Consider the following 60560-nt stretch of genomic DNA (forward strand, 5'->3'; position numbering starts at 1 on the left):
GGAGAAGAAGTGGGGTGAGCTCACGCTTGCACGCAGCATCCTCCTGCTGTTTGCCGTGGTGCAGCCCCACAGCAACGGGATGCATTCCCTTGCCTGCAGTCCTGCTGCCCCCTGCACAACCCCTCGCTGCCCAAGCCCTTGGCTGAGGCTCATCACGTCTTCCTGTTTATTTCTGATGAGAGCAATGACCGCGTCTGCACGGCGCATCCCAGCCTTGTGTGCTCACAGCCACATCCAGCTGGACCCAGCTGTCCCCCGAGGGGATGCCACGTGTCCATTGGGATCCATTGGGATCCGTTGGGGTGCTGTTTTCCTCCGTCCTTGGACTCCCCAGCACAATGGCTGTGCTCGGCCCCAGCGGCTGTGCGACGCTTCTGTGTGGAACGAGATTTAAAGCGGCGCAGCAAATAGGTGATAGAAAAACCAAACTCTATTAAAAACCCATTTTCTGCAGGTGAGTGGGTCCTCAGCAGGTCAGGGGTGGGGAATTACCGTGGTGCGCAGGGAGTGTGTGTCTGATTGCACGGGGGGGCTGGAATGGGGGCTGAGGACAGGGCATTGACCCCAGGTTGGGTCCTTTTCCCCCCCCTCCCCAGCCCCCACCCTGGGCTGTCAGCATCTCCATGCATGGGGTGAGCTCAGCACACGCAGCCACAGTCCTGCTCCTGGCAGCCCAGAGCTGTGCAGTGGGGAAGAGGAATTGGATGCCACTTTATAAATCATTGTCTCCCTTTAAAGATGGAGTTTTAACCTTCCCGGCTTCTGCCTGGGGATTTATTAGCAGTTTCATTTCCTGCAGTAATAACTCATTGCACTCACTGGAGTAGGCGACAGGGGGGGTCCTCTTCCAGCTGTGCCATGCCCAGGTCTTGCATTTCCCTGTTCATGGGGTGGGTTCTCTACTCTGGGTTGTGGAGACCATGGGATGGACACCCTCAGCCTCATGCATGGGTGCTCCTCCCCAGGACCCCATTCTGCAGTGATGATGGGGATAGGAATGGGGATGGGGATAGGAATGGGGATGGGGATAGGAATGGGGAGGAAATAGGGATGGGGTTGGAATAGGGATGGGGATAGGAATGGGGAGGAAATAGGGATGGGGTTGGAATAGGGATGAGATGGAGATGGGGATGGTTATGGGTATGAAGATGGGCACAGAAATGAGGTTGGGTCAGGAACAGCAGTGGCTTTGCTCATTCTGGCTGCAAAACTCCTCGTGTCCCCAAGGTCCTTGGCTCTGCCTGCTCTCCTTCCCACACAAACCTGACAGCTGAGGGATTTTCATTCCCCAAAGGATTTCCCTTAATTAGGAGCCTTCATCAATCACCATCGCACACACTCACAGGCACTTAACTCCATCTCTTCAAAGGCTCTGCCCACCCACCCTGCCATGGTGCTGTGGGTGAGTGCTGGCGCTGCGGCAGCGTGGGGGCACTTTGGTGGGGATGGGGCACAGAGGCTCAGCCCATCCATCCCCGGGTGGGGATCCATCTCCCCTCCATAGGGCTGAGCGAGACGAAGGAAGTGCAGGGCGAGTTTCTGCCCCCTGAAGTACTTTTCCCAATAATTAGGTCTGTGCTAAGACGATTAAGAAGAACTTTAGTGATGGGTTTTATAATCCTTCCTGAAAGGGAAATGAGCCTCCAGTTCCCTCCTCGCTGTCCTGCCCTGTCCCCAGCAGGGACAATCCCACGGTGACCCCGCACTGCCGTCCTCCTGGCACCTCCGGGCTTTGCTCATTTTGTCACTTGGCATTGGAGCTGTTGTTGCACACAGAGAGCAGAGCCGATGGTTCACAGCTGCCTCCAGGGTTGGGATGCTTTGGTGGCAGTGCTATCAGGCAAGCAGTGTGGAGCTGCTGGATCCACAACGGCAGTGACGACAGCGCAGGCTTCCCGCAGCCTGTTGAGCGCGTGGCCGGGAAGGAATTGATCCCCACTGCTTCATTTATTAGATGGTGTAATGCCACGGAAACCGTTTCCGCAATATCCCAAACTAAATCATTTATTCTTGACAAAAATCCAATAAAGAGCTCAGTCCTCCTCCATAGGCAGATAAAGCCCAGATTAACGGGACTGCCTAGATCAGAAAGAGAGAATAAGGAGGAAAAGCTGGGAAAATGAGGGTGGGATGTAAAGGAGAATTCTTCCTCATTCTCTCTTTCCCAAGGCTGCTGCAGCTCAGGATTTTATTACAAAAAGCCACCTAAATATTACAGGCTAATCCGTAAATCCCAGCCTAGTAAAATATGTGATGGATTTTGTAAATTGTGCCCTTTACAAATCTGATTGAACTCCTTTTTCCTTGCTGGTTTGCTTTTCTTCTCCTTCCTCTCTCCTCCTCCCTGGGGATTTTCTTTACCTCAAGGACCACAAAGCTTTTTGGTGCCACTGTCCTGGCTCTGCTGGGGTGAGAGGGGGATGGGATGGAGATGGGATGGAGATTGAATGAGGTGGATGGAGATGGGATGAAATTGGATAGGATGGATGGAGATTGAATGGGGTGCATGGAGACGGAATGAGACGAGGTAGGATGGGACGAGGAGCTCTCCAACTGGCTGCAGCCAGCTGCCTGCATTGTAATTGCTGCTCTCCCCATCCTTCCTCTTAGGCTGCTGGCAGCTGGCTGAGCAGAGGCAGGAAGGAGGCTGCGAGCACCGAGACATGTAGGTGATCTCCCCTTCCTCATCTCAGTTTGATTTTAGGGCTTTCTGCCTTCCTTGAGCTGCCCTGGGTGTTTTGGGGCTGGTGGAGCACAGAGATGTACCCATGGGAATGGGGGTCATCTGGGTGCTTCTGGGTGCAGCCCAGCATCCCTGCTGCAGATCCTTCTCTAACGGCACATTTCTGTGCAGGAGGAGGACAAACTCAGGCACATCTTTCCTTCCTCCAACATTATTTCCTGTTCTTTTATTAAAGCAAGATGTTGCTGGCACATCTCATGCTCCCTTCCCTGTTTTTCCATCAAGTAACTCTGCAGAGGAACATCTGGCAGCAGCTAGCGAACGGGATATTCCTGCCTGTGGCAGCAGAGACACTGGTTTCCTTGCAGTGGTTGGGGGCAACCAGTAAATGCCACCTATCCCCATGGTGACTGTCTCACTCTGTGGTGACACGGGTGGCAGTGAGGATGGGGACCTGCTGGTGTTGCACCCTGCGTAGCAAACCAGAGAAGGAAAGAGGAGGACCAGCTGCCACGTCTCCAATTGGATTTAGTTTCACCCCGAGCTGCTTTTCCTTTTGGTTTGCTCGTAGCACTGTGGTTGGTGGGAAGCCAGGATCGGAACAGTGGCACTGAGCCCAGCCCAGGTCTCTGCCAGAGAGCTCAGACCCCACGGAGGTGGCCCAGCAGCCACAGGTTTAGGGGGAAGCCTCCCCCCAGAATTGTGCTTTGTCAATAAGCCAGTGGGATGAACTCACTGCAAATCCAGAGTGTTGTAACCACCCTCGAAGGAATAAGGTCTGGGTTAGTGTACAAGCGGGCAAAGAAGGGCAGCTGAGCTCCTGATGATGAGGACAAGATAACGGGACAAGACTGTGTCTCAGCTTCACCAGCACCCCCTGGCACTGTAAGCAGGACAACTCGCAGCCGTCCAGCCCTTCCTTCCATTCCCTGCACCTAACGATGGGCTTTACTCATGCTTTGAGTCAGCGCTGGGGGATGCTCTGCTGGTAACCATGGCAACTGCCAGGTTCCTGTCTCCTTGCCCTTGTCGGTCACCTTGAGGTGTCACCATGTCCTGGTCACCGGCTGGCTGCCCTGCATGCCCCTGTGCAGCCATGCAGGGCTGTGGCAGCCATGGGGCAGTGCTGGGACCACTGCTGGCCCCAAGCACATCCTGGCGTGGGCAGCACCCGGCTGGGTCTGGGAGCCCACAGGAGGAGCTGGAGCCCTGCGCCAGGCGCCCGCAGCCACATCTGCAAGCATTTAAGCAGGAAGCCCGGGCCAGGTCCTGCCAGAAATAGCTCTTGGTGTGTGCTCCCGTGCCAGCAAGTGATGTCATTTGCTTTTATTTCCCTCCCGTCTGCTCCTTCCCGTTGGAGACACGATACACTTGTCAGCCTCGTGCCGTGCTGGGGCTTTTGCTGCCTGTGCTGACGCAGCCTTGGATTTGTTGCTGGCACCTCAAGCAGACACGGGGCTGCTCGTGTCTCTGCCCACCGCCAGGACCTGCCCTGCTCCTCCAGCAGCATGGGCAAAAGGGGAGAAATCCAGGCTGATGGCTGCCCATGAGCTGGGGGGCCTCAGAAGGGAAATCCTGGGGTTCACTCACCCTGAGGAACCCTACAGGGAGGGAACCCCAGGGGAAGGGGTCGTGCACACAGCTTGTGCGCTACAGGGCTCGGTGTAGGAGCAGCTGGGTGTATCATGGTGCTGTCCTGCAGCCCCGCAGCTCTTTGCACTGTGTTGACTTGGCCACCGATGTGCAAGCACCGACACAGCCTGGGCGTGCAGCCGCTCACAGGCAGGATTCAGCCAGCTGGCTGCGGCCCCTCGGCGCACTCCAGAACAAGCACATGCCTCCAGAACGTCTCCACACGGCCTCTCAGGACTTGTCCCCATCCGTGCCGTTGCATCCCCGCCAGCTGCAGGCTGCCAGCCAGGGCGTCCCATGGCCGCAGACCGGCGTCTCCCTCAGGCTGGGGGTCACGGGGCTGTGGGCTTCCCAGTTAAGTTCCTGCAGAAAACACAGCTTGTTGTGCTTTGTGCATGGGAATGGGCTGAGCTCCATCGCAAACGATGAACATCCTCACTGTCAGCTGTTGCATCCATCCTGCAGCAGTTTCTCATGGCTACAGGTCACGGTTCTAGCTGGATGCCTCTGTCACCATGTGCCACGGTGCAGGGTGGGCAGGGCAGCATGCAGGCAGCCACTGGCAGGTCGTGCTGGCACAGCCCAGGCGTGGTGCTGGTGTCTGCCTGCACAGCCGCTCCTGCTTGGAAACAATGCTTGGAGTGGAGATTTGCTGCCATTTCATGGAAAAAATGGGTGGAGTGAAATGAATCATGCCCATACAGCTGAGCTGGGCAGAGCTGACTGCCTCTTCTTTTCCCAAATTCCTATTTCCACTGCTCAATGCTGCCAGCCTCAGCAGAGCAGAGGTGCTTGGAGGTGCTGCCCACTCATGCCTGCAGCAGCTCAGTGCCAACCCTGTCCCCTAGCACAGGATGTCACAGTGGCCTCAGTGCTACCCAGCCAGTGGGACACGGTCAGCCTCACGCAGTGTCGTGTCAGAGGGGATCTCTGAGGACATGTGGGTCCTTTGTTAACCCTGGGACATTCTGGCTGTGTCTCTCCTCTCCATCCGTTACAGGAACACACGGCACCACGTCCTGAAATAATTGCACAATTATGGGCTAATTACTGCAATTAGATGATCACTGGTCCTGCAAACTTGTGCCAGACCTGTGTCCAGAGCCACGTTCCCCCAGTTCTTGCTGTGCCTGACATGGAGGGATGAGCTCAGCACCTCAGAGTGCTCTCAGAACCACGGGGACTCCAGGAGGGGCACAGGGTCGGGCTTGTGGCTTTGCTGACCTCCTGTAGCCACCTCGGCCAGCACACCCCTCCTTGTCCCCATCCCTGTCCCCTTCTGTGTTCCCATCCTGCAGGAGCTGCCGATGGCTGTGGGATGGGCACACGCTGGCAGCACCGAGGATCTAACGCTGCTCAGCCCTGGAAACAACGCTATCCGTTTCAATTAGAGCAAGCAGGGAAGCGGCTATTAAGTGCTTCGTTATTATGGTAATGGATCTACTCTGCATGCACGGGGGAGGCCTCGCACCCTCCCGCCAGTGTCCAATTTTTTATCTCTAATTCCTCCCCTAGGTCTTCTCCCATCCGTGACATGAAAGATGAGCGCCGTGGTGACTCCAGCAGTGCAGTGCCTCTCTCTCATCCCAGAGGTGGAGAGGTGAGGGGCACCCTTGCCCTGGGGCTGTACTCGTGTAGGGGCTCTGCTCAGTGGGATGGGGACCCTTGGTAAGGATGTGCCCTGCAGTGCAGGACTGCCACGTGGGACTCTGTTCTCCCCACAGATGCCGGTGTCTGCCATCAGCGGGGTGCAGGGGGGAGGGGTGCCACAGAGCCGTGGAGTCCTTTCATCTGCTGCCACGTGCTGTCACGATGGGTGTTTAATTGGGATGTGCAGTGCGGAACTCGTGCCGCTGTGCTTTGTGGGGAAGCCGGACGGGTGACGGGATATTTCCCCATAATTGGCTTATTTGCTTTCCTTTGTAAATGTCTTGTTGATACAGGAATCGCTTATGATGACACGGCTGTGGGCGTGCAGCTGCCTCAGCCCCCCCCCTTTGCCCAAATCCACGGCACCCCCAGCGCAGGGCAGTGAGCTGCAGTGACAGTGGTGCACATGGAACCCATCCTCCACCACCACCATCCCCGTGCCACCGTGGGAGTGCTGGGGACAGCGTGTCCCGTGCTAGCGATCACGCTCAGCTCTGCTGTCATTGCTGCTGCCTGAGCCCCGGCAATGCTTATGAATAAATGAAATGAGAGTAAAGCGCCTGCCTAATGGAATGATGACAAATGTGTACCGAAACCGAAGGGAAAAGGGAACAATTTGAGTAATTCAATTATTTAACAGAAGCTTGTCAATGGTATGCGCCGGGGAGCTGTGACAGCGCAGCACCAAGTGCCACGGTGGGAGGTGTGTGGTGCCCTGGGGCACCTCATGGGACCTTGGGTACAGCAGAGAAGGGGATGCCCTGGGGTGGAGACATGCAGGATGAGAAAGGTGCATGGGAACTGCATGAGCAGCATGGAGACAGCACTGGCATGTCACTGGAGACCACGCTGGGAGGCGAGAGGGGTTCATTTGCACTTTGCTTGGGCTAGCATGGCCAGGACAGCCTTGCTAGGGAGGTGCAAATAGATTCAGCAGGAGTGCACTGCTTTTGCTCAGCAGAATTGCAGATGTCTGAACGCAGCTGGGGGTCTGATCCTGCTCCTCCAGGCCCTGTATACCACAGTGCTCATAGATGCTGCTCCTGTGGTGCAGAACAATCAGTCCAGACCCAGTGATGCCAGAGTTTAACGTCACGCAGATCAGCTCCAGAATTCGAGGAGGGGGATGTGCTCTGAAAAATGACTTTGGTTGGTCCACATCTTCAACACCCAGTGACCTGTGTCCCCATGGCCAGGCTGCAGCCACAGCACAGGGACAAGGGCTGCCTGGCCTCTGTGGAGACCACCCCTGTGAGCAGCAAGTTGAGGCTGGAGTGGGTCCGTTCCTCCCTTTAGGAAGTGCATCAGTGATGAGGTCCTCCACCTCCATTCCGCACCACATCCACAGTTCAGTGCCTGTCCCCTCCCTTGTGTGCCCAGAGGTGACAAAAGCTGGCAGGGGACGAGAGCGTGTCATTGCAGGCAGGCAGCTGGCAGGGGACACAGCTCTGGCAGCCAGCTCTGTGCACGCCCGGCTGCTCGCTGTGCTGCCTGGGGACCACTCACTCCCAGCTCACATATGTTGCGAGGACACTGGGTTTGTTCCCCTCCAGCCTCCCTTGGCCATGAGCCATTGGCACTCTCGGTCTCGAGTCATGGCACCGAGATGCTGGCACCTCCCCCCGACTCCCCTGGCAGTGTGGTGGGGGGGACATACAGCAGAAGCAGACCCCAGGTGAGCCCTGCGTGGATATGAAGGACGTGGCCCCCACCCTGCCCGTGCCAGCAGGCGCTGAACATGGAATGAAGAAATGAATGTGAACATTGCACAGGTGGCCAGGCAGCACACACTGTGACAGCTGGTCACCTTCACAGGGGACAAGCAGTGCTGGAGAGGCTGGGTCTCCATCCTCATGTCGCTAGGACTGAGAGAGAGGCTCCCGTGCACCCTCATCTCAGCGCATCAGAGGGCTGTGCTGTGGTGTTGTTTATGCCCAAGCAGCCCATAGATCTTGTGGCTGCACAGATTACGCAGCCGCTCGCAGCCCCGGACAGCAGCTGGGTTTCCTCTGTGTGATTCAAGGCCCAGACTGCACGCAAAGGAAAGCAGCTGTTTGCCAGAAAGGCAGAGCCCTGCCGTGGGCACCCATGCCAGCAGCCTTTGCCAAGGCAGCAGTGAGAATTCCCCGCTAATCTGCAGGGCCATGTTCAGCAGGAGCCATTTGGATGTTGGCATCTCCTGTGCCTGCTGCTTTCTGGTGCCTGTGCTGGGGTACCTGGGCTTGGTGAAGCCTCCCAATAAGCTCTGGTAGCGCTGGTTTCTGGGGGAGCCTTTGTAGGGATGGAAGAAGAAGAGGTGCCCTGTGGGTTGAGTGCCAGCTCTGAGCCCCACAGTGACACCCCTCCCTGTGCCCCCACACATCACAGAGGGTTGGGACTGTTTGGAGAGCAGACAAACGCCTGCATCAATCAGCGCCGGGAGCGGGCGCACAGCCGGGTGATTTAGGTGACTGGTCACCGCTGTAACCGATGATGAGCTGCGAGTCGGGGAGAGAGAAATAAGGAAGCGACACAGCCTGGCGTCTGTTTGCATAAACTATCTTATCCGCACAGAGGATACGGCACCGGGGGAGGTGATAAATCCCCCTCTCCGCGGCTGTGTGCGGAGATTAGATGGCTTTTGAAGAAAAGCAGTGGCTCAGCCATGAGTTACGGGCAGGGAGAGCTCGTGTAGACAGCGGGAGGGGGTCCGGGTGGCTGTGCTGGGGCTGTAGGACCCTGGGGATGTCGGTCCTGTGTGGGTGACGCTGCACAGAGTTGGGCAGGGTGACACTGCCTGGCAGTAGGTGGCCCCCACCTCCACGTCCTTCCATCTTCCTTAGCTCTTATTTGTGAGCGGGCTGCAGCCCAAGCTCAGGAATGAGGAGGAAAGATGAGCCAGCCTCCCCGAGCCTGGTGGATCTGGGTATTTCATTACCTGCACACCTGTTCCTGAGTGCCATATGGGCAGAGGTAAATAGGCGGTAATTGTTTATCCAGAAGCGATTCTGCGATGCAGTGAGAGCCATCTCCAAAGAAGTCACCTTCCACAGCGATGCTGCGGCCAGAGCCCAGGTGTGGGAGGAGGATGTGGGGTCCCTCCTGCTTCCCCACTCCTCTCCTTCATTCTGCATCTGGGTGACACCAGCACAGACCAGCGGAGCATCCTCCTGCAGTGCCACGGGGTGCATGCCAGGTACTCCCATCTCCAACTGAATCACAGCAGAGCCATCTCCTCCCCAGGGGGAAGGTGTGCAACAGCTTCCATGTACCCCTCATCCCACCTGGGCCAGGCCTTAGTTTGCAAAGGGCAATTGTTCCCTGCTGTGCTGGCAGCCCAAGCCCAATGTGGGGAGGAAGAAGGGTGTCCCGGCAGCTGGAGCCCCACGCTCAGCTCCCAGCACGATGGAGAGGCTGTGGCTCTTTCAGGGACAATTAATTCTCAGCAAAATAGAGGCGTTTGCTTGCGCCTGAGTGGTCCCCAGGCAGTTGGAGCCGCGTGCTGCAGGGGGATGCTGCAGGCTGCAGAGATGAATGGCTCTCCCCCACCGCTCCGAGTTTGCATTTCTCTCCTCCTCTCTCCCTCAGCTGTGTAAAATTTCCCCCTTTTCACTGAAGCGCGTGAGCCGCTCTCTGTCCCCAGGCCGTGATGCTCACGTAGCCGAGCACGGCAGATGATTTACGCGGAGATGATGGACGACCTGCTCGTTCATCTGAGTTTGTGCCTAACACCGGAGCTGTGATTTCCCTGCAGGGAGAAGTGATGGCTCTGAGGAGGGGAGCATCCTCCCAGCTGAGCGCTGCCTGTTTCATTGTGTTGCAGGAGGAGAGGCAGCAGCACGTCCTGGCACCGCTTGCATGCTGGATGTTCCTTTTCTCCCTTTAAATGAGGTTTTTAAACAGCTTCCCAAATCGATCCCCAGCCTCCCATTTCCTGCCTCTGCCTTGGGTTAATGGCAGTGAACGGGTCCCCAGGCCCTCAGCAGAGCACAGGCTTTGCCCTTAGCAGTGCCCCCATGTGAGCAGGGGGGGCCCACAGAGGGTGTGTGTGTGAGCAGTGTGTGCACACAGAGCCTCTGCACGCACGTGTGCCAGGCGCACCGTGCATGTGCCTGCGCATCCCTATTTCGGAGCGTGAATGCTCGCTCCCTCTCTCTAGATGGGTGTGCATAGCTTTATGACATCCGAAATGGAAAAGACAATTGGATGTCAAAACCTATCTGAGGAGCCCATTTATACCCACCGACTTTTATGGGATTCCCGCTGATTGATGCAGGCCCCATAAAACTTCCCGCAGCAGCTCCCACCCCTCGCAGCCTGCTCTGCCTCCTCGTGCAGCACCGGCAGGGATGGGATGGGATGGGGTGGGGAGCCCTCCCTGCCTGTGTGGCTGCTTCCCATCTCCTGATAAGGGATGCGGTGCATGTGCAGCCATGGCAGGGGCTCTCCCGCCGCCATCCATCATGCTGCCAAAGCATCAATCAGGCGGTGGCCAGCTCTGCGTGCAGCCCCCTCCGCGGGGAGCACGGCGCTCCGTTCGGAGCCACTTTCGTCTCCTTGCAGAGGTGAATCTCACACAGCTGACACTGGCTGATTGACAACGCCACGTGCTATCTGGGAGACCAACGGCTTGGCACTGTCCTCAGCAGCACGGAGGCTCTCGCCCCACGCTTGTGCTGAGGGGTGAGGTCTCCATCGAATCCCCATGCCCCCATGCTGTGTGTGTTGTGGTGTCAAGGAGAGGTCTGTAAGGTGGCAGTGGGCTGCGGTGAGGCTGGCGGTGTGTGGGAGGGATGGGGAAGCTCTCGCCTGGGGCTTGCCAACATCAATCACTGCAGCTGCTCTTGCCTAATGGGCACCAAGCAGATTGGGGAAGGCACTCCATCTCCATGTCGGCGCAGTTTGTCATCATCAAACTCCAGCAGCAGGGAGAGCAGCCTGGCCAGCAGGGAACAGGAGGGAAACGTGGAACTCTACATCCCTGCAGCGCGGCTGGTACCCAGGCTTTGGGTAGCATCAGGTTGTCCCCTCACCCCGGGACAGCTGAGAGACGTGGCACTCAGTGCCATTTGTGTGCAATTAAAAACCGGTGTGTGGCTGCAGAGATCCCCATTATCTGAGTGCAGTCACACAGCACACGGGATCCGTGTCTGCCCCCGGGATGAGCACAGCCACGGGGCTGGTGCAGGTCTCCATGTGCCACATGCACACCGTGCAACCCATGCATAAATTGGTGTAGAGCCCTGCACACCCCGCTGTGGGGATGGGCCATGGAGCAGGGTGGTGACAGATGTCCCTGGAGCCACTGGCACTCATCAGAGCCACTGGGGCAGCTGCTGCCTGGCGGCTCTTCTTCCCATGGCTGAGCACGATGACCTTTTCCTGTGTTTTGCGGCTGAGTCCCAGCCACTGTGCAGGGAGGGGCCGGGGGGGTGATGCAGCCCCTTCCCCCCTGCCCTCCCAGCCCTCTGCTCCCCAGCTCTCACCCAGCACCTATTAATATTTATACCTCCTGGTGTATGGTGAGAGCTTGGACACAATCAGGGCACTGCAATCACTGCACGGGGGCAGGCAGCGGGCTGCTGCTGGGACTCCAAGGAAGGGCAGCAGCAGAGTGAAAGGCAGAGTCTGACCTTGGTGCTCCGCAGAAGGGACAGAGGACAGCCCTCGCACTCCCGAGATTCGGGCTGAAGAGACACAACTCAGCCTTTCAGGAGCAAAGCAGGAGGTTACCCAACCACCCTGTGCAGCTGCTGCATTGCCAATGCACCGCCGCTGTGCTGCTGTTGCATTGCTGTCGCAGAAATTCTCCAGGCTCCCCTCGGTTCTTTGCAGCCCTGGTGCCTGCAGAGCCCCTCAGCAAGTGCTGCAGGAAGGGCAGGCTGTGGCATTGTCACCTCGCAGGGCAAAGTGTTCCCACCCCCTTTTATAAAAAGCGTCGCTCCTGTAATAAAGAATTTAATAACCTGCTGTGCCTGTGTGGATAGAAAACTCATTTGTTTAATAGGCAGCAGTTTGGCTTTGTCATGTTCATTTAGTTTTTAATGACGCACAGTTGTGCCAATATTGATTTTAGCTTATAGGGACTCCAAAAATTTACTATCTGGAATTATCTGAAATGTAGCCGTTGGAGCTGGCAGCCAGGAAGACAGATCGCTCCCCCGCCTCACTGCCAGCACAGCTGCACGAGCTGCACGTGATGGGCTCCTGTGAGCATCCCCTTGTTTTGCCCCCTGTGCTGGGGGATGTGGGGCTGCGCTGGGCTGCAGCTCGTGGCCCCACAACCAGGTGCACGGGGAAACTGAGGCAGAGGTGGTGGGGGGATGCCCTGCACGAAGCTGTTTCCATTTCCTTTGCCCATTTTTAATGAGTCAGCAGTGGGTGCGCCAGCCTGGCCCCGCACGGGTGACAATTGACAGCTAATTGTATCGACAGGCTCTCATTGAACAGAATTACTTGGCAGGAACCAGCTGGAATCTGTTTCCAGACTGTCTACGTGTATCTCCATGCCCGGCTCCAGGGGAATGGGAGGAGCACTCAGGGTGCAGCCCCCTGCCCACCCTCAGCCCCCCACCCCATTCTATGGGCACAGGGCAGCCTCCAGCCTGGAGTCTGCTGGGCACAGGGAGAGGGCTGTGCAGAGACCCCCTGCCCTGCAGTGCATGGAGAAATCCACTTTGAGGTTTTGCTGCTGCTAACGGGATTGATTGAGGGATGGATAGTTTTGTCTCCCTAAATTGCCTCCGGGGCTTTGCGGGCACACAGCACAGGATGAATGGCTGAGGTTTGGGGTGAGGAGGCTCTGGGAGAGCCACATAACTCCATCCTCAGCTCCCACTTGTGCCCACTGCCCTTTGCCAGTTCGGCAGTGCTGTGGCACCAGCGACTCGTGCTCAGCGTTATTCATTATGCAAGCCTGTAAATATATTATTTACTATTCCTACTATTATTATCCATTATTTATCACCTAATCCTGTAGCTCTGAAAATCAGTGCAGCACCTGAAGTGCCCAGAAAGCACTCAGAAGGCGCACATCAGGTGATGGAGAGCCAGCAGCAGTGCAACGTGACCCACATTGCATCTGCACACAGCCACCCTGATGGCCAAGGGGAGCAGCTGCCTGCTTTGGGGGTTCCTCTGCTGCTCCACAGCTCCAGGCAGCAGCCTGTGCTCCAGGCAGGGATGGCAGCACCTAACAAAGTCCCAAACCTTGGTTACAATCTGTGCATCTATCACACAGTGGGTCAGGGCTTTCCTCCATAGCAATCAGGTGTGTCACATCCACTGGATGATGAAGAAGAATTAAATGAGACTGACCCAGGTCAGCTGGGGGAAATGTACTGCTTTGCAGTGCTGCAGCTCTCTGGGGGCTCTGAGATGTCCGCAGGGCTTGGGATTGCCAGCTCCATGGGGTTGGGAGCCTGCAGAAGGCATGTGGAGCTGCTGGACCCTGCAGGGATAGAGAGAAACAGCTGAGCTTGTCATGAAGGATAAGTGTGCAAATCCCAGCAGGTAGGAAAAGTATTGGGCTCTTTTTTTTCTGCTTATGCTGCTTTTGTGGATTGGAGCAACCAGAGCTGCGGTGGGTCTGTGCTCACCTCAGTGTGGTGCAGGAGAAGCAAAGGCAAGGAGGGCTGTGACAAGTTTGAGGGCTTTGATATGTGCTTTCCAAAGCAAACTGATGTCCCACCAGGCTCTTTGCTTTTGAGTATGGAGTGCCCAGCAAAAAATTGTTCTCTGAGCTTCATATGCAGGTGTGGGGAACTGGGGCACCGCTACAGCCTCAACTTCTGGGTGCTTGTGGTTAGAGAAGAGCATTGGAGCTGGCTCCCAGCGTGTCCTGTTGCTTTTGTGGAGAAGGACTCAGGAAGTCAGCCTTTAAATGTTAAGCAACCATGTTAAAATGAGCCAAAGCCCTGTTTTAAATTTTTAATGCTCTGATGTAAAAGTCAGCTGTGTGGTTGGGGCTGCTGGCGGAGCGCGGTGCTGGGCGTTGTTTCCCCTGCACCTTCACCCCGCCTGCTCCACAGCCCATCCTGGCAGCTTCTCCTGATGTTCTGCAGACTGCAGGAGCAGCAGAGCTCAGCTTTGGGGCGGTGGAGGAGCGGTTGGTGTGTCCAACCTCAGCAGCAGCTTTGGGGTGGGGAGCCAGCCCCATGCGCAGGGTGCTTGTTAGAGCTAATAGCAGGGTCCTGCGGCTGCGGCTTTGGGATGTTGGCGTGAATGTGGGTATGTTTAGAAATGGTTCCGGTAGCTGCTCCAGAGGAGGAGCTGGGGAAAGGCTGAGCTACATGGAGCAGCAGGAACAGCGTTTCCCTGCTTTGCTCATGTCTTGCAGCAGCTCCAACCATCCAGCTGTGTTCCTGGGCAGGCTGCTGCTCACATGTGGGCACAAGGGCTGGCACTGATGCCTCAACTCTCCTCTCCTGTGTGGTAAGGATGGATGGCATGAGCTAGATCCTGCTTGGGAGTAGAAGCCCTGTTGTCACTGCTGGAAAGATGCCCTTGCTTTGCCCTCTGCCTGCACTGAGCATGGGGACGCATGGATCAGTCTCACTTTGGGTTTGAAGGAAGATCTTAATTGGCTGAGATGCCCCAGGCAGCTGATGCTGGAGCAGAGCTCCTGGCTGGCCAGGGGAGCCTGCCGTTCCTTCTCCCAGTGTTTTATTTTGAAGTCATCAAATATTAAAGATGTTTGTGTTCCCAGCTGCTTTGGATGCCCCTTGCACAGCATCCAGGGGCGGCATGCAGCCCTGCTTTTGATGCCCTTCCATGCAAGGTAATGGGAGGCAGCTCCAGTCCTGCTGCAAGCAGAACATCTGCTGCATGCAGCCCCACGCTGGGCCAGGAGTGCATCCTGCAGCATGGGAGGGTGCTTGCTGCCTGCCCCACTGCCTGTGGGGCAAGGACCTGCCCCCAGCCTGCGGGCAGCATCACCTTGAAACGACCCTTCTAGGAGAGCAGATGCTTCTGGAAACAATGGAATAAGGAGGAGAGGAAAAAAAACACAACTGAAAGACAAATCCCAATTTGAATGACGAACAGAATGGTACTGGGGAGCCTTGCTGCAGCCAGTCAGCTGTCCTCGCTGTGAAGTGCACACCTTATTGCTAGTCTGGCTATGTCTGGATTCAGTTTCTGCCAGTGGGAGCTTGTTATACCTCTATCTGTGAGACTGCAGATCCTCCATTATCCAATTTCTCTTCCCCGTGCCGGTGCCGACAGCCTGTGGTTACATCTGCTGCTTTCCCCTCCAATGCAAAAAGGGGCTGAGGAGCTCCCAGCCCCTTCCCATAGTGTGTGGGGACAGGGGGTGGCACAGAGCTCTCCCACTCAGGAAACAGTGATGGGAGCCACAGCCTCGTGCAAGGAGGCACTGAGGGGAGCTGTGGGCTGTTGTCCTGTAGCCTTTGGGTAGTGCTGACTCCTGGTTCCCGAAGCGCCTGACATCCAAGCAAAAGACTTTTTACATTTCAAATAGAGCCTTGATCTTTTTTTGGAACTTGCCTTGGTTTCAAACAAGAGTTTTTAATTCAATCCCGGCGACGTATTTTTGGTTTGACTTTGATGCGCCCTCTTCAAGCAGGAGGCAAAATAACAGCTTTCAATTCTACAAATAGGCCTGAGGCTGCCTTCTGCTGCCTGTGGGGCTGCGTGGGGCCAAGTGCTCATTAGCAGCCCTCGAGCAGCAGCCGGTGGGCATTGGGGGCCGGAGCCCCCCACCCTGTGGAAGCAGCAGGAAGGGATCTGGAGGAGGGATGGGGAGCTCAGAGCCCCCCCTCCCCGATGCGCACTTGGAGACCTGTGCCTTTTCACCCCTTCCAGAAGCATCTCAGAGAGGCAAAAGTCATGCGGCACAGCTGGTGTGTGTGCATGCCTCATCGTAATTACAAGTGACACTGCCCCAAATCGTGGCTTAGAAGCTGGGATTCTTGGTAGGCTGTGGGGGATTGGGTTGACTGATGTGAGATGGAGTGATGGGGCAGGTGTCACCCAGAGCCCGGTTGCCCTCCCTGCTGCGTCCCTGGCTTTTCCCACCACCCCTGGGAGCAGCAGTGGAGCTGTGAGCGGGAACTTGCTGATGCTTAGGTAAATTTGGGCAGAGAAATGCTGGCACGGAGCAGGCAGAGCTGGGTGGGAGCTCTGCTGTGAGATGAGAGCTCTTGCAGCCTGCCTTGGTGGCTGTGGGGAGCCGAGTACCTCTGCAAGCAGGTAATAAAGGGCTCACACCTTGGCAAGATTAATTGCAACAACCATAAATCAGTGCTGGCAGCAGGGGCAGGTGCTGAATTTATGGCCCTGGAGACAGGAATTCCTGTTCTGCATGGAACAAAGCCCTGATCCCGCAGGGGGCTGGGAGAGTGCTGAGCACTACGTGGCTGTTCCCCGCTGCAGCACGTGTGAGTGCTGTGGGATTGGGGTCTGAGCCGTCCATGGGGGGCTTCCTCCCTGCTCATTGCAGCCCACGCTGTCAGGGAACACCACCCTGAGAGGTGAGCCGAGCTCGCAGCCTCCTACAGCACATCGATCCCCACTGGCTCAGTTGAGAATGCCAGCCACGGAGCTGATTAATGCTGGGGTGGGCAAGTGCTGGCTTATTGTTCAGCATCTCCTCAAGAGGTCGATGGGAAATTTGGCAGTAGCTCTCCAAATATGCAACGTGCACGCAGGCATTGTGCCTCTGAGCTCTGTGTGTGATTTACACGTGAGCATATATTGCATGGGGGGGAAATACACTCCGGTGTCCAGGAACTAACATCGCTGTATTGATGTTTGTGTGAGAATGCTCCCTCAGTTCCCTGCCCTGGTTTGAACCTTCGGTGCTGGGCTGAGCTTTAGACTAATCTGCTCGTGCTTTTGCCCTGATCCTTTCAGACCCCTTTGCTCTAAGGTGTTGTGTGTGCTCATGGGTCTGATTCATCCAGGTGTTCCCTCTCTGTGGACAGTTTAGGTTTGCTGGTGTTCAGTAGCAGCTCTGGCTGAGTTGCTCTCCCCCAGCAAGTGCAAAGCACTGTGCTGACATAAAGCATGGTTGTCTCTGAAGGATGTGTGATAGTGACTAGATCCTGCTGGGAGATCCGGGCTGGAGAAATGGGCCTGAAGAGATGATATGAGATTTGGGAGGCACCGCTGGCTCATCTCTAGGGCTGGATATCTTGTTTTTTTCCAGAACCCTGCACCGTTTGCCGTGATAACCTGGTGGCACCGAGTTCTGCTTGTGAGCTTCCCTGGAGACTTGCCGTGACCCCTCTCTGAGCAACGGGGATGAGGTGCAGACGCTCTGAACGCTGTCAGCGTGGCTGGGGACAGTGAGGAGGGGGCCGCTCCAGGCGCGTGGTGATCCGAAAGCTGCACAGAAGGCAGCTGCTGCTCCCCCCCGAGGGCTGCGGTGTCCGGGGTGGGGGGCAGGGAGGGGAGGTCGTCCCATCCGTTCCGCACGAAGCGTGGGCGGCCGAGGGGACGTGCCCGCCGCGCCCTCTCCCCCGCATCTCCGTGCGCGCCCGGCCGCGGCCGCTGGGTAGCGCTCGGAGCCGCGCCGACTCCCCGCCTCCCCGGCTCGGGCTGCCCCCGGCTCCGCCGAGCCCCGCCGCCGCAGCTCACTCCGCCGCCGCGCAGGAGGCAGCAGGCAGCCGGCCGGAGCGCCGAGAAGAGACGGCACGGCGCGGCGCTGCCAGCCCGCCTGCCGCGCATCGCCCGCGGCTCCGAGCGGGATCCCGCGCCGCCGCACGTCGCCGCCGCACTTTCTCCGTTTGCTGGGGTGCGACGCGAGGCGAGACCCCCCACACCATCCCGCCCCGTCGCCCGGAGCCGCCGGGGCGAGGATGTTTCCAGGCAGAAGCTGAGCGCCGGGGAGGGGCCGCGTCCCCGCCCCCGGACCCCAAACTTTTTTCTGCGGCTCCCCATGGTGCCCAGGCGGGCAGGAGGGGCCGGGGGCGGACGGCGCTGCGCTTCCTTTCCCCTTCCCTGACGCGGAGGGCAGCTCGTGGGGAGGGGCTCGGCTGCCGGCCCCGATCTGAATTTTCAGGGGTCCCGGCTCTGAGTGTCTCCGGGGAAGTTGGACAGGGCGGAGAGCTGCTTGCGGCCCCCCACACCCCGCCGGGAGCTCTGCACATCGCCTCCGCCTCCCTCCGAGCAGCGCTGCCTCGGAGGTCCCTGCGCCGGGGGACCGGAGAGCAGTGAGGGCTGGAGACGCCGCCGCTCGGATTATAAAGTCGGGGAAGTTGCCCCAGTGTCGGCGGAGCCATGGCCCGGCTCGGGAGTTGGGGGCTGCTGTACGCCGTGCTGCTCGTCCTACTCGGCCCCCCGGGAGCCGTTGCCCAAGGTAAGGGGGTGCGAGGGGCCCCGGTGCGGGGTGCGGCTTCTTCAGCCTCCGGCTCCCGCTTCGATGCTGGCGGTGAACCACTAGTGGGTGGGAAGGGGGGGTTCTTTGTGCCCCCCCCGACAGATGAACCCTGGGAGGGGAAGGACTCAGGGGGCCCTCACCCTGCCTTGGATGGAGAAGTTTGGGTCGCAGCCCCAGAGCTCGGGAAGGGAATAGAGGTGCTTAAGGAGACCCCCAGGTGCCCGGGGCCGAACGGCGCAGAGCGTAGCGCGGTGCCTGGAGGGGCTCAGCTCTGCGCTGCCTCCTGCTTCTCCTGCCCCGTAACAGCCTCCTCTCTGGGGATGGGAAGCGAACCGTTGCTTTGAGTGCGGGGTAGAAATGCGTCAGCCGTTTCCCGAGGACCGGACACCCTCCAAGGTGAGGGCACCCATTTCACCCCTTCCCTGGAGACCCCACATGTGAGCGGCATGAGTTCTGGGAGCGGCTTTTGCCGTGATTCTGGTCCCGTTGACCTCCAGCGGGTGGGGCAGTGGGGAATCTGCAGCCCTGAGTCCCTGTGGGTATTCTGAGGCTTCATGTGCTGGGCAGCGTGAGCGCCTGTCTGCTCATCACCTCTGGGGCTACGGCACAACAGTGTGCTTTTGGCTGCTTGGAGAGAGGCAGGAATAGTTTCTGCCCCTTTGGGGTGCAGAGATTCCCGGGGCGAGCCGTCCTTGGAGTGCTGTCCCCTCCCCAGCAGGCAAGCATCCCTGCAGGGATGTGGAGGAGGTGCTGTCTGGCAGAGCTGCAGCACCATCTCCTCCATCCCCGTTGCTCGGACGGAGCAGATCCAGGCTGCAAAATGGGGGGCACGGAGGGGTGCTGTGCTGTGCCTGGGGCTCCTCAACCCACGACATTTCTTGCCCTTGTTTGCAGCAGTGAGTGGAGCCAGAAGTCTCCATGCGCTCCCGTCCTCCTGCTCCCCCTGAGCCTCCCTTAGTTCTGCTATAATTTCTCAGTAATTAAGTTCAGAACATAACATCTAAAGCGGCAGTATATTATCCGGGCAGGCCCTGTGTGGGGAGCTGTGAAGGTCTCTTTGATTGATTCACTCCCTTGCCGAGTTTCTCTCCTGCCTGGCGGCTCCATGGTCCCCCATGGTCCGTTTGTTCCCGGCTGTGGGATGCTCTCCTGCTGTGCTTGACTCCTGTTTATCCATGGGGCTGAGGAGCTCCCTGTGGGGCTCTGGAGCAGAGGAGAAAGGGCTTTTCTCCTTGCTCCTGCTGCACGATCTGAGCTGTGCATTCTGCAGCACGCTGTGTGTCCTGGCGGGTGGTGTGGCATTGCTGGGAGCCTGCATGGCTGAGTGCGAGCAGTGATGGAGCGGCGTGGGGAGCATCGCCTGCCTGTCCCTACAGCCGGCTCAGGGACACAGGGGGCAGGGTCACCTCCTGCTGCACGTGGGCTGACAGCAGTCATCGCTGCAACACAAATGGACACAGGGCTGGAGGAGCTGCCCCGTGGGCACAGTGCCCGCTGGGGCCTTTAGCTCAGCCCTGCTGCGGTGGGTTCTCAACAGGGACATCTCCATGTGGGCACCTTGGTAGGGCTGGTGCCAGCCCCATAGCCAGGCCTGGAGCAGAGGTAGCGGTGTGCTTTGTGCTGGTGCTATTGATTCTAGCAGCCAAAGAAAATGGGATCAATAGAGATGGAGGGGAAGGGGGAGGAGGGCTTGAGACCCTCCCGGCTGGGCGCGGGCTCCCCAGGCGCAGGATGAAACACTTTTAATACCTGCAGTTGCTAAAACAAAGACTCCAGCACCACTGGGGAGAGATGGGATGGAAGTTTAATTACAGCCTGCCTGTGCTGTGTAATTATTAATTACCTACGGCAAAAAATAACTTATTGATTAGGGGCCTCGCGCTAATTACTGGGAGGCGAAGGCGGTGTGGGTTGGAGCTGTCGCAGTGCGACCCTCACCGAACAGTGAGACAGCAGAGGGTTCCCCAGGAGCTGGGGGTGCTGTTCCCATTCCTCCCCTCCCCTGCTTTGTTCTGCAGGTTTTATGCCCCTCAGAGGTACAATTTTCCCTCAGCTGGGGCTGGGGGCACAGCCCAGGACCCCCTGCACCAGCACAGCTCCCATAATGGGATTGAGGAGGCTGCATCCAGTCCCAGGAGGGATTTGGGAGGCTTAAGGTTCCAGACGGGATTTGGGGCAGGGGCCTGAGATGGGCAGCTTCAGCCAAAGAGGCTTATTAGGGGCTGGCGTGGGAGGTACAGAGCCTTCTGGCAGACACGCGTGGTCCCTGGGCACATCTGCATGTGCCGTCGAGCAGGGCTGGAGGGGATGGGTCCCTGCCCTTCCTGGGGATGTGACCAAGGGCAGTGGTTCCCTCGGCTTTGGGAAGGTGTCTTTACCCATGAAAGCATCCCCAGGGCTGGTGTCCATCATCAAGCCTTGGGAATGCTGGAATGGCTTTTTCTGCCTCCCCCTTCCCCGTGAGCTCGGCTGCCACACTAGCTGCCGGCCTCGTGCAAAGCTCCGGCTCAGGAAGGAAAGTGGCTTTTAGGGGAGAGGAAAAGAGAGATTAAAATTTGATGCTCCTTTGGAAGCCATTAGTGGGCAGGCACAGCAATGAAATTTTGATGACCCGATAACCATACATGGGAGGGATGTGATCCGCTGTGCTCCATCACTGCTGGTGGTTCCCCCCAGGACGGGGGGGCCTTTGGGGCGTGCCATCCTGTGCCCCCATGGTATGGCACACATCAATGGGTGCCACTCGTGAGTGCCCTCCCTGAGCCCTGCCTGTTGTGCTGGGGTGGCAGCACCGAGTGCTGCTCATCCCTTGGTGACAGGGGTGAGGCTGGGGTGGCGCTTCTGCTCAGTGGGAGCAAACGAAGGAGCTGGAGGAGAGAGGCAGGTGGGCAGATGCAGGTTGCTTGTGGTACTTGAAAAATGCTGATAATTAAACCTGAGAGGAGAAAGGCAGGTTTACAGTGTACAGGTGTGATGAGGAATGACCCTGGATCTGCCTTCATGAGTCTTTACAAGTGGTGTCCTTGTCCCCTGCGGGGTGCAGGAGGCTGTGCTTGTGGGGCTGCTCAGTGCTGGTCCCATCTCTGCTCCATCAGCTCCCTGGGTCCACAAAGCCCCAAGTACTGCCTTGTCCCAGCCTGGAGCTGATCCTCGATGTGCCCGATTCCTGCCTTGAGATGAACTCTGTGCTGTTACTGTAGGTCCTACATAAACAGTGACTGGTGGCCACATCGGTGTTTTGCAGCAGTGGTGCCAGTTGTTGCCTGGGGGCAGTGCAGACTCGAAAGGGTGCAGGAGCAAAACCCTCATGATGCTGGGTCCCATCTGGGTGGGGGAGCAGCGGATGCCCTTGCTCCAGAGCCCTCGTTACCTCACCGAGCTCGTTAGCAGGTTGTGTGTCACTGGGTGAGAAATGGTCAGTGCTGGGCCGGCAATAAATATGCTGCTGTCAGTGGTGATGTGATCGCACTAACGAAGGGTGAGCTGAGCCCTGTGGCACGGGGTGGCATGGAAGGGTCGTGTGGTCACCTGTGGGGATCCAGCACCCAATGGGGCTGAGGGTGAAAGGGTGTCCTGTGAGTGTCCAGGGGAAGATGGATGGGGGTGGATGTAGGGGAGCACTGCATTTGCTCTGCTGGCAGCAGGAATGTGCAGACAGCGGCTCTGCCGTGCTGCTCGTGCCTGGCATCCTGCGCATGCCAGCAATGCCAACTGCAAGGGCACAGCCCCGGGCTCTGCTCAGTGAGCCACAGCCTGCTGCTGGGAATGCGTCTCCTGACGATGCTTTGAGGTGCATCCCCCCACCCCATTTCCAGTGTGCTTTTGGGGTGCGTGTCTCTGTTCCCAGCGATGCCTCCCTTTGCTGCCACCTCCCCCAGCCCCTGCAGACCACCTGCCTGTGGCCCCTCTCTTTGCCCCCAGCTCTGCAGGGTGCGGAATGCCTGTGCCTGGAACGCTTGGGTTGCCTGGGAACTGGGAAACCTGATCCCTGGGAACGGGGCCGAGGGCAGGGGACATTCCGGGCTGCAGCTGGTCCCTGGCCCCTTTGTCTCCCCGGCTCCGATGGGGTTGCTTGTGTCCCCACTCTCGGCCCCCAGGAATGGAGAATTTGGGTGCAGGGGACTCGAGTGCTGTCCCCGGGGATGCAGTGAGTGGCAGCCAGCGACTGCTTTGAGCTGTCACCTCCCCGTGCAGATCGGTGTCATCTCCTGGCTGGTGGCCACCAAGGGGCCCTGGGCACTGTGACCAGCTGTCATCTTGTGCCAGCAGCTGAGCGTCCCAATTGCGAGCGTGGACAGAGCACTGATGATTCCAGGAATGCCAGAATGCCTTTCCTGTGCCAAAGTCTCTCTCCCTATCAACCTTTTGCTGTCATTGTCCCCATTGCTCATCTCTCTTCGCATAACAGCTGGACTGAGCGTGCCGGGAGCCCTGCCCTGCTGGATCCTTTTGACAGCTGAAGGGAAACTGAGGCACAGGCTGTGATGGGGTGCACTGCCCCAGGGCTGCTGGCCAGGCTGGTGTCCTGCTGCCTTGCTGCTGGGGATGGGCTGTGCTGCCCAACACGTGCACACGTGAGCAGCTCCGTCGCCTCTCATCAATCACTGCCACCCGCACAGCGGTGCCGGGGCCCCCGGTGGAGGGAAACCTTGATGGGTTTGACCATTAACAGAAAGAAACCACTGAGCTAATTTTAGCCCTGTGAGCTAATTGCTTTGTGTGCTGCTGGGTGAGGAGAAAACCTGCGAGTCCTCAGCTATCACCTTGAGCCCTTCTGGCTGCAAGCCGATGGTGATGCCTGGCTTCTGATGTGCTCAGTTGTGGGGATGCTGATCCCTGCGGGGATGCTTGAATTGATGCAGGAAGTCGGGTGCTGGGGGGCCTGGCAGGGTCCTGTCACCCCTGGTTTGCATGGGTGGGGGTCCTTGGGCCTCCTGGGGAGGGCATGGGACACTGTGGTTGTCCCGTGCAGACTGGGGATCCAGGGCCGCGTGGCAGAGCGCCCAGCACTCAGCAGCATTACCGTATCCATGACTCACAACAGGTTGATGAAGGCAAACACTATTTTTAGAACCTTTTAATTGATTGGGGCATGCGTGCCGACTCCTGGGCATGCAAACTGTTCCAGCCAGCGGGCGTTTCCTCGGAGTGAGTTTGGAGCCAAGGGCAACTCTTGTTCACCTGTCCCACATGTGTAGGGCTGGGCTGGCTGGAGGAGCCTGTCCCCTGCGTCCCATGTCCCCTGCGTCCCATGTCCCCTGCGTCCCATGTCCCCTGCGTCCCATGTCCCCTGCGTCCCATGTCCCCTGCGTCCCATGTCCCCTGCCCGGTGTCCCTCTGTTGTGTTCCTGGGGCCAGCTCCTGGCTTGCTGAATCTAGGCCAAGTGCTCTCCGTTAATGGGGTTTTATAGTGTCATTGACATCTCCTCATTTGTTGCCCTCCTTTCAGGAACTGCATTTTCCCAGCAGGGAATAATTGAGCACAGGGATCCTCTGGTGACATCCTTGGGCTATGGGGGGACCGCATGGTATTTCCTCTCCTCTTCTTCCTCACCTGGACTTGGATCACACGGTCAGACCAAGGTCCTTGGTGAAGGCAGAGGGGCACAGGTGCAGCTGGGTGCAAGGGATGGTGGTGGGATGGAGCGGGTGTGGGAATGCTGCCGGATGCGTGGCTGAGTGCTGGGCTGTGATGGATGGAGGGGGCTGGGGCAGCGGCAGGGATACAATAGCTCTGGTTTCAGCAACCCGCCTCCTGAATGCCTGAAAAACAGCTGATGGCCATGAAGGGGGATGAAATGGGATTAGCTGCTGTTTCCAAAGGGAGCGTGTCCTGCCGAGCCAGACAATGTGCCCGCTGTCCCCTGCTGTGTGCCTCAGTGCTCCACCCTGGTGTGGGCTCCCCAGGGCTGGGGTGGGTGTACCCAATGCCTTTGGGGTGTCCCCCACAGCACTGTGCCCCAATGGGGTGGAGCAGGATTGGGGTTCAGCCTGCCCAGAGCATCCCAGAGGAATGATGTCCTGTGGACCAGAGGACCTCAAACTGTCTGTTTTGGGATGGCAGGAATTGGGACGATCCCATCCCAACAACGGTGATGCTTGGTCCCCACAATGGAGAGGCAAAGCTGGTGGTGTGAGGCGCTTTGTGGGGCGGGTAGCTGCACATTCCCGTGACGTGGGGCTGCAGATGCCATGAGGCTGGGAGCAGGGATGTGGGGCACAGAGGGCACCAGGGGCAGAACTGCATGGCCCCATCTGCAGCGCTGCCGGGGCGCGTGTGTGCAACGCCGCGCTCGGTGGAGTGCACTGATGTTTATTTTGATAATGAGTTCTCAATGCACTCGTAAACTAATAAAATCAACTCATTAGGGTGGTATGTTTAATTCAAAGCTGTGCTGTTGGGAGGGCCCTCCCTGCCGGCTGCCAGGAGGCGAGGAGCACCCGGCCCCTTTCTGCACAGAGTGGAAGGCAGTGGGTGCCTTCATCTCCCCATGTTCTCCCTTGTGCTGGCTTGCAAAGGGCTGGGGGTGTGATGGCAGAGGGCTGAGCTGTGCAGTGGAGGGTGGAAATAAGGCTCGTGCTGTGCATAGGGGAAATAAGCACTCCACCTGGGGCGGTGGCAGAGCTGCTCGCTTGGCTTCTCTCCATAAGCTGCACGTCAGGCTGGGCGCTGCTGGGATCGCTGGGCTGCCTGCAAAAGCCCCTCCAGCCAGGAGAGCCACAAGTGTGTAAATAAGTGCAATAAGCAGCATTCGCTTCTTTGCCCTGGAAATGCAGGGCAGTGGTGGGAGGGTGGCTGGGCTGTGACCGTTCCTAACCGTCATCTTTGAATGAAGGAGGGAAGCAAAGCTTTGGAATAGCAAAGCTTTTTCCTGGGGGGAAAAAAGAAGTCTGCTTGCAGTCATGCTGCAGCTATTTGTGTTTAAAGTGAGCAATGCAATGACTAATTAATACTTTGGGAAACAAACAAACAAAAAAAAGATGGCTGGGCAACACCCCAGTGCATCCGTGCCTGCCTGTCCCCCCTGTGCAGTGCCAATGGGGACAAAGATGGGGATGGGGCACTTTAGCCATCGTTGCTGTTGATAGGGATTTCGGATGGCAGTGTCCCGCTCTGTGGGGTGCAGGGGGGCCAGGAGCTGGCACAGCGTTTTCCATCCTGTGAGGCTGGCGGCTGAATGACGTCAGTGCCCTGGGAAAGGCTGAGTGGGGTTTTTCTTGTGGTTTCTGCCTTCTGTTTTTCTTTCCCCCGTCGTATTTTTTCCGTTGGGAAATGCCACCTCGGTGAGATTCTCGCGGTGAGCCTGCTGAGTGTCTGTCTGTCTGTCTGTCTGTGAGGGTGTTTGCAGGGCGAGCACTGCGCTGTGCATCCTGTATGGCTGGGGGGGTGAGGGACACCCCTTGTGGCAGTGACACTCCACACGCTGCAGAGCCTGGGGCTGCGGTTGCCCTCCAGGAACAGCCGGAGGATGCGCTCCCTGTGCCCGTGGGGCTGAATCCAGCCTGCAGCTGTGCTGAGCTGCATTGGGCTTGTGTGCTGTCTGTCCTGCATGAGATGTGCCCATCCTTTTCTTCCTCGCTGTTCTGGAGCTGCTCCTGGGGAGCCGGCCGTGCTGTGTTGAGTCACTCCCAGGGTGTCCGTGACTCACAGCACTGACCCAGATACGGAGGAGCTGTGCAATCGCAGCGTCAGGAGGATCTGTGGCCTCGCAAGGAGTTTGCTGGGGAAGGAGTTTTGACCGCGTTTGAGAGATCCCCAGCTAGGGACAAGGCTGTGTCATGCACAGGGCTGTGCTGTGCTCCGTGTCACAGCAGCTCGGTGCCATCCAGCTGTGCCCCAGCAGCTGGGCATTCCCAGCTTGAACCTCTGGGCTGGGGTGGCTGCGTTGTCCCCATCCCCTCACTGAGCTCCGGTACCTTGAGGACCATGGCAGGATGGCACCAATCTGCTGTAGTGACAGATGTGCGGCCAAAGCGGGGAAGGGACGCTTGGAGGTGACTCTTGTGCTGATGCAGGCTGACAGGGCAGCTGGATGGGAGTGCTGACGTGGCAATGGGGATGCAGGGGTTGCTGGCACGTGCTGGGCACCTTTGGCTGGGATGCGTGGGCTCAGAGCAGTGTGCAGGGGGAAGGGGATGCTGCCGTCCAGTGGGGACCAGCTTGGCTCTGCCATGTGCAGGGGGGCTGGTACTGGAGTCCAAATGTTTGGTGCCGTGTGATGGGCTCCGTGCTTTTGGGGCCAGGGCGTGTAGATTTGGGGCTGGGATCAGGGCCAAGCACTGGGGTTTGTGCACATGGAGTTGTGCAGCATTTTGGAGCACAAAGCTCTGTTTGTTACCCCCCCCCCCCCCAGGCTCATGGGCTGGGAGTGCACAACGGTGCCGTGTGTGCGCTGTGTTTGGGGTTCCCGTGGGGGGAAATGTTGTTTTTTCCATTCAGAGCTGCTGGTCTGGGCGGGCAGAGGGTGGGTGTGTGAGGAGGGCAGGCAGGGACGGGCACACAGCCGTGCTCTGTTCCTCGCCGTGGGGCTGGATGACGTGCTGTGCTGCTCCCTGGGCAGGGCTCACAGCTCTGGGAACATTTGGGGCTTTACCTGAGCCACGTGTGCACCAAAGTTCTGGGGCCCCGTTGCTGCACGGGCACTGAGGGCTGTCCCCACCTGCTGTCTGTGCACTGAGTGTGGGGAGCTGAGGGACAGTGGTGGCACTGGGCAGAGAGGTGGTGTGGGGAGGAGGGGGATGTGGACTGGGAGCTGTGTGGAGCTTGGAGAGGTGATCCTAAGGAGAGATGTGGCTTTAAGGAGAGATGTGGCTTTGTCTCCAGTGCTGCTGCTGGAAGAAGAGGTGTTCTGAGCAGGCACTGTGGTGCTGCAGGGCGTGCTGTCCCTTGTCTCCATGTCCCTCATCCCCAAGGAGCCGTGCCCTGTCCCCTATGGGGCTTATGAGGCCACTGACCCCCTGCAGCCCGCTGAGCCTGGCTGCGGAAGAGTAGCTTGTTATGGAGCCATCCTGCTTTTAATTAACAAATTAAAATCCTCGTTAACAATCCAGCCCCAGGGCTGTTGGAGGCTGGGAGAAGCTGGAGCGTTTGTTATGGAAACAGCAGCTAATTAACAAATAAATAAATAAGTGTGGGCCTGGAGACAGATGCAGGAGGAGGGAGATGGGGATGGCAGCGTGGTCTGGAGGTTCCTCTGGCATGGCTGGAGGTGGGCACCCATCCATCTGCCTGTCCTGGGGGTGCCATGGCCCCTTTGGGCAGCACTGGAACTGCAGGAGCGAGGAGCTGGGTTGTGCCCTGTGCTGGCTGTGCCATACTGGCTCTGTCCCCGTGCTGTGCCAGCACGGCTCCACGGAGCCCTCCCTCACCATCACAGCCCTTCCCTGCCCCAGGTCTGAGTGTGGGAAGCTGCAATGGAAACGGATGAAGATGACATGGGTACAACCGCTGTGCACTGGCAGGTGCCACTGGTGCCGCTGCAGGATCGTGTGATGAAACCCCTTTGTGTGTCCCCAAGGGTGGCTGTGTGGGGTTGTGACCCCACTGCCTGCCTGTCCTGGGGCCCTGCAAGGATTCTGTGTGGCCAGAGGGGAGGTGGCAGAGCCTCTGGCCCTCGCACAGCATCACCTTTTCGAAGGCTTAAGGGAAGGAACCGCTTTTAAAGCAAATCCTACCGCCGATGTCACGCGGGTGGGAGCTGTGCTCTGCTCTGCAGCCGTTCCAGGTCTGCCTCGCACCTAATCCAGTTAGCACACCTCTGCAATCCGCTTATGGCATGTACAAAACCCCAAAATCTCCTCTGAGGGGATGCTCTGTTGGCTCCTGGCTGGGCATGGGAGGTGGCACTGAGATGGTTTCAGGTCGTGCTGGATGTGGTGTGGTTTTAGGGAGCAGGACAATGGCAGCCAGTGTAGGAAAGAGTTGCAATTAGCAGTTCTAGTGTGGAAGAGCAGCTGTTGGGCACCAATATTGAGTCCTCCCTCACTGCCATGCTCAGAGATACTTCCATAGGTACCTCTGAGGGAAGGGGTAAGGCTGGAGCCTCACTGGGACTCCTAGGGGACAAGGGGGATGTGGCCTGCAGGTAAGATCCTGACCTGTGCCCTGTGCTTGCTGCTGTTTGAGGCTCCACGTGCAGAAGCAGCACCTTGGGGTGCAGTGAGAAAGCAAACTCTAGGGAGAAACATGTGGGACTGGAGGGGGAGGTGCGTGGCTCTGAGCAATTTTGGGGGCTGGGGGACAGGAGGGATGAGGCCGTGCAGCGTGCTGCATGCTTGCAGGACCCACGAGTGGCTGAGCTCCTGAGAAGTGGCCGTGCCACCTCCTCCATGTCCCCTTACCCCAGCAGAAGTTCCCTTGGCTCCTGCCACAGCCTTGAACCACAGGGAGCTCCGAGCGCTCTCTAAATAACGCAGGTAGGTGAGTGCCATCCGCCGGGGCTGCGGATAAACACAGTAAATGGCTGAGAAATGGAGCGTGCCTTTGGGGAGCAACCTCTGCTCTCTGCTCAGCCGCCCCATCCCTCCCTGCATCCCGCATGGCCTGCAAGAGGATGGGGACATGGGGGGGGATGGAGCAGAGCTGCAGTTTCTGTTGGAGCATTGGAAATTGCATTTCACGGCCGAGCGGGCTGGGATACCAACTCTGCACCGCACGCCGGGCGCTCGGAGAGGAGATAAGATTTGATTAAGAAGGCCGCTATTAATTTATGGCAAGTACACTCATGATAGCGGAGAGGTTGCTTTTAATTAATAGCCAGAAGGAGATTTATAAAGCTCTTGGTCTCAGCGGGGGGAGAAGGGGAGGGAGGGAGAACGCAGGAAAAGGAAAGGAACAAAGTGAGTCGCGAGGATTAATGGACACATCTGCAATTATAAGGCGTCTTATTAGGAAAAAGGAAAAAAAAAAAGACATTAAAAACACCCTGAGGAGCTGCACCGGGGCTGAGATGGGTGGGGGTAAGGGGCTCTGGGCATGGGGTTGTAGGATGATGTGAACTAACTGCTGCCTGGTGCTTTGGGGCACCCGACCCTTTGCTGGTGGCTTTTGGGACAGATCTGTGTTCAGCAGGTGGGTGAAATGAAGGCTGTGCTGTGCTGGGGGTGGCACAGGGTGGCACAGGGTCAGTGACCCCACGGCTGAGTGGTGCTCTGTGGGTCTGCATCCCCACTCCTGCATCAGAGCCTGGTGGCTCTGCCCCATCCCCGAATCCGGTGATTCAGTGGGAATGCTGACAACATGGGGTGGTGCTGGGGCTCAGCTCGCTGAGGGGGCCCATTTTGTCCCCACCCCTTCTTCCACAGCTCCATGGCACGGGCGCGCCGAGCTCCTCATCTCCCCAGGTGCCGGCAGCACTCGGCATTTCAATTCCATGTTTGCTTTTTATCAAGGGGAAGAGGCCTCGTCTCAGGAATACTAATGCTCCCGGCAGCACGGGGAGCGCTGCTCATCTCCCAGCACCTGCTGGCACTGCATGGTCACCATCGCCATCCTGGGAGGGGGCTGCAGTGGGGACACGCGTTGGCAGGGATGGGCTCCATAGTGCACCCTATGGGAGCAGCTGGTGGGGCCAGCAGTGATGGCATGGCCCAGTCCCATAGCTGGGAGCACCGTGCTGCCCCACACGTCACCCATGGGTGCTGTGCATTGGGACAGTGGTGTCAGCTCCTTCCACGCCTCCTCCATCCATCCCCACTGTGTCCCCCAGCCCCAGATGCAGAGCGGCTGCTGGGAAGCTGCGCCGCCGATGCGTTACACAAATGAATAATAAAAACAAAGGAAAATTACCCTCTTTATTGAAACTCGTTTTATGAATAAAACAATTATTCTGGTAATTGAAAAAATGTGTCGTTAAATTAAATGCAGTGGTTCCTATTAAAATTTTAGTGGATTTCTTCTTCTCCGTTTCTTTTTTTTCCCCCCCTCCTCTTCTCCTTTCCCCCTCCCTCCCCTGCCTCCGCTGGCGGCTAAAGGCTGGTAATTATAGCAGAGGGTTTTGCTTTCTCTTTATTGTTTTTTAATCTCCTCGTGCTGCGTAGCACCGGTGATAGTCTGATGCAGAAGAGATTGAGCTCCATCTCCCCTTGCTTGGGGGGAGCGTTGGGGGATGGAGGGGGGCTGTGCAGTGGCACTGCCAGGCAGAGACACCCCAGGAGGATTTAGGGACCGCCAGGGCTGGTGCTGTCAACCCTGCAAAAGGGAATGGGGATGCGGCCCTTCCCACCCCCTCCAATATGGTTTTGGGGTGTCCCTATGGCTCTGTGATGAGCAAGGATGGGTTCAGGTGCACCCAGCTGTGCCTTACCCTGATTAATGGTAATTAGCAGGAAGCAGGCGCTGAGCTGATCAGCTTCTGATTAATGCACCGGGGAGGGGAACAGCTTGGTGTCCCCGAGGGGCAGCGAGGTGGCGGCCCTGTGCTGAACCCAGGAATTGAGGGGTGCTGCAGTGCCCTTGGCAGGGCTTCAGGCGGGGCTCCTCTGGGCTTAAACCTCTCCTTCCTTCCCGTCAAGAGGGATTTAGAGCTGGGGGAGATGCTCAGATCCCAGCTCATCCATTACGCCCTGGTATTAGGATCCATTACTGCTCTTTTGGTGAAGCTGGGGGCCTCTGCCCTATATCCACAAGCCCTCCCTGTGTTAATGCACCGGCTGTGGGCTCAGACCCAGCTCCCAGCGGTCATTATGTAAATAAAGTGCAGGGGCAAAGATTTTGATCCCATTAGGTTGGATTAGTGCCTTGCGAGGCCTTGGCATTAAAATGTCAGCAGCAGCGAAGGGAGAGAGCAAGAATAAGTGAGCTGGGTCACCTCTGTTCCCCTTCCTGCCCTCCTTCCCTGTTACCAGCACTTGGCATCCCATTATCCCATCCATCACCACCGATGGTTTGGGTAAAGACAGCGCTGCCGATCTCCCTCCTGTGTGCTGCAGGATGGGAACGTGCAGTTAGGTGGAGCTCTCAGTGTGGAAGGGGCTGAGAGGGGCTGTGTTGGGCTGGCATGGCATGGCAGGGCATAGCATGGCATGGCACCTTGGTGGTGGTCCCAGGGAGCTGAGCACTTGCCTGTGCCACAGACAGATGTGTGCAGATGTTCCCAGGGCCACCTCTCCGTCTCACTGATGCCTGTGTTTGGAAAGTGATGAATTTCTGCACCAACTAATTAGTCTCTAATTAGCGAGTGGTGTGTAAACAGTCACGACAGATGGGGGAAAGAAAGAATTAGCAGTAATGACCCTTTGGTCAGGGGGACGTGGCTGTCGTACCCCAGAAGTGCTCCACCATATCCAGGACCCAGCTGCCCCAGCTCTCTGTGCTGGTGTTGAGGCTGCAGGGGCCCACGTGTCCCATGCTGGGACCTCACCACAGCCCATGCATGGGAAATTTCCACTCCTCCTGCTGCCCCTGGTCCCTGTGCCAGGGCACAGTGGGCACTGTGGGCACGGATGCCCTTGTCATGCAGCAGGCAACAGGCAGCCAATGCGTGGCTGCTGGGGGGGACGGGAGCTGCTCTGTCCGAGGCGGCGGCGTTGACCTTCGTGGGTGGATAACGATTGCATGATCAATAGCAGAATTAGGAGACACCGCCTCCTCTGCACCGCTTTTCACCCTTTAATGCAGAACAGATGGCTCGGATGCTTCAAAGCGAGAGGAGACTTAGCTGCTTAAAATCAAATTAGGATCTATGCAAACAGCGTGCCGGCCCTGGGGAAGGTGCATTGGGAGCAGTGTGCTGCGCCTGGCTCTGCAACACCATCACATCAGGCATGGCACAGCACAGTTGGTGCTGTGGTGGGGGTAGGGGGTACATGGCAGCACAGCCCCACAGCCGGGTGTTCCCATGAGGGCTGTGCCCGTAGGTTGGGTCCTATCCCTGTGGTCCTGCAGCTGCAGTGATGCAGTGGGATCCAACATGGGTGAGGCCCTGGAGCTGCAAGCTGAGCTTCTCTGCTGCTTGAGCAGGACGTGTGGGTATCCCCAAGCACGTGTGTCCCTGCATGGACACAGATCCCGCACCAAGGCTCACATGTGCATACCTGCAAGCCTGGCTCTGCCCCCTGCAATATGCAGGGCAGGGTCGGGTCTGCTGTGGAGTTCAGCCCTGATGCACATCCAGAGGGCAGTGGGAAAGGAGCAGCCCCTGCCAACTTGAGCACTGCTCTGAGGAGTCAGGCAGGAGGGTGAAATGAAGGAGGAGAGGGAATGGGCTGCCCCCAAGGAAGGCAATGGTGGGGTGTGGAGCTCTGAGCTCCTGCAGAGCCCAACCCCATTGAGGGGAGGTGAGCTGAGCCCCATATCCTGCTCCTGGGCACCCTGGGGCCAGTGGTGCTGTGCTGCCAGCTCACGGTGTGCAGTGCCTGGGCTGGAATGCACACAAGAAAGCAGAGCCCGGCCCCAAAGTAAAAACCCGAAGCTGTGATTGAAAGCGCACTTGAAAGCTGCTGGGGAATATGAATGTGTCTTTGAAGTAAAAGGGCCTCCATTTGTTAAGCAGAAAATGGAGCTGTGTGTTTCGATTTATAGTTTTACTTAGCAAATAAAACAGGAGACGAGTAAGTGTTTATGCCTTGCTCTGTTCCCAGCCCCTCCGCCCTGTCCCCCCCCCCTCCCCGAGTTAAAAGCTCCGTGCTTCTGAAGCGTTACAAAGGCAGCCAGGAATAAAGCAAAGAAAGCAGCTTAGACAAACCCTAGATGGGCTAAGCTGGTGTCGATAGGCTCGGGAAATGGCTGGGCTGGGCAGCAGCCAGGTGCAGGGGTCTCCGGGCTGGGAGCTGCACTGGGGGGAGCACACAAACTGGGATCCCCCATCGCTCAGGGCTGCTGGAATAATCCTACACCTGAGATGATGGGGTTGGGGTCCTGCTGCTGCACTGCTGTGGGGTAGCGAGCTGTGGGGCAGCTCTGAGCCCTCTCCCTTCTCTCTCCCTGCAGATGATGTGTCCCCATATTTTAAGATGGAGCCGGTGCGCAGCCAGGTCCACCTGGAGGGGAACCGCCTGGTGCTGACATGCATGGCGGAGGGCAGCTGGCCTCTGGAGTTCAAGTGGCTGCACAACAGCCGGGAGCTGACCAAGTTCTCCCTGGAATACCGGTGAGTGCCCTCCTGGGGATGCTCTTGGTTGGGGGTGTGCGTGGGGACCATCCCACCCTCGTGCTGGGGGCTCATCCCATGCCCTGTGCTGGCCCCCATCACTGCTGCATGGAGATGTGTTGGTGGCAGAAGGGCAGCGCGGAGGCAGGAGCAGCAGATTAGCATGCCGGGAGGTGCCTGCTCTGTTTGGAGAGCAAACGGCAGCAGAGCCATGGATTTAAGCTGGTCAACATCGAGAGGAGGCGTTTGTGCAGCTCAGGATTAACGCCGGGCACAGATCATGTCCCATCCAGACCAAGCACCGACCTATCCCACTGCCAGCCCCGCACCACAGCCCACGTCAGATTGGCCTTGAAATTGTGCCGGGCACCTCTCGCCATCTCTTCCGAGTGTGTGTCATCCTCTCTGTTTTAATCAATAATTCAGCCCAAGACAAGCCATTCCCCATTTAAAGGCGTTGAATCCGAAGGCTTCGTGTTGCTGTAGCAACGCGGGGCTGCTCCGGGATGCCAGGAATGCAGACAATGTGGCTGGGTGATGTCCCCTCCCCAGAGCTGGGTGCCACACTGGAGACGTTACTGTGGTTGCTGTGGGTCCTGGAGACCCCATGGGTGCCCCCGCTGAGTCCAGCAGCTGCAGCTCAGCAGTGCCCCAACACCTTGGCTGACCCCCATGGGCGCTCATCCTGATGCTGGGTGCCCAGTGGCACTGTAGACAGATCCTTCACCCTGCTGAGCCCCGTGATGTCAGCAGCCCAGTGCGGGTGATGCTAGGCGTTATGGGGTTCAGTGGGGTTGTGGAGATGCAGACCCCGTGCAGGGATTTGCCCCAGCGTGTGCCCATGTCCCCACATTGCCCTGGGATGGCCCGCACTCTGCATCCCCCGGACCCCTGGTCAAGGTGACTGCCATCCCCTGAGCCCTCTGCCTCCAGCTCCAGCTCACAGCCAGAAGGGATTAAGAAAGGAAGCGAGAAAACAAGCAAACACACGCGGAAAACCCAAACAAACCGAGCTGCTGAGCTGCAGCTAATGAAGCAAATGGGCTCTATGCAAATCACTGCCTGCCTCTCACCCGGCTGTGCCACGGCAGGGACGCAACCTGCCGGAGCTGGCTTAACTCAGCACGGCGTGTGCTGCCCGTCCACGGCTCTCTGAGGGGATTTCGTGTGTCGAGAGGAGACTTTGGATGCCTCGTCTGCAATTGAAGGCTGCCGGTGAGGAAGGCAAAGGACCAAAATTAGTTATGATGGGCATAAATTGAATTTTAATAGAGATGTAGGTGGCGCAGAGCCAGCCTGCTCAGGCAGTGGGAAGGTGGTAATTAAAAGTTAACGAGTTTAGAAACAGAGTAATCCTTGGAGAGGGGAGAGCTGGGGGCTGATGGCTGGGAGCGCGGAAGGGATGCTGGGGCTGGGGGTACCTTGGTGGTGGTGGGGTGCAGCCAACACCTCACATGGAACTGGCATGGACCCACGTGTCCCTGCTCTGTGGGACCCATAGCAGCTCATACCTTCTTGCCAGCAAGGCCACTCACCCAGGGAGCCACGCTTCCTGGCCAGGGCAGTGTGTCATTGAGCCTTCAGCCTCAGCATCCTCCCTGCTCCTCCCCACATCCCTTCCTGCAGCAGTGCATCCCGGCTGCACCTCCAGCTGCTCCCAGCCCTGCACCTTTTACGTGTTTTTGCCCCTTCTAGCCATTTTCCCAGGAGCTGGGGCTCATATCCCCTCTACTCCATGAGCTGCCCCTGTCGGTCTGTTCGCCTGGACGAGCTTGATCCCACGTTGTAAGTCGAGGAGCTGCTCTCTCCCAATTTGGCAGCGTGTTTCCATAGCAACTGCCCTTTCCTTCCCGCAGCAATTCAGCCGCCAGCTTGCGACGGGAGCGACTCGTTGGCGTGTGGTGAAGGGCAGGTGGGGAATAGGCTCTGCAGGTCCCTGGTGCTGGGCCAGCAAAGGACAAGGACATCCCTCTGTGTGCGGGTGGAGCTGCCCTGCTGAGGAGTATCCTGTGCACGAGGGATCTGGGACCAGCCTGGCTCTGTGCATGCGTGGAGCCTCCTCACTTGGGAGCATCTCTGGGAACCGTGTGTGTGTGAAGCCGTCCCTTCTTGGGAGCATCTCTGGGGACGGCAAGCAGTTGGGGATTGCAGGGTGGTGGGAGCCAGGCTGGTTCTGTGTGTGCATGGAGCCGTCTCCTCGGGAGCATCTCTGGGGACCACAGGCAAGAGGGGCTCACAAGGTAATGGGGACTCTGCACACACTGAGCCATCCCCTGTGGGAACATCCCTGGGAGCTGTAGGGAGGCTGGGGACCCTCCTGGCTCCACGTGCAGGCAGATCTGCGTCCCCTATGGGAGCACCCCCAGGGGACAGTGAGCATGCACAGAGCTGTCCCCTCCTTGGGAGCATTGCTGGGGACAGGAGACCAGCAGTGCCATCCCCACTTACATCCTCCATCCATGGGATGCGTGGGGGTGGCTCTCCCATGGGACCAATGCCTGGGCACCACGCAGTGGGTCCATCCCTTATGCTGTGCTCCCATGCCCTGGCACACCAGTACTGCACTCTCCAGGGTTCGCACCATCGCACTCTGTTTCGCACCATTGCTCTGGTGCCAGGCTCTCCCATGAGCTCTCTCTGCAGCCTGACTTCTTCTCATACCAGGAATCATCACATGCAAATCAGGCAGCTCGATGCCTTTAATGAAATCCTCCGAAGGAAAGCGTTTTCTCTGGTGAATTGAGGATATTTATTTCTCACAGCAGAAATTTAACATGCAGATTAGTTAGGTCTGGTAATTCATCACATGAGATTGTCCTATTAAGGACTGCATCGAGTCCTGCTGCCTTTGGAAATTGCCTTACACATAGATTACCTCTGGACAGACACATCCACGGAGAAGCATCTTCTATCTGCAGTCAGCTCTCTTTCTTCTCTCCCACATCCATCCATGCCCATGAGGAGCCCAGCAGCTCCAGAGCTGAGCCCAGAACCCTTTGCCAGGAGCTCAGAGCCCAGGAAAGCAAAAATACAGCTCTAACACACGCCAGCCTCAGCGCAGCGCTGCTCACCTCACTTCTCCAGCAAAACAACATCTGCACCACTCATCCTCCCAGTGCTCCCCTTGGGCAAAGCGCAGCCTCGTGTCTCCTTGCCAGGGTTCCCCCCCCCCCCAGCTCTGGGTTGGTTTGTATGGTGAGAGCTGACCCAGGAGGGACAGATTCATCCCTCTGCTCTGATCCTTTGCTGGGTTGGGGTGGGCGGCCCTCAGGGATGCAGGGAGCGCAGTGTGCTACAAACCCAGCTCACTGCCAACCTGTGTGGCCTTCAGAGGATCCCAGTTGTTTGAAAAATGTACTTTGTCCTCAGTTTTTGTAAAAATAGAGCCAGGACCCCCCTACGAAGACACAGCCTGAGGGCATGCAGGGTGCTCTACTCCTGCCCCCCCCCATGCTGTGACACTGCCCACCAGGAGCACTTTGCTGGCTGCTGGGAGAGCTCTGTGCCAGCCCAGGTGCGAAACACAGCCTGGGGCACTAATTGCCATTCATTAATATAATTAACAAGAGTTGATGAGCAGAGGTGGGGGGAGGTTGTGGCAGGCTAAGTGAGTGCTCTATCCTGCTGTGTGTTGGGGCTGCTTGCATTGCTGTGGCATGGTGTGACAGGGCAGCACTTCAGAATGGGTAAGGGCAGTGGGGGGGGGGGGGGGGGGGGGGGGCTTTGCTTGTGCCCCTGGGATGCAGGAGCTCCTTATTAATTGGTTCAGGGCTCCAGCAGGGCCTGGGGAAGCAGTGATTCATGGAGCCCTTGCGATTCCCTCACCTGAAGGAATCCCTTCTGGTGTGCAGTGAGATGATGGCTCCAGCCACATGTGTCCAAACAGAGCCCTCTCCGATTGGGAGCTAATTGAGATTCAATAACACGCTTAATGGGGGCTGATGAAGTACTGGGGGGTGTATTTAAGCTGTATTGAGCAGGAGCCCAGCTCAGGGCGAGGTGCTGGGGCACATGGCTTGGATGCTGGGAGTCGTTAAACCTCTGCTAAGTGTGTTTAATGCTCACTTGACATTTCATTATCACACAGTAACTATTCAAATACATGTCCCCTCTAGAATTAATTAGTCGTTATACAGGATATTAATCAAAGGGGGCTGTGCCAGTGTGCTTCTATCCAAAATCTGATCCAGCTGTTGCTGTTACTGTGCTGCATTGGAGGAACTGCACAGATTTCTGTACTCTTCTGGCTTTAAATTTGATGGATCAAATCCTTTGGCTGGTGCTTTTCCCGGCCCCTCTCCACCCCCTCAATCTAATAATAATTCTGCAGTGTCAGCCCCACACTTCTCAGCAACCCTACAATAATAGAGGCATAAGCATCAGCCAGGGCTGGGGCAGGGCTGTGCTGAAGTGTGGGGACACTGTTAGGGACCCTACAGTAACAAAGCAGAGTGCTGGGGAGCAGAGCAGGAAGCATTTTGGGGCCCTGTGGTGTTGGTGCTGCCAATGCCTTGCCAGGGTTGTGGATGAGAGGGGCTGTGGCTCGTCTCAGGGCTGTGCCATGTGGGCACAGCAGTGGGAAGATGGGGAGGGGTCCTTGCACAGGCACCCGTGCTGGGGGGGGATGCCCAGTGGCGTCCCCTCTGTGTTGAGTGGGTGTGATTTGTGCGCCCCAGATTGAAAGCAGCTGCTTCTCTGGGATGTTTGCAGCTCTGATTCTGGCTGGAGCCCCATGGGGGTTGGGAAGCTTCCATGTGCACAGCTGAGCTGCTGACGGGAATGGCGCAGGCACCTCTGGGTTGCATAGATGGATGGAGAGGATGCGGTTTCTGATGTGATCCCATCCATCTGCCCCATCCTCCTCCTGCTGCTGGCAGCTCTGCAGAGCCGTGGTCCCCTGGCATGTGGCTTCTGGCTTCAGGGCCCCCGGTGTGAGCGTGGCACAGCCGCCTCCTGACTGAGCCTTGAGACTGTGGCTGTTTGCCATCTCGGCATGTTTTGATGCGTGGGTCATTTCTTGCTTCAGAAGTGCTTTTCCCCATGCACAATGCCTTGTCAACCTCTGTCCTTAAATGCAAAACAAACAAACACTGAAGCAGAGGCGTCAGCAGCCAGGGATGCTCTGGGAGTGGGGCAGGACCTCTATCCCAGCCTGAACCCGTGCAGCGCATGCCTGTGGGCAGAGCAACTGGGTTAGGTCAGCTTTTGGGTGCTGCAGCCCCCAGCTGGAATCAGGGGGGCTGTGCACCGCACCCTTTATGCCTCCCTGCTCCTCCCACCCCGTGAGCAGCACAAATTCAATCCCTGTCCTCCTGTGGCCACGCTCGCGGAAATTGCATGGGAGCAATGTGGGATGGAGGCTCTGCAGAAGCCAAGTGGCAGAGAACAAAGTCTCTGCTCACGTTGCTTAATAACTGCAGGCCAGACTGCGCCCAGTAATTGATTTCCTTTCTCCAGGCTATTTTCATCCGCTTAGGTGTGCGCAAAGCTGGTTGCTGTAATAGCTCCTGCAGCTCCAGCGGCACGGGGCCAGGGCTCTGCTAATTGGGCTGGTGGGGGCAAAGCCTCCCCCTGCCCATAGGGGAATGCTGCTGAGGGGATGCTTCACATTGGGGGGTGCTCTGAGCGTGGTGGGGGTGTGGAGGGAGGGCCAGGGGTTTCCATGCGTGGGGTTCATGTGGGCATCGGCCGCCGTCCGTGCGTGCGGTTGGGAGTCGCGGTGCGTGCGTGTGATTTATGAGCGAGGACAACACAAGGAGAGCGTGCCCATTATTTCTGGTGTCCGCATCCGTTCCTGACAGCTCCCTGCAATTGAAATATCTTATTTAAAGCCTGCAGGGATCGTTTTAAATATCAGCCGTGACACTCAAGGACTTGTTCCCAAAGGGCATCCTCCCTTCCCGGTGGGGACAGGCAGTCCCTGGCACGCAGCGTGCCCTTTGCTGGGGCTGTGTGACTCTCCCCCTCCTCCCTGCCATGTTTCCTTTTCACGAGAAGATGGGACCCCTCCAAATCCTGCCCTGTCTGTGCCCATATGGGTGGCAGTGTTGTGCTGGAGCTGCCACCCCCACCATGCCTGGCAGTGGGCACATGGCTCTTCCCAGCAGGTTCACTCCTGAATGCCCCCATCTCCTTTTCCACACCCAGATTCCCATAGGCACTATCTCTGTGTGCAAACCCAGCTCGGCCCTGCTCCATAGCACAGCTGTCAGGGCATCCCCAAAGCAGCCTGGGGCCAGATCCCAGAGCCCACAACTCCCATGTGCAATTCCTGCATGTGGGGCAGGGGCTGAGCACCCACCCTGGCTCGGGGGCAGCCCCCATCCCAGCTCCCATGCCAGGAGATCCCCAGCAGAGGAGACGTGTTCCTCATGCCTTATGAAAGTTTAATTTACGCTCTGTTATCAAAAGAACAAACAAAGCTCTGCTGCAACAGCCTGCGGCGTGCTTTAATGCAAGATTGGATTTCGGGAGAGGAGGGTTGGAGCTTTCTTATTTATTCCCTCTCCACTTTATCTCAGAGCACTCCCTGTTCGGGAGGCAGCGATGCAGAGCTGTCCCCCATGGGGCTGCTGCCTGTGAGACTGGGGGAGCTGCAGTCCATTCTGGGGGCATGGAGCAGATGGGGGTGTCCACCCCAGGGACTGGGGATGACCCCTGGAGGTCTGGCGACAGTGGGGTGATGCTGGGTGGTGGAAGACGAGTGAAGATGTGGTTATTCCCTTTATCTGCTTACCAGCTTTCAGGTCTGCTGTCTGATAAGAGCAGCCACGAGGGCAGTGGGACTGATAAGGTGGCTCAGCTGCAGAGCGATGCTCAGACTCTGGGTGTCTATGGGGCTGGGGAGGGGCTTTGGGCAGCCGGGATGCTCAGAAGCCCCAGGACAGCCCCAGCGTCCAGCATCTGTGCCCTGATGAGGCTGTTGAATCTCTGTGTGTGTGTGTGGGAAGGGGCATCGCAGGCGAAGTGTCCCCAGGTTGGTTTTGTGGAGGAGGTGGCGCCGTTTGCACATCCCAGGCTGCGTCTCTGCTTTTGATGGCTCCAAACCATGCAGGGGATGGATCAGGAAGGAGCACGGCAGTGTGCTTGGCAACATAACTGTGAGCCTCCTAGGAAAATGGGTTAGGGCTAGGGTTGTTCCTGCAGCATGCGTGGCCTTGCCTGCATGCACAGAGGGGTGCATTGCACAGACACACACACACCTCCAGCAGCCACTTTTTTTTGGGGAGGGTGTCAGCACCTGATGAAACAACTGCAGTGCTGCCCTGGGACCTGCAGCCTCTCCCGGGGGCCGTGTGCTGAGTGCCCCCCAATCCTATAGGTACATGATCACCTCGTTGGACCGCACGCATGCTGGGTTCTACCGCTGCATCGTCCGCAACCGGATGGGAGCCCTGCTGCAGCGCCAAACCGAGGTGCAGGTGGCCTGTAAGTGACAAACATGGGGTGGCACACTGGGCAGCCCTGAGCTGGGAGGGATGGGACCAGGAGAGCTGAACTGAGGGGGGTGGAGGGGGATCAGCATTGGGGTTATCGGGGGGCTGGGGATGGTGGCTCTGTGTCCCCTCTTTGCAGTCCCTTCCCTGTGGGATGCCCCCAGCCCTATCCTCATCAACCTCTACGCGACAAATCAGGGAGCTAATGGGAAATTAATAAGGCAGCTGCGCTAACAACTAATGATAATGGCAAAGTCATTAAAAAGAGATTCTTTACATGTTTTTAATTACAGCAATTAAGGGAAGTCAATAAAAATCCCCCCACTTCCCATTCTCAATGCACCCTGCTTCGCTTCTGCTTTTCTCAGCTGTGCAGGGCAGCAGTGCCACTACCGTGTGTGTGGAGCCAAGGTTATGCTTTGCTTCTCCCTGCAGGGATTGGCTGAGCCGTGCCAGGGCTGAGCCGTCCTCACTGAACCCACAGCACGGTCCTGTGGGTGATGGGGTTAATCAGCTCCAAGTGCTGCAAGGATGGCTCTTGGGATGAAGGGAGAGCAGAACCCAGCATGGCCCTATTGCATCTTTGTGGGGAGCCCGTCCTTGTCGCCTCCAGCCTGCTCCCTGCTGGGGATGGATCCTGCTGGGTCCCCACGCTGCCGCTGGCTGATGCTGCTCTCTCGTGTTCTGCAGACATGGGGAGTTTTGAGGACAGTGAGACAGAGCAGAGTGTGTCCCATGGGGAGGCAGCTGTCATCCGGGCACCTCGCATCGCCAGCTTCCCCCAGCCCCAGGTCACCTGGTTCCGTGATGGGCGCAAGATCTCCCCCAGCAGCCGAATGTGAGTATACCCCAGTACCTCCTCAGTGCCCCCTCAATATCTCCCCAATGCTCTCCCAGTATCTCCTCTATGTCTTCCCTCTACTTTCCCACTATCTCCTCTGTATCCTCCTGCATCTTCCCAGTACTGCATCTTCCCAGTACTCTCCCAGTACTCCCCTCCTATACCCCCAATACCTCCCCAGTATCCCCCCACTATCTCCTTAGTAGTATCCCAGTATCTCCCCTGTATCTTCCCGGTACTCTGGCAGTACCCCCATCCCAGTATCCCCCCAATATACCCCAGTATCCCCCTAGCATCCCCCCAGCATCCAGAGATAGTCCATTTCCCTTGGCTGCCGCCGTCCTTGTTCAACCAGCAGTGAGGATGTTTAACAGATGTCTTGAGATTGTTGCACTAAAACCCAGGGAGGGACTTGGCGACTGTTTGTCATCAGGGAAATAGATTTAACAACAACAAAAAAAAAGAAAATAGCCTTAGGGGAGGGAGGCAGGGGGGGCTCAGCACGTGCCAGGGCAGCAGCTGATGTGGAGGAGCGTGCATGGTGTGTGTATGTGGGGCGTCCCTATGGGGCTGCATGCTGAGCCCATCGCTGGCAGCACGGCGTGTGGGAATTGAATTTGTAACCCACATTATGCAGGAATTGAACTGGTCTCTTTTCTATTTGCAAAGCAGGATTGAGGAGATAAAACTCCTTTATCTCATATTTAATGGTAAAATATATTCCACTCTTCTCCCCCCCCCCCTCCTCCCCAAACCATTTTATGTTTCCAGCAGATTGGATCGTTCCGTTAAGAAAAAATAAATAAATAACCTGGGCCCTATTAATCTGCACTATCCACTGTGCTCCATGGATGCTGTGCATGGGAGGGTGGGTGGGCAGCGTGGGGCTCAGCCTGTGGCTCATTTGTAGGGTCTGTGGCTGAGCTACGCTCCCCCACACGATGGGCACATATTTAGGGTTGGGATGGTCTGATCCCATCTGTACCCATGGGGCAGGGAAATGAGGGGTCCCAGCACATCAGTTGTGTCCCCATTGGGTTTGGGATGGTCCGATCCCATCTCCCCCCCTGTGATGTGGGGTAGTGGGGAGATCCCGATTGATCCTCCTTCGGCTCACATCCCCTATGCCACGCTCACCCCACAGAGCCATCACGCTGGATAACACCCTGGTCATCCTCTCCACGGTGGCCCCGGATGCAGGACGTTACTACGTGCAGGCAGTGAACGACAAGAACGGGGACAACAAGACCAGCCAGCCCATCACGCTCGCCGTGGCCAGTGAGTGCCCCGCTCCCCTGGCGCCGCCTGGCTGCCACCCACCTTTAATTTGCAGTAAATCTCTTTGGAGGCTCCGCTTCTGCTGACTTAACGGTTTGGCTGCCTCCAAATTTATTTAGGCACTTTGGGCTGTGCTGCAGACGGCGGCCAGTGCTAATTGCAGCACCAGCGGAGCCCTGCTCCCTGTGCCATCCTAATCGTGGTGCTGCTGGGGTGCCCTCAGGTGCTGGGATGGATCTGGGACAGGATGGTGCCAAGTAGCTCCTTTGCTGCCCTGCTGGTGCCCCTGTGCTGGCCAAAGACCACTCTTGATCCGTGTGGCTCTGGATCAGCCTCAGTCTATTGCAGAACCATGCACCCCCCTGCCCTCTGGGTCCCCTCTCTGGTACCTATCCCAGTGATGACCCCATCCTAAGGAACATGTCTCAAAGTGACGCTGGTCCTCTTGTCCCAGCTCCTGCTGTTCTCTCCATGGCTGCTGTTATGCGTTCCCATGCAGGGCTGTGCTTGTTCCCCTTTCCCTCCTGCCCCATTAATCAGCTGCTCCGTACCTTGGCATCCCAGTGCGTAATAAACAACTTAGAGCCCATGTTTATGGATTCAGCTATATCAGCAGCTTTCACGACGATCACATTTTTACAGCGTCTACATGAGGGTTTTTTATTGTTGCAATTATTTTGCTTTATATACTCCCTTCTCCTCCTTCCCTGCCAGCTGGTGCTGTGCAGGAGCTGCTGTATGGGGTGGAGGCTGTGGGGGACACAGGATCCTATGGGAGGAGAGGGTGAATGGGGAGCTGAGAAACTCCCAGATGCCACTGTGATGGGCTGGGTGTGCTGCAGGAGAGCAGAGCCCTGCAGTTCCTGCCCCCCCATGGCATATGGAGGGAGGGGGGTGCTGATGGCTGTCGCTCTGGCCTGCTTCTCCCCAGACGTGGGTGGCCCTGCCGATCCCATTGCACCCACCATCATTGTCCCACCCAGGAACACCAGCGTGGTGGCCGGGACCTCAGAGGTGACCATGGAGTGCGTGGCCAACGCCAGGCGAGTAGCAGCGGGGATGGGATGGGGCTGGGGGACCCCCATCAGCTCTGTTCAGCAGGGGTGAGATGCGCCATGGGGTAGGAGGTATGGGACGCAGGGGGGCTGGCTCATGGCATCCTCCTGCCCCTCCCCTCCCCAGGCCACTGATCAAGCTGCACATCATCTGGAAGAAGGACGGCGTGCCCATCTCCAGTGGCATCAGTGACTACAGCCGCCGGCTCACCATCCTCAACCCCACGCTGGGTGACAGTGGCTACTATGAGTGCGAGGCTGTGCTGCGCAGCAGCAGTGTGCCTGCTGTGGCTGAGGGTGCCTACCTGTCCGTGCTGGGTGAGGCACTGCCGTGCATGCAATGAGTGGGGCCGGGCTCAGCCCCTCAGGATGGGTGTGGAGAATCCCAGTGCTAACGCTGCCTGTCTCCGTGTTTCCCTTTGCAGAGCCCCCACAGTTTGTCAAGGAGCCGGAGAGGCACATCACAGCTGAGATGGAGAAGGTGGTGGCCATCCCGTGCCAAGCCAAAGGTGAACTGCACCCCGTGCCTGCTGTGGTCTCACACCTAACATGTTCCTGTGCCTGACCCAACCCCGTCCTTGCAGGTGTGCCACCTCCCGACATGGCCTGGTACAAGGACGCATCCCTCATCCATCCGGAGCAGCTGTCCCGCTTCCAGCTGCTGGCAGATGGCAGCCTGCAGATCAGTGGGCTGCTCCCTGATGACACTGGCATGTTCCAGTGCTTCGCCCGCAACGCGGCCGGAGAGGTGCAGACCACCACGTACCTGGCTGTGACCAGTAGGTGTCAGCCCCCCTGTCCCAGAGCCCAGGATGCCCTGCATGGGATGGGACCCCCCAGACAGGGACAGACCCCTTTGCCAAGACTAAGCACTGGGGAGGGCTTCGGGGGTATCTGTGCATCTCTTTGCTCCGTAGGCATCGCCCCCAACATCACGAGGGGTCCCCAGGACAGCACGGTGATCGATGGCATGTCTGTAATCCTCAACTGTGAGACCTCGGGGGCTCCACGCCCAGCCATCACCTGGCAGAAAGGTACAGGGGCTGGGGGCATGGTGCCCTGCATGCATGGTCCAGGGGGTCCTTGGCAAGCTCATTGCACGGGGCTCAGCCAAATCTTCATCCTCCTGGTTTGGTCCTGAGCTCGTTGCTTGGCTGATGGCTGTGGGTGACAGACCCCCCCGTTGTCCCCCAGGGGAGCGGATCCTGGCCAGCGGCTCAGTGCAGCTCCCACGCTTCACCCTGCTGGAGTCGGGCAGCCTGCTCATCAGCCCCGCGCACCTGACTGATGCTGGCACCTACACCTGCCTGGCCACCAACTCCCGTGGCGTGGATGAAGCCTCCGCTGACCTGGTGGTCTGGGGTAAGGTGCCTGCACTGCAGGTCAGACCCTGCTGGGTGCAGTGCCAGGGACTAGAACGTGGCTGCTCTGCTTGGAGGGATGCTAAGACTTGCAGCCACGTGGCCGCCTGTGACACTGTCCCCAGTCCTATTAGCTGGGTGGATCTGCACCTTTGCCAGCACCCTGCAGCCCCTCAGGCAGTGCCGTTCCCTCATCCTTTCCCCCCACAGCACGGACACGCATCACCGACCCACCGCAGGACCAGAGTGTCATCAAGGGCACCAAGGCCTCCATGAGCTGCGGTGTCACCCACGACCCCAGTGTGGATGTCAGGTGGGGGTCGGGGCCGGGGGTTGAGGCGGGTTGCGCTGTGTGCTGGCGCTCGGTGGTCCTGCAGTGCCACCTGGTGCCGTGTGCGCGGGGATCCCTGCACTGGGTCCCCCCTGTCGGGAGGCTGCAGGGTGCCAGGACCCCGTTGGGTTCCCATCTGGACCCCGTCGGGCTCCCACCTGGCACAGGTACGTCTGGGAGAAGGATGGTGCACCACTGGGCACAGAGAGCGGCCCCCGGCTGCGGCTGGACGAGGCGGGCACACTGCACATCTCCCAGACCTGGTCGGGGGACATTGGCACCTACACCTGCAAGGTGCTCTCGGCTGGTGGCAATGACTCACGCAGTGCCCACCTCCGTGTTCGGTGAGACCCCCACCCCATAGGTGCTGCGTGTCCCACTGTGCCCCCTGCCCTAACCGCCGTGTCCCCCGCCCCGTCCAGGCAGCTCCCCCATGCCCCCGAGAGCCCCGTGGCCATCTTGAGCCCCCTGGAGAAGCGGGCCATCAACCTGACCTGGGCCAAGCCCTTCGATGGCAACAGCCCCCTGCTGCGTTACCTCGTGGAGATCTCTGAGAACAGTAAGGGGCTGTGCCCACCTCCCAGACCCTGGGGGTTGTCCCTGTGGGGGTTGGCTCAGCTGCCCCCATCTGGAGATGTGGGCTGAAGCCTGGTCTCTGTCATCACACTGGGAAGGGAAGAGATGCTGTGTGGAGCTTGAGGACCGTGGGACTGCTCAACCAGTGGGCAGGGGATGCAGGAACCCTGAGATGTTCTCCACTGCTCACCGCTTTCTCCCCACAGATGCACCCTGGACAGTGCTGCTGGCCAGCGTCGACCCCGAGCTGACATGGGTGGTGGTGCGGGGATTGGTGCCAGCCCGTTCCTACCAGTTCCGCCTATGTGCTGTCAACGATGTGGGCAGGAGCCAGTTCAGCAAGGACACAGAGAGGTGAGTGGCAGTGGGGGGGACACGTGTCTGCGGATAGGCGGAGTGCTCATCCTCACCTGGTGCCCCTCAGAGTGTCTCTGCCCGAGGAGCCGCCCTCTGCACCGCCCCAGAACGTGATCGCCAGCGGCCGCACCAACCAGTCCATCATGATCCAATGGCAGCCACCCCCTGAGAGCCACCAGAACGGTGTCCTCAAGGGCTACATCATCCGGTAGGTGCCTGTGGGGGAGCGTGGGCACCCTGTCCCCACTGTCCTGGGATGCAGCACTGATGACAGCTGGTCCCCAGCTACTGCCTGGCCGGGCTGCCCGTGGGCTACCAGTTCAAGAACATCACCAATGCTGACGTCAACAATCTGCTCCTGGAGGACCTCATCATCTGGACCAACTACGAGATCGAGGTGGCGGCGTACAACAGCGCTGGCCTGGGGGTGTACAGCATGAAGGTGACGGAGTGGACGCTGCAGGGAGGTAGGCAGGGCTGGGCAGAGCTTGGTGGTTGCACCAGTGGGGTGGGAGCTTGGCTTGGCTAGCCGTGCTCTGTCACAGAGGTGATGGGGATGGGCTTAGGAGGATGGGGGGGGGGTACCTGGGACGAGCACAGGGACCAAGCATTGGGCATGGCCCCAAGATGAGGCACTCCTGGATGCCTGGGGTCCCTGTGCTGAGGGAGGAGACCCAGCAGAGCCAGAGCTGCTGCCAGCGTGCCCTCCATCCTTACAGTGCCCACTGTGCCCCCGGGCAACGTGCAGACTGAGGCCACCAATTCCACCACCATCCGCTTCACCTGGAACCCCCCCAGCCCTCAGTTCATCAACGGCATCAATCAGGGCTACAAGGTGAGGGGTCACTCGCAGATCTCCCTGAGAAGCGTGCACCAGGAAGCCCCTTGGCCAACCCACACAGTGTAGCATGACTCCTCCTTGCAGTCCCCCCAGCTATGTTAATGGATTCCAGCCCAACTGTTAAAACAATATTTACTGAGATTTAACACTTGCGTGGTCTTGGAGTCACTGTAATTAATTGCAATTTGCAATTAATTCAAATTTACGTTAATTAAATTGAATTGAAACATTGAACTTGTTTCTTAATCCACTCAAAAGAAGTTCAGGAATTTAATTGCTGCTGAATGAGATAACCAGAGCAAGTAGGATATTTAACATTCTTATTAAATGCCACTTAGTATTTTTGATTAGTATTTTTAGGGCCTAATTAGTATTTAATTAAGTTGCTATAGGCTATCTTACACAATACCAATTAAATGCCCAAACATACCTCCTGAACGAAGGCAAGCTGGTGATTACGTGCTGTTATCAATTGGAGTTAATCACTAATTGCACGCTCCATATTGGCTCGTAAGGGTGCACACGTACCAGTTAGACAGCATCAAGTGCTCCCTGCATCATTAATTGATATTTAATCAATGCTGAATAAACAAACGGGGCTGGGGATGCTGGGAGGATGGCGCTCGTGTGGTGGGGACCATGGTGCCTGTCCAAGCACCTCCTTACCTTCCGACGATTCCTGCAGCTTATTGCCTGGGAGCCGGAACACGAGGAAGAGGCGACGGTGGTGACGGTGCGGCCCAACTTCCAGGACAGCGTCCACGTGGGTTACGTGGTGGGGCTGAAGAAGTTCACGGAGTATTTGACGTCAGTGCTGTGCTTCACTACGCCGGGGGACGGCCCGCGCAGCCCGCCCCAGCTGGTGCGCACCCACGAGGACGGTACGGGGAGGCTCTGCGCGCCCCAGGGTGGCAGTGAGCAGCCCAGTGATGTGGGGCTGGATCCTGCTGGTGCTGGGGGAGGATGTGGCACGGGGTGCCCATGAGCCCTGGGAAGCCCTGTGCCTGGGGAGCCCGCTTCGTGTTGGGTCCTATGGGCTCCCGTGGGTGCGTGGCTGTGTGCTGAGCCCGGGTGTCTTTGGGCAGTGCCTGGCCCTGTGGGACACCTGAGCTTCAGTGAGATCTTGGACACATCCCTGAAGGTCAGCTGGCAGGAGCCCCTGGAGAAGAACGGTATTCTGACAGGTAGGGATGCTGAACCCCAACTCTGCGGCATCTGCCTGCATCAGCTTCACAGCATCTTCCTCCAATCCCTGACCTCACAGCAACTTGCCCTCCAACCCCGCAGCATCTCCCATGACCCAACCCCACAGCATCTCCCTGCACCCTGCTCAGCCCCACGGGGTGGGTGACTGGGGGCTGATGGCACGGGGTGTGCTTCAGGCTACCGGATCTCCTGGGAGGAGTACAACCGCACCAACACACGGGTGACCCACTACCTGCCCAACGTCACGCTGGAGTACCGCGTCACCGGCCTCACCGCCCTCACCACCTACACCATCGAGGTGGCTGCCATGACCTCCAAGGGCCAGGGCCAGGTTTCTTCCTCCACCATCTCCTCGGGAGTGCCACCAGGTGAGTGTGGTGGTGTGGGAACACCGTGGGATGCAGCTGGCGCTGGGGGCGAGCAAGTTGGTGCCACCCACCCTGCCCTGTCCCTGCAGAGCTGCCCGGTGCCCCCACCAATTTGGGCATCTCCAACATCGGTCCCCGCTCCGTCACTCTCCAGTTTCGCCCGGGTTATGATGGCAAAACCTCCATCTCTCGCTGGCAGGTGGAGGCACAGGTATGGGATGGCTGTGGGGTGGCAAAAGGGGTGCTGGGGTGGCAGTTCACCCCACTGCCTTCCTGCAGGTTGGCCAGAATGGTGAAGCTGAAGAGTGGGGGCTCGTCCACCAGCTGGCTAATGAGCCTGATGCCCGCTCCATGGAAGTGCCCAATCTGAATCCCTACACCTACTACAGGCAAGTGGCCAGGGCTGTGCCATCCTTCCTAGGAGACCAGACCACTCTGGTCCCCGCTGTGACCCTGCTCTCCCCTCTCAGTTTCCGCATGCGGCAGGTGAACATCGTGGGCACCAGCCCCCCCAGCCTACCCTCCAGGAGGATCCAGACCCTGCAGGCTCCCCCGGATGTGGCACCTGCTAATGTCACCCTGCGGACAGCCAGTGAGACCAGCCTGTGGCTGCGCTGGATGGTGAGGGTGGACCCTGAGGGTCTGCACCTGTGGGCACAGTGCCCATTGGGACAGCCTGGAGTGGCTGTGGGACATTGGGAATGATGGTGACTGTTTGTGCCAGCCTCTCCTGGAGCAGGAATACAATGGGAACCCCGACTCGGTGGGCTACCGGATCCGCTACCTGCGCTCGGATGGGCGAGGGCGGGCAGTGGTGCACACCATCCATGACCGTGTGGAGCGAGAGTACACCATCGAGGACCTGGAGGAGTGGACCGAGTACCGGGTGCAGGTCCAAGCCTTCAATGCCATTGGCTCAGGGCCCTGGAGCCATTTGGTGCTGGGACGAACGCGGGAGTCAGGTACCAGCAGCTCCCACCGGCCCAATGCTGACCTACACTCATTCCTAGTGCTGACCTTTCATTGTCATCCCCTCTAGTGCCCTCCTCCGGCCCCAGCAATGTGTCAGCACAGGCCACGTCCTCCAGCAGCATGCTGGTGCGATGGAGCGACATCCCCGAGGCAGACTGCAACGGCCTCATCCTGGGCTACAAGGTGAGCAGCTACACCAGCCCCAGTGTCTGTGCCCTGCCCCAGGAGCCACAACTTGCCCAGGCTGTGCCACCTCTGAGAGCCTGTTCTGCTCCACCCTGGGAGACCTAGGAAGCCCAGCTGTGTCACATGGGTTTGTTTCAGGTGATGTACAAGGAGAAGGATTCAGAAGCACGTGCCCAGTTCTGGCTAGCAGAGGGCAATGCCTCCCGCAGCGCCCAGCTGACAGGGCTGGGCAAATTCACGCTGTACGAGATCCGTGTGTTGGCCTTCACCAGGATTGGGGACGGCGTGCCCAGCCGGCCCCCTGTCCTTGAGAGGACTCTGGATGATGGTGAGTGCCAGTGCACAGAAGGGCAGAAAGATCCCAAGAGGGTGAGGGGTACCCAGGGTGCCTAAGGTCGTGTCATCCCTCTCTTCCTATCTCTGCTCCCTGGGGCTTCTCTAACCTGGACACGCAGGATGCCATTCCCTGAGGATGGGAATGGTTGCTATCTGCATAGGGCTGGGCATTCTGCACTCACTCGTGTGCTCTGTGGTGAACCCCACCTCTCTCATTCCAGTACCTGGGCCTCCTGTGGGGATGCTGTTTCCTGAAGTGAGGACGACCTCTGTGCGGCTCATCTGGCAGCCGCCTGCAGCCCCCAACGGCATCATCCTGGGTAGGTGGGAGCTGCTGTGGCTGTGCCATGATGCTCTGCAGAGGGATTCAGAGAGCCTGTGGGAGCCAGGAGCAATATGGGAGAGGCAGAGGCCAGCTCCCTGCCACCCTTTAGCATCTCACAGCCTGCTGCCCCCACATCAGCAAGCTCCACCCCAAACATAGCAGGGAGTGACCCCCTCACTGCTGGCTCGGAGTGGGGCAAGGATGGAGGGGAGGCAATGGGGAGTGCTGAGGGGCCGTCCTCCACGGTGCCACCCCCATCCCTGCAGCGTACCAGCTCACCCACCGCCTTAACACCACCACGGCCAACGCGGCTGTCAGCGAGGTGCTGGGCCCCAGCACACGGCAGTACACGGCCACCGGCCTGCAGCCCGAGGCCACCTACCTCTTCCGCATCGCGGCACAGACCCGCAAGGGCTGGGGAGAGGCAGCTGAAGCCCTGGTGGTGACCACGGAAAAGAGAGGTATGAGGGGGTCCAGCCTGCGGCTCGGCATGCCGGTGCTGTGCCCACGATGCTCTCAGCCCCCTGCCTCCCCCAGATCGCCCGCAGCCCCCCAGCAAGCCGCTGGTGCGGCAGGAGGACGTGCGTGCCCGCAGTGTTCTTCTGTCCTGGGAGCCGGGCAGTGATGGGCTCTCCCCCGTCCGCTTCTACACGGTGCAGACCCGTGAGCTGCCCAGCGGTGAGTGGGCACTGCACCCTGCATCCGTCAGCCACAATGCCACGGCCGTCATCGTGGACAGGTGAGGCACGGAATGATGCCAAGTCACGGTGGGGGTTGCTGAGAGATGGGCTCTGCTTTGGGCACCTGCCCAGTGCCTCGGTTTCCCCACCTGATGGGAAGCGCTCACAGCAGGGTTGTGAAGCGCTGTGGGAGGGATGGAGCCCAAGGAGTGCCTAATGGCCTCACCGTCCCCATCCTGCTCTGTTCCCATGCAGGCTGAAGCCCTTCACCTCCTACAAGTTCCGTGTGAAAGCGACGAATGACATCGGGGACAGCGAGTACAGCGAGGAGTCAGAGTCGCTCACCACCCTGCAGGCAGGTCGGTGCCCCTGAGGGCTGGGGGTGGTGCTGTGCCTTCCTGCATGGCACTGACATGGTGGCATCAGGTGTCCTGCTTGTCTCTGAAGCCTTACCGCCTACTTCTGCCCTGCAGCCCCCGAGGAAGCCCCCACCATCCTCTCTGTCACCCCACACACTACCACATCCGTGCTCATCCGCTGGCAGGTATTGTCCCCATGGAGGTGGCACCGAGGGGTGGCAGTGCTGTGTGGCACTCCATGGCTCTCCAAGGCTGGGCATTGGGTACAAGGCACCCTGCTGAGGCTGGGAACAGCCATCTCAGGGGGTGCTGGCTGAGAGCAGCCCCTCACCTTCCCCACTCCACAGCCCCCATCTGAAGACAAGATCAATGGGATCCTGCTGGGCTTCCGCCTCCGCTACCGTGAGCTGCTGTACGACACCCTGCGTGGCTTCACCCTGCACAGCATTGGCAACCCCAGCACCACGTGGGCTGAGCTCACCCGTGAGTGTTTGTGGCCTCGGGAAGCACAGGGACATGTGGGGCACAGTGGTGGTGGGCGGGGGACAGCAGGGCAGTGTCCTGCATCACATGCTTTGCACCCGTGTTCAGTGCTGGGTACCATTCTGGAGCCAAGCTGTGACCCACGGAGCTGTCACCTTTGTGCCATCAAGTCAGACTTTGCTGTGTGCCATCAGTCAGACTGTCCCTAACGCACTGTGCTGTGCTGTGTGGCTGAGTCCTGCTGTGCTCAGACCCCTCTGTGCCTGTCACACGGGTGTCCATAAGTGTGCACGTAACACCGGTGTCTGTGTGATGTTCCTGCTGTGCGTGTCTGTGTGCTGCCATCCTCAGGCCCTGGAGGGAATGGGGTCACAGCTGCTTTAGTAACAATGGGGACATGAGGGATAAGGGTAGAGCCCAAGACTGCTCCCAGCAGCAGTTGATCCCCCATGGGGACCCTGATGCCCAGATCCTGCTTGTCCTATTCAGGGGATGGGGGGACTAGAGGGCTCCTCAGTGCTGTGACAGTCCTCAGAGGTGATGGGCTCCTTTTGGGTACCCTGGGTGGGAGGCAGTGCTGGAAGGAGAACTAACACTGCTTGCTTTCACCACTCTGTGCCACCCAGCTGTCTATGCCGTGCACAACCTCAGCGAGGTGTCCCTCACCCAGTACGAACTGGACAGTAAGTCACTGCTCCCTGTCCCCCCACGCTGCCACCCCCTGTGTCTCTCCCCTCTGCCTGCCTGTTCTACGAGGTGAATCCTCACGTCCTGTGTCCAGGGGACACCTCTGCTTGTCTGCTGCCGCTGCCCCTTGGGAACTCTCTCGTGTTTCCTGGAGAGGGGGTTCTGTGGGGTCCCTTGGGAAGGTGGCATTCTGCTCACCCATCTCCTCTCTCCCCACAGACCTGAGCAAGCACCGGCGCTACGAGATTCGCATGAGTGTGTACAACGCAGTGGGTGAGGGACCCCCCAGTCCCCCCCAGGAGGTCTTTGTAGGTGAAGCAGGTGAGTTTGCCAGAGGGGGCTGGAACATCCTGGTACATTGTCCTGTGTCCCTGTGCCCCCCCTGCATCCCCTCTTTACAGCCCCAATGGGCCATTGCACATTGAGGGAGGCTTTCCCCCCCACCTTGGTTGTAGCTGGGCTGTGATACTGCTCCTTCCTTCTGCACAGTGCCCACCGGAGCACCGCAGAACGTGGCCGTGAAGGCAGCCACTGCCACCCAGCTGGATGTCACCTGGGAGCCACCACCCGCCGAGAGCCAGAACGGGGACATCCAGGGCTACAAGGTACCGGGCTCCATCACCTGAGAGTTGGCACTGAGCTGGGGCTGCGGGACACTGGGGCTGTGGGGATGACCTGGGGAGAGGCTGGCAGAGTGCCGTGTGCCCTGGGAAGGTGCTGGGGAGATGCTGTGCGAGTGTTGTTGGAGGGTGCTGGGTACCCTGGTGAGAAGCTGGGTACCTGGCTGGGTTTCCAGGAAGATGCTGTGCGTGCCGACGGGGAAGGGATGTGGGAACGAGCCGGGTAGCTCTGCCCGCCTCTGAGCACCAGAGGGCGCCTTCGGTCCTCGGATGCGCCCGGTCCCCGGTGCGGGATGCTGGGGATCTGATAGGGTCACTGATGGGAATGCAGCCGGGCTGCCCTGCCCTGCACTCTAAATCCGCATCCATCGTGATTCCTCCTTCCCAGCCCTGTCCTTTGAGATTTGGCAGCAGCTCAGAGGTGATCTCAGCACGACTGATGTGCAGTGCACTGATGCTTGTCCCTGAGCCAGCTGCAAGCAACGGTCTGTCTGATGCCTGGCATTGCCTGGAGCCATGCTGGAGGCATGCTGGAGGGGGACTGGGTTTTCCCTCTGGCATACCCAGAGCTCTAGCCACTCCAGGACTGGGGGCTTGAAGTAGGGCTGTGCCAGCTGGCTGAGCACAAGGCTTTGGTGGGGAGGAGGAATGAATTGGCATCACACACCAAGCTGGGGTGTCAGTGCCACCTCTTCTGAACCTGCAGATCCACTTCTGGGAGGCACAGCGGCAGAATGAGAGTACACGAGTGAAGACACTGTTCCTGCCCGAGACTGGGGTGAAGCTGAAGAACCTGACAGGATACACCTCCTACTGGGTCAGCATCGCTGCCTTCAATGCTGCTGGAGACGGACCCCGCAGCACCCCAGTTACGGCCCGGACACAGCAGGCAGGTGGGGCCATGGCACAGCTCCACAGGGCAGTGCTTGGGGCTGATGTGGTGCTGGAGGGTCCCCAGGAGCACTGAGCTGTCCTTGACTCCCCCCACATTCCCTTGCAGCCCCCAGCGCCCCCGGTTCCATCCGATTCAGTGAGCTGACCACCACATCAGTGAACGTGTCCTGGGAGCCACCACCGCTGCCCAATGGCATCCTGGAGGGTTACAGGCTGATCTATGAGCCCTGCATGCCCGTGGACGGTGAGGGCACAGCGGGGGCATCCGAGGGGACTCGGGGGGGTCCCGGCTCAGCGTCCATCCCTGCAGGTGTCAGTAAGATTGTGACGGTGGATGTGAAGGGAAACAGCCCGCTGTGGATGAAGGTGAAGGACCTGGCTGAGGGCATCACCTACCGGTTCCGGATCAGGGCTAAAACCTTCACCTACGGACCGGACGTTGAAGCCAACATCACCACAGGGCCAGGGGAAGGTAGTGGGGGGCTGTGGGGGTGCTGGGGTGATAGAGGAGCTATGGCTGGGGACGCTTCCCCGGTGCTCATCCCCCATGTGGGTCCCATGTGGGTTGTCCCCTTGTGCCACCAGCTCTGCTCTGGGTCCCCAGGTGCCCCTGGCCCTCCTGGAGAGCCCTTCATCTCCCGCTATGGCTCAGCCATCACCATCCATTGGACGAGTGGAGACCCCGGCCAAGGACCCATCACAAGATACGTCATTGAGGCTCGGCCTTCAGGTACTGCAGCTCCACCAGTGGTGTTCTGGGCTTAGGGAAACTGAGGCAGGGAGCACCAGCTCTTCCTGGACGTGCAGTGGGCTGAGTTAGGGGTTAGGAGCTGGTGTTGGCTGTGTGCTTGCCCTCAGAATGCTAATAAGGGATAGATGGAAAGGGGCGAGTGAGTCACCAAGCAGCTCAGATTTCACAGTCATAGAAGTCACGGTGTCCCCTCAGCCAGGGGAATTGGACCAAGGGGCACTGAAGCCATCCTGAACTGTAGGGCTGCTGAACAAGAGTCCCCACTCCTGCAGCAGGGAGCTGCGGGCACAGCTGCACTTTCTCCTCTATCCTGGCACTGATGACTTCTCTGTGCTGCAGATCACAGCACAGATGATCTGACCAATTGTTAATGGGGAGCCGGTGCTGTGTGGTTGTGTGCTCCCCAGGGAGCTGCCTTGCCCTTGGCCACGAGGAGGGTGGTGATAAATCAGCTCTGTGGGATGCTGTGGCGTGTTAACGATGCTGCAGCGAGCGAGCTTGGCTCCAGATGGCAGAGGGGATGCTCCCAGTGTGGGTGTGGGGAGGGGGCTGCAGAGGGACATGTTCCCTGCCTGGAAATCAATTCGCCCTCCCATCCCCTTCTCTCCTCCAGACGAGGGGCTCTGGGACATCCTCATCAAAGACATTCCCAAAGAAGTGACCTCCTACACCTTCAGCATGGACATCCTCAAGCAGGGGGTCAGCTACGACTTCCGTGTCATCGCTGTCAATGATTATGGCTATGGGACCCCCAGCACACCATCCCCCTCTGTCTCAGGTACCCCCAGGGGATGCTGAATCCTCCTGCTTATCCCCATTTCACTAGCTCGACCCTCCTGGGGTCCCCTTATCCATACCAGTTTGCCCACCCCTGGCAGTCCCTTTCTGATCCCGTCCCATGCTGTCCCCCAGCCCAGAAAGCCAACCCCTTCTATGAGGAGTGGTGGTTCCTGGTGGTTATTGCCCTGGTGGGGCTCATCTTCATCCTCCTGCTTGTCTTCGTGCTCATCATCCGCGGGCAGAGCAAGAAGTATGCCAAGAAGTCAGACTCGGGTGAGCGCTGGGGTTCTGCTATTCTGGGGTGGTGACAGTGGTGGGGACCTGCTGGGGACATCAGGAGGGATGATGTGCCTGATGGGAGGCTGCATGCTGGGCAGGGGGGAATCGTTTGGGGGCTGCAGAGTCCTGCCCCATATCAGAGTCTCTCTAGGGCATCCCCGCTTGCTTTTGGGGTCTGCGTGGGGTGGTGAGCACCCGAAGCAGCACCCAGCCTGCCTCAGGGTGATTGCTCCAGGGCTCTTCTGATGTCCCAGGAAGTTGCTGCATGCTATGTGGAGAGTGCTGGGAGCTGAGGATTAAATAAACGGTTTGTCTTGCTGCCAGCTGTGGAGTCAGGGCAGCTCAGGGGCTCGGCGGAGGTCACTGGGATTAGTCAAACACAGCCCTGTTTTCTTAGCTGTATCAAGGGCTCAAATTGTGGGGAAAATCCAGACCTCCTCATTAAGCAAACAGCCGCTGAACTGGAGGCAGCACAGCAGGGCAGAGTGTGAGCCAAAGCTTGGCTCTGCTGGGGGCACAGGGCATCTCATGGGTGTTCCTGGACTGCACTGCCCTCAGTGTGGGCAGGGGATGGGGCAGGGGATGGGGCTGAATCACCCCATGCCGCTTCCCCATTTGGAGGGCTCAGGGAGCCTGAAGGATGCTGAGTCCCTGTCCTGCAGGAAATGGCTCCAAAGCAAACGCCCTGACCCACGGTGAGATGGTGAGCCTGGATGAGAGCAGCTTCCCTGCCCTGGAGCTCAACAACCGGCGCCTTTCCGTCAAGAATTCCTTCTGCAGAAAGAATGGCATCTACACCCGGTAGGGGCCCATGCCATGGGAAAGGAAGGGGCTGGTCAGACATTGTGCCCATGGGCACAGTCCTGGGGGGGCTCTTGGTGTATCCAGGGGCATCCCTCTGTGCCCTGAGCTGCACCTGTGCTGAGCACCTGCCTGTCCCCAAGGTCCCCGCCGCGCCCCAGCCCCGGCAGCTTGCACTATTCGGATGAGGATGTGACAAAGTACAACGACCTGATCCCCGCTGAGAGCAGCAGCCTGACAGAGAAACCCTCCGAGGTCTCCGACTCCCAGGTACCCACTGCACAAACAGGGCTGGGATGTGGGGGCTCAGGGGCTGGGAGAAAGATGAGCACTGCTGGGAGCCTTCCTAATGCGTCTTCCCCACACCGTGCAGATCTGGGTTGTGTTTGGGAACAGCACTGCCTGTCCCGTGCCCCATCCTGCCCTTAAGCAGTGCTTCCCCACGGCCTCAAGGCACAGACCCAGTGGGAAGCTGGCACGGCCCCGACCCATGTGCAGGGGATGTGGCACTGCAGGGGACAGCACGGGGTTGGGGACTGTCCTGCTGCCCGGTCACCGATGGCAACGGCCGCAGCTCTGCCAAGCCTGCAGAATGGCACTGTTGTGTCCTGATGGAGCAGCGGGCAGCTGTGGCCGGGCAGGAGCACAGCCCTCAGGGAGCACAGAGCATCACCCCAGGGACCGGATGCTGCAAAGCAGCGACAAAGGGGTGACCGAAGCCTGGGGGTCGGGAGGGAGGTCCCTGCGGCACAGCCCTGTCCCCAGGCAGGGTCAGCCCCGAGCTCCCTTTTCTCCACCCGCACCGATTCCTTTCGCGGATCCCAGCCCCGCTCCCTTCTGCGGAGATCGAGTGTCTTTGAGGAGCTGTGAAGAGCGGCGAGAGCCGAAAGCTGGCGCGGTGCTGCTTCCCCGCCGCCCCTCAATGGGCCCTTTGTGCGCGCCGAGGAGAAGCTGAATCCAATTACCGCGAGCAGGAGGCAGGCGGCCGCCCGCCAGCACCCCCGTCCTCACACCCCGGGGACAACGGGGCCCCAGGGCCACGCAGCCCTTTTGTGCGAGGTTTTATTTCGCTTGAGCAGAAAGCAGAACCGCCCCTGCTGTGCTGCAGCCGTTCTCACCCCCTCCATCTTTTGGGAAAGCTCTCCCCATCTTTGATGATCGTTATGGGGATACTCTGTGATTCGGTGGCGACGGGCGGCTCTGCCCCACGTTCACTCTTTGCACTGTCCCTTAGGGCAGCGACAGCGAGTACGAGGTGGATCCTGGTCACCAGAAAGCCCACTCCTTTGTCAACCACTACATCAGTGACCCCACCTACTACAACTCGTGGCGGAGGCAGCAGAAGGGCATCTCACGGGCACAGGCGTACAGCTACACCGAGAGCGACTCTGGGGAGCCCGACCACACACCCCTCTCCAACAGCACCTCCACACAGCAGGGCAGCCTCTTCCGGCCCAAAGCCAGCAGGACTCCCACCCCACAGACCCCCGGCAACCCCCCCAGCCAACCTGGCACCCTGTACCGCCCGCCCAGCAGCCTGGCCCCCGGCTCCAGAGCCCCCATCGCTGGGTTTTCCTCTTTTGTTTGATACTTAAAGGGGAGAGCAGAAGAAAACCACACGAAACAAAGGAGCAAAAAAAAAAAAAAAAAGAAAAAAAAAAAGAAAAAAAGGAAAAGAAAAAAAGAATAAAAAAGAATGCAAGAAATCAAGGAAACAAGCGTCAAGGAGGAGAAGAGGATGGAGATGCTGAGAGCCTGAGGAGGGGCTGCTCAGGTTCAGGCTTTTTCCTTTCCTTTGCAGGACTTGGAGCAGGATGCCAAGTGACAGTGCTGGGGCTGGGGGCAAAACCCAGCTCCTCTTTTTGGCCAAAGCTTTCTGTGTTAAGGACCCTTTGGCTGGAGGCTGCAGAGGGGCCCTGGCTGTGCCACAGCCCAACTTATGGGTCCCACAAGCATGTGGGAATGGGCGGTGATGCAGAGGAGACTGTGTGGGGAGAGGGGCTCTGTTTGTGTAACCTTCTGGGGGTGAAGCCCCCAGCCTGGACCCTCTGAGAAATGGGGCCAGCAGCCATGTGGACGATGAATTGCCCTCTTTGTTTGCCCCTGGCCCAGTGCAGCCCCCAGGGGTGCAAGTGGTGCTGATGTCTCCTATGATTTGCACCCTGGAGAGGACTCGGCAGGGTGACGCAGTGACTGTGGCTGCTCCTCTGCCTCTCTGGCAGCGTGGAGGTGTTTTTATTTTAATTCTGTTTTGTGCAGAGGCCTGGGAGCTTAAGAGGCACACGGTGGTGACGCCCGGGGTGCTCTGGGGCTGGAGAGGGGGTGGTTTTGGTGCTCTCTGCATAGCAAACCTCTCCCCTCTTCTATTGCCTATTGGTGAGCCAGGCACCAGCTGGTGGGGCTGCACCGAGAGATGCCAATAAACAGCCTGAGGATGACCCTGTCTCACCTGTCTGTCACCGTGCTGTGCTGGAGAAGGAGCCAGTAAGATGTGTCTGTCCATCCTGCTGCACTGAGAGTCAGCCCTATGGCACAGCTCAGCACACAGCTCCCTGGTTGGGGCTGCTTTCTCACTGGGACCATGGGGCTGGTTGCAGTCGTGGGGAGTGTTTGTGCAAGCGCTGCTTTTGGGGACCGGTTGGAGCTGGGTGCATGATGTGGTGCCCTCTCCACCTTTCCCCTGGGCTGGGGAGGAATGGGGGATGCTGCTCCCCAGCCGCTGCCACCTGTGGGAGTGTTGTCCCTGCTTCATCTTGTAACCACGTTGCCACAGCCAGCAGAGAGCAGGGGGCATTGCTGGCAGGTGACTCATCCAACCTACTTTGGAGTTGGCACAGGGGCAGCGGTGTTGTCTGTTCCATGGGCACTGAGGAGGGAGGCATCTCCTCACTTGAGTGCCGATGTTGGCAGGGGTGGGCTGGACAAATCCTGCTCCTTTTTTGTTGCCTGGCTCCAGCCCCAGCCTCAGGCAAGGGAATTCTTGCTCCCTGCAGGGTTGTGCTGAGAAGCCAAGCAAATCTGAGCAGCCCATGCAAGGGCTCCCTGGGAGCAGCTGTGATGCAGCCAGCATCCAGAGCATGCCCCCATTGCAGGGACACAGAGGATGCACATCCTTGGGCTGGAGATGGTCTCAGTGCCAGTGGTGTTAGTGGCACATCTTGCCTGTGCTGCCTCAGTTTCCCTGTGGCACAGACACAACACAGCCAGCTGCTCTGTGCTGACCTTGACGTGTTCCCCAGTGTGCGCTTGGCTGGGTTCTGCAGTCTGCCAAGGGCCAGCACTGTGCTTATCAGGCCTGGAGCAGCCAAGGGGGACAGAGGGGAGAAGCTGAAACCCCAAATCTCTGCTGTGCAGGGGGCAGATCCAGGTGTGTGCATCCTG

General features: G+C 58.5%; 1 protein-coding gene and 1 long non-coding RNA gene across 8 annotated transcripts; both read left to right on the forward strand.

Moving 5' to 3' along the window:
• The first annotated feature begins 263 nt into the window (after positions 1-263).
• Positions 264-6486, forward strand: LOC125702297 (uncharacterized). 2 transcript variants are annotated; one of them, XR_007380518.1, is made up of 5 exons: positions 264-454; positions 2611-2665; positions 5614-5746; positions 5831-5915; positions 6259-6486. It is a non-coding gene; the product is annotated as an uncharacterized LOC125702297 (long non-coding RNA). The 2 variants fall into 2 exon arrangements; XR_007380517.1 differs by lacking the exon at positions 2611-2665.
• An 11133-nt stretch (positions 6487-17619) lies between these two features.
• SDK2 (sidekick cell adhesion molecule 2) lies at positions 17620-58790 on the forward strand. 6 transcript variants are annotated; one of them, XM_048965384.1, is made up of 45 exons: positions 17620-18266; positions 33217-33376; positions 40698-40804; positions 41503-41650; positions 42798-42931; positions 43863-43974; positions 44114-44304; positions 44412-44495; positions 44571-44765; positions 44904-45020; positions 45181-45348; positions 45558-45660; positions 45846-46022; positions 46101-46237; positions 46461-46608; positions 46679-46819; positions 46897-47078; positions 47331-47446; positions 48138-48333; positions 48538-48636; positions 48835-49026; positions 49116-49237; positions 49306-49415; positions 49497-49647; positions 49751-49988; positions 50066-50181; positions 50323-50512; positions 50742-50840; positions 51112-51306; positions 51383-51584; positions 51781-51884; positions 51999-52069; positions 52232-52367; positions 52994-53050; positions 53274-53375; positions 53544-53659; positions 54381-54567; positions 54675-54812; positions 54879-55040; positions 55173-55298; positions 55933-56097; positions 56232-56372; positions 57041-57179; positions 57323-57449; positions 58414-58790. In XM_048965384.1, the coding sequence occupies exons 1-45, from the start codon at positions 18188-18190 to the stop codon at positions 58765-58767; spliced, it is 6534 nt and encodes a 2177-aa protein (XP_048821341.1). In that variant the 5' UTR covers positions 17620-18187; the 3' UTR covers positions 58768-58790. The 6 variants fall into 6 exon arrangements, with proteins under 6 accessions (XP_048821341.1, XP_048821339.1, XP_048821340.1 ...); XM_048965382.1 differs by having other exon boundaries at positions 54675-55040; XM_048965383.1 differs by lacking the exon at positions 52994-53050 and having other exon boundaries at positions 54675-55040.
• Positions 58791-60560: the final 1770 nt, after the last annotated feature.

Source organism: Lagopus muta, chromosome 18 (genome assembly GCF_023343835.1).
Source record: "Lagopus muta isolate bLagMut1 chromosome 18, bLagMut1 primary, whole genome shotgun sequence".
In the NCBI taxonomy this organism is placed as follows: Eukaryota; Metazoa; Chordata; class Aves; order Galliformes; family Phasianidae; genus Lagopus; species Lagopus muta.

What these genes read in the sequence shown, in the direction of transcription:
- SDK2 (XM_048965382.1), top strand. Translation starts at nt 18,188, where the DNA reads ATGGCCCGGCTCGGGAGTTGGGGGCTGCTGTACGCCGTGCTGCTCGTC. An exon ending in CTCAAGGGCTACATCATCCG is followed by an intron (nt 46,820 to 46,896) that starts GTAGGTGCCTGT and finishes GCTGGTCCCCAG; the next exon opens with CTACTGCCTGGCCGGGCTGC. An exon ending in GGCCCGGACACAGCAGGCAG is followed by an intron (nt 54,568 to 54,674) that starts GTGGGGCCATGG and finishes ATTCCCTTGCAG; the next exon opens with CCCCCAGCGCCCCCGGTTCC.